This window comes from Salvelinus sp. IW2-2015, linkage group LG6.2 (assembly GCF_002910315.2).
Source record: "Salvelinus sp. IW2-2015 linkage group LG6.2, ASM291031v2, whole genome shotgun sequence".
In the NCBI taxonomy this organism is placed as follows: domain Eukaryota; kingdom Metazoa; phylum Chordata; class Actinopteri; order Salmoniformes; family Salmonidae; genus Salvelinus; species Salvelinus sp. IW2-2015.
The window spans coordinates 3,225,399-3,288,162 of NC_036846.1; the positions used below are offsets into that span (position 1 = coordinate 3,225,399).

At 41.8% G+C, this 62,764-nt stretch overlaps 3 protein-coding genes across 6 annotated transcripts; 2 read left to right on the forward strand and 1 right to left on the reverse strand.

Moving 5' to 3' along the window:
- The first annotated feature begins 13,349 nt into the window (after positions 1-13,349).
- LOC111965546 (homeobox protein CDX-1-like) lies at positions 13,350-17,223 on the forward strand. Its single transcript, XM_023989707.1, has 3 exons — positions 13,350-14,019; positions 15,898-16,043; positions 16,160-17,223. The coding sequence occupies exons 1-3, from the start codon at positions 13,581-13,583 to the stop codon at positions 16,388-16,390; spliced, it is 816 nt and encodes a 271-aa protein (XP_023845475.1). The 5' UTR covers positions 13,350-13,580; the 3' UTR covers positions 16,391-17,223.
- Positions 17,224-28,979: 11,756 nt separating this feature from the next.
- On the forward strand, positions 28,980-37,339 carry chic1 (cysteine-rich hydrophobic domain 1). Its single transcript, XM_023989894.2, has 6 exons — positions 28,980-29,181; positions 30,333-30,387; positions 33,670-33,825; positions 34,207-34,263; positions 36,340-36,399; positions 36,595-37,339. Exons 1-6 carry the CDS (start codon positions 29,039-29,041, stop codon positions 36,643-36,645), a joined length of 522 nt encoding a protein of 173 aa, XP_023845662.1. The 5' UTR covers positions 28,980-29,038; the 3' UTR covers positions 36,646-37,339.
- Positions 37,340-39,577: 2,238 nt separating this feature from the next.
- On the reverse strand, positions 39,578-60,439 carry lnx2b (ligand of numb-protein X 2b). 4 transcript variants are annotated; one of them, XM_023989897.2, is made up of 11 exons: positions 60,225-60,439; positions 53,223-53,432; positions 51,416-52,014; positions 50,267-50,451; positions 49,079-49,269; positions 47,001-47,438; positions 46,669-46,812; positions 45,535-45,709; positions 43,263-43,503; positions 42,799-42,957; positions 39,578-42,385 (listed from the first exon to the last, which is right to left on the reverse strand). In XM_023989897.2, exons 3-11 carry the CDS (start codon positions 51,817-51,819, stop codon positions 42,250-42,252), a joined length of 2,073 nt encoding a protein of 690 aa, XP_023845665.1. In that variant the 5' UTR covers positions 51,820-52,014; positions 53,223-53,432; positions 60,225-60,439; the 3' UTR covers positions 39,578-42,249. The 4 variants fall into 4 exon arrangements, with proteins under 4 accessions (XP_023845665.1, XP_023845663.1, XP_023845664.1 ...); XM_023989895.2 differs by lacking the exon at positions 53,223-53,432; XM_023989896.2 differs by lacking the exons at positions 53,223-53,432; positions 60,225-60,439 and adding an exon at positions 52,828-53,175.
- Between the last annotated feature and the right edge of the window lie 2,325 nt (positions 60,440-62,764).

The following is a 62,764-nucleotide window of genomic DNA, read 5'->3' on the forward strand; positions in this document are numbered from 1 at the left end:
ATACAGAAATAACTCATTCACATCATTATTCACACCCCTGAGTCAATTCTTTGTAGAAGCACCTTTGGCAGTGATTACAACTTTGAGTCGTTCTGGGTAAGACTCTAAAAGCTTTCCACACCTGGATTGTGTAACATTTTTCCATTATTATTTTCAAAATTCTTCAAGCTCTGTCAAATTGGTTGTTGATCATTGTTAAACAACCATTTTCAGGTCTTGCCATAGATTTTCAAGTAGATTTAAGTCAAAACGGTAACTCGGCCTCTCAGGAACATTCACAGTCTTCTTCGTAAGCAATTGCAGTGTAGATGTGGCCTTGTGTTTTAGGTGTATCCTGAAAAACTCCCCAGTCCTTAACGATTACAAGCATACCCATAACATGATGCAGCAACCACTATTCTTGAAAATATGGAGAATAGTACTCAGAATTGTGTTGTATTGGATTTGCCCCAAACATAACAATTTGTATTCAGGACAAAAAGTTAATTGCTTTGACAATTATTTTGCAGTATTACTTTAGCGCCTTTTTGCAAACAGGATGCATATTTTAGAAATATTTTGTTTCTGTACAGGCTTCCTTTTCCCTCTGTCAGTCAGGTTAGTATTGTGAAGAAACTACAATGTTTTTGAGCCAACCTCAGTTTTCTGCTGTAACTCAGTAACTGTTTTAAAGTCACCATTGGCCTCATGGTGAATTCCCTGAACAGTTTCCTTCCTCTCCGGCAACTGAGTTAGGAAGGATGCCTGCATCTTTGTAGTGACTGGGTGTAAATAATGACCACCATGCTCAAAGGGATATTCAATGTCTGCTTTTTAAAATGTTTACCCATCTGCCAATGGGGGCCCTTCTTTGAGAGGCATTGGAAAACTTCCCTGGTCTCTGTGGTTTAATCTGTGTTTGAAATTCACTGCTCGACTGAGGGACCTTACAATTATCTCTATGTGTGCGTTACAGAGATGAGATAGTCATTCAAAAATAATGTTAAACACTATTATTGCACACAGAGTGAGTCCATGCAAGTTATGTGACTTGTTAAGCAAATGTTTACTCCTGAACTTATTTAGGCTTGCCATAACAAAGGGGTTGAATACTTATTTAATTTAATCCATTTTAAATTCAGGCAGTAATACAAAAAAATGTGGTAAAAGTCAAGGGGTGTGAATACTTTCTGAATGCGCTGTATGCAAACCTAAAGACAGGCTCAGGTATTCCTATGATCTACTGTGAACAACACTAAGAAGCACAACAGATTCCAGACGTATAACGCATGAAATGTAGTGTGTAACTATGTGGACGTGTTTCTATGGGGATAAAATATGTAACAGAGAAAGAAAAGAGGTTGGAGAATTGAGGCGTTTCTTGTTTTACTATTTTATTTCTGTACAAATATTTTATAGAATAGAAAACTGGAAAGTAAATGTGCTATTTTATTATATTTAGTAATAATTGTGTTTTCTTTTAGATCGTAATATAAGGTTTAATAATCATTCTTATCACAAAGTTGGTATTTTCAAACATATATTACTCAGCTTGACTTTAGCTAATGCTCACGTTTTTAAAAGGCACCTGTCGGACAGATTATCGGAACGGTTTGTGAATAATTGAATCTGCCAGTCTGAAAAGATTTCTCACTTGAGTACTCCGATCCCCAGTCTTCCCAGTGAATATGTTTTTTGAATATTTTTTCCCATTCGTCTTAGAGAGAAGAAAGGGTTGAGACTGTAGATGGGTATTGGCTCAGTCTGAGTAGTAGTAGTTTCAACAGCCCATAAAGTCCCAATGCCCTCTGAATAGGGTTAAGGTATGAAGGGAACTGGGCAAAACGGAGAGTAATACCACACTGCTTTGGATTTAACACTACATCTCTACCGTGAAGGCATTTTAAATGAAAAGTCCTATTTGGATTCCTTACCCTATCCCGATATGGGCCCGTTCATGAGGAAAACCTAACTGTATATTATTGTTATGGCCCGAGTGCAAAAAGGAAATGAGATGATACAAGAAAGCCACATGGACAAAGCTAGTTAAAAACATGAGCTTGGATTAGAATTTCACATGAAGCGTGTGTCTGAGAAAGCACTAGTAAAATAAACCATGCATATTTATTTAGGTTTATATTATACGTTGTCGCTTATTAATCCAGATCAAATGTTCTCTTAAATATGTCACACTGAAGAGTTAACCAAAGGATTTGTACCCTCTGCCTCCTTGATAACAAGATATGTAACATTCCGGTATTTCATTCCAGATTTATATGCTGTTTCCACTGCTGTATACACTTTAATTACATTAGGAAAGATGAAGGAATTTACTGTTTGTTAGCAGGAATATTTAGAATAGAAAGCTTCTGCTGCTGATCCATTTTGCTGCGCTAAAAGTGTTACTGAAGCTTGCAGGGCAGGCTACAGGAATCCTATGTGTTATCCAGGCTGGTCACAATACACTGGTCACTGAAAGTTATGTTATCTACTTGATCACGTTTAGCCTGTAACTACCTTTAAAAACAAGGCTGTTATGCACAGATTAAGGATAAAGTATCAGGATGAAGAGTTGAAATGTTTGGAAAAATATGCATCTTTGGTTAAATAAAAATTCCAGTGACACCAGCTAGTCTTTCCTTACAAATAGGAGAAATTGATAGTTTGTGTGMGTTAAGCTACTACAATATGTGCCAATACATTATTCATTAAGGTTTATTATGAATCCTGTCTCTAAACCCTGAAATCCTGCCAAATTATTTTTGCATTGTTAATGTGGACTGACTGGGTCTTGTGTTCATTGTGGAGGGGAAAAGTATATGCACTGATATTTTCTATCAAATATAGATTTTTTGTCATCTAAATGTATTTTTATTATTAACCAAGCATAAGAAGTGAATAAATTAATAAAGATCTATATATTTATAAATTACTTCTAGTCCACTCATTTTTTCTGAAGTTGCTAACATTGTTTAATATATCAACCCTCATCTTTTTTTAGGACATGATCCTCTTAAATCTGAAGTGCTGACACCATAGGTAATCAACACATTGGTAATCAGCACCATTTTGAACACATATTTGTTGCACAACTTGTCTGTGGCTGGGAATGTGGAGATGGGTGAGACGTGCATCCACTGTATGTGTGTGTCATCAGAAGGCTACACTCCTCTGGTCCTGCTCCTTAACCAGCGAGACACGCTTCCTGAGCGGGGCAAGGTGTCGGCAGCCTGTCTGTCAACGGGACAATGCCCCTCGGAGCAGGAAAGGAAGGGGCCCTTAATCATCCTGGTCACGACRGGAGGACGCCACCCCGCAGTGAGCTTCCTATGGGGCCACACTGCCCCCCGACCCCCGTTACTGGCACAGGGTGTGCCCACTGGGAACGCCACACGGAACAGGTTGGGCTCTCCACTGTCTCCGCTCATCACTCTGGTTTACACTGATTTACAGTATTTAAAGCTAGGTGAACGTGAATGTTTACCACAACACTCACTGTCCTCCTACTATACAAGACCAAACCAGTGAATTATTCATATCTCAAGCCAAGCAGGTCAGCTCCGATGTAAACTGATTCCAGAATATGGAATGTAAATAAACATGGGAAGCATGCTGGGAATGAGGAACCATCATTTTTTGGCTACAAACACAACAGGGCGTGCTTCTTTACTCACACAACTAGTAGTTTTCCACACACAGACACAAGCAGGAAAACCTCACTGGCCCTTTCTTCAGGGGCTGGTCACTGGACAGACTCCTCTCTTGGGAGCACTAAGCAGTCATAACTTCTGATTAAGGTCAAATAAGAATCTCCAAAGACAATTGACATTGCAAAAACTGCATTGGACGCCAATAATGTGCAGAATATTGATCAAATATGATCATGACATATACTGTAGAGTATGAATATAGAAGCTGTATTCTCTTAACATGCATCCATAAGTCCTGGATGACACTATAATATAGGCTGGATTCAATGCAACAACAATGTTGCAATAAATGAACTACAGTGCCTTCAGGAAGTATTCACCACCCTGGATTTTTTCCACATTTTGTTGTGTTACAGCCTGACATTAAAATGTTTTMTTTTTTTGTCATTGGCCTACACGTAACACCCCATAATGTCAGTGGAGTTTTTTTTTCAATTAAAAGTGAAAAGCGGAAATGTCTTGAGTCAATAAGTATTCAACCCCTTTGTTATGGCATGCCTAAATAAGTTCAGGAGTAAAAATGTCCTTAACAAGTCACATAATAAGTTGCATGGACTCAATAATAATAATAATAACGTTTAACATGATTTTTGAACAACTCCCTCATCTCTACACCCCACACATACAATTATATTTAAGGTCCCTTAGTTGATCAGTGAATTTCAAACACAAATTCAACTGCAAAGACCAGCAAGGCTTTCCAATGCCTCGCAATGAAGGGCGCCTATTGGTAGATGGGTGAACATTTTAAAAAGCAGACATTGAATATCCCTTTGAGCATGCTAAAGTTATTAATTACACTTTGGATGGTGTATCATTACACCCAACCTTCCTAACTCAGTTGCCGGAGAGAAAGAAAACCTCTCAGGGATTTCACCATGAGGCCAATTGTGACTTTAAAACAGTTACAGAGTTTAATGGCTGTYGTAGTTGAAAACTGAGGATGGATCAACAACATTGTAGTTACTCCATAATACTAGCCTATTTGACAGAGTGAAAAGAAGGAAGCCTGTACAGAATAAAAATATTCCCAAAACATGCATCCTGTTTGCAACAAGGCACTAAAGTAATACTGCAAAAAAATACCACTCCATATTTTCAAGAAAGTGGTAGCTGCATCATGTTATGGTTATGCTTGTAATTGTTAAGCACTGTGGAGTTTTTCAGGATAAAAAGAAACGCACAGGCAAAATCCTAGAGGAAAACCTGGTTCAGTCTGCTTTCCACCAGACAATTGGAGATTAATTCACCTTTCAGCAGGACAATATTTAAAATGGAGTTTCTTACCGAGACGACGTTGAATGTTCCTGAGTGGCATAGTTACCGTTTTGACTTCAATTGGCTTGAACATCAATGGCTGTCTAGTAATGATCAACAATCAACTTGACAGAGCTTGAATTATTTATTTAAATGGACAGATATTATACAATACAGGTGTGGAAAGCTCTTAGAGTCTTACCCAGAAAGATTCACAGATGTAACCGCTGCCAAAGGTGACTCTAACAGGTATTAACTCAGGGYGTTGAATACTTATCTAATCAAGTTATATTAGTGTTTTATTTTTCATAATTGTTTACAAATGTTAACATTTTTCTTCCACTTTGACATTACAGAGTATTTCGTGTGGGTTGTCTGTTTGAATACCAGTTTGTAACACAACACATGTGGAAAAGGTCATGGGGTGTGAATACTTTCTGAAGGCACTCTGTAATGCAATGAATGGATAGATCTGGGAGAAATATGTAATATCCGGAAACCAGAACTGCTTTGCCAGTCAAGACAGAAACCAAAAAACCAAAGAAATGGAGTGGTGCTGGTCTTTCATAACAGAGCCTCTCAAATGAAAACATCCATCGTGAACGTACAATGAAAAAGTATTGTTGCCCCTCAAACAGCTTTACTCAAGGTCATGAAAATAGCACAGTATGTTGTTTGCCTGGTAATCTGAAATATGACTAATGAAACAACTAGACAGAGATGACAAAAAAAAACATAAATCTGCCATCTGAAGTACCCATGGCAGGATATGAGGAATGTGATGAAACATCATTAATACAATGCATTGACTGTAACTTACCCTACTATAACCAAAGCAAAARGAGCATATCACCTCTGATGAATCAGAGTTTGTGTGCTGCCCAAGGTAACAACGGTCTCTGCAACAACACCAAAACGGACCTGGAAAAAGAACACATCCCGTTTGCATCTAATTAAAGGGCTCTGTTTTCATTTCTTTCCTTTGGAAAATTGTATTTATGAAAAAACCTCCCTCCCCAGCGTTCCCACTTCCACAGCTCCTTCCCAAGACAAACACAGCACCCCATAGCAGAATGCTCCATTAATCACTATAACAGAGGTGACACACTGAGGGCCTTCTTGAAACCATGCCAAAACACATTCCCTTAATCAGGGGGGAAACAGCACAGATTGAACTCCTATCATGTGCAGATTTMAAGCCATCCGCCACACAATAATGCCCAATAACTACAACAAAAAAACAACACAGGTTCCCCCCAAGCCCACTACAATACAATGCGATTCCCAGACCCCCTGCTCCAAGAAGGTGGACTGTAGACCACGTCCAAACCTCCTCTCAACTAGAAGCAGAACAATGGTCCGGATGCTGTTTCCACAGTCAGACTAGCTGGAGCTTCACCCCACCTTTAAGCAGCAAGGAAGTATCACAGACCAAGTCAACAACAAGTGCATCGAAATAAATAAAGGCTTCCCCCGAAAATGGACTTGTGAACTCCAGGGGTGTAGAACAGAAGAAGGTGTACTAGGGTGAGAAAGAAACACTGTGTATAAAGACCATCAGAGTTCCAACAAACATTAGCAGGTTACTCTCCCAGCTGTGACAAACGTTTGGAGGTTAAAGGGAACCTACATGAATTCACTTTTAATGTTATACTGAAACTCCTGAAATACGTTTAGACTGCAGAGAAAATGCATTGCATTTTCAAAGCAAGGCAGAATGAGGTCTAAAAATAAAAGCCCTCCCTCCCCTTTATCATCTGATTCAGACCACAGAATCTCCCAAAAAACTGAAATACTATAACTGCATTGTCTTAAACAGACCTCCCCTGTTGCCTGACATGAAAGAGAATGGCCTGCAAATCAATACAAGGCTAAACAAGGGATGGGATTACACATTAATTCATGAATGAATGAACACAAGACCGCTGCAAATGCTGGCACTGTTGCATTAGACCCAGACGAGTTGAGACTAAACCAATCTCTTTGAGTTCACTACCACAGATCTGAGGACGGCCTCTTGGTGCTGACAGGCAACAGGAAGTAGTGATGTCCCAGCAGACGCAGCCAGCGGGGTCCGGGAAACCAGGATTAGCGCCGCAGCCTGCCATAAACATGTGTTTGTGCTCATAAATAGCCACGCCGTTTCTCTGAATTGATTATGGCAAAGTGGTCACTGCATTTTTCCCATGCCTCTCTGATGGTTTCAGCACTGTGTTCTTTCTGTGTTCTTTGCCCCCTTCCGATGCAGTCGTAACACGGGTGAGCTGGTTTCACTAAGGTTTTCATTTGAATGACAGGGATAAATATGCAAACAATTCTCTCTTGACATAATGGTTGGTATACTTCGTCAGATACATTTTCAGTGAGGACTAGGATGTTTTTGACAGATCTTGGAGCAAATCCATCATGTACAAGTCCAGTTCAGTCTGCAGTCTGTAATATTTCTGAAAACTGTTTCCCCCAATGGCATGCCTGTCAGATACAAATTAAGACTGACACAGGCATTCCATTGTTCCACTCATCTGTTTTTCCAAGTCTTTCTTTAAAATCCTAATTGCACTTGAAATACCACAACACCCCCTGGTGGCTCTCCTGGGAGCGATTCCAGAGGGCATAGAGGGAAGGGGTCAAAACTAGATTTTGCAGATTTTGCTCACAGCCGCCATTAAAATCCATTACCCATAAATTGGTTAAAACCCAAGCCCCCAACAAATAACTCCAGGCTGCAAAAGGTTTGGGAACTGAATGAGATGGAAGAAATAACACTTACATACACTTAGATTACAAAGACCTACATTTATTAAAAGATGGAGCCCAGTAATGAGACTATTAATGGCATGAAATAACCCCCCCCCCCCGCTCTTTTTGTTTATAATAATGATTATGTCTGGCTGGAAATGTTATGATTTCTGTTATGTTAATGCACCACCTTATATATTGAACTGCAACAATCTGTATTAATATTTGCCTGTTTTTAAATGTTAAACATTACCACCCTAATTGAACTATGTCCATCTCATCTCTCTAATGCACAACACATGAATGGAAAGAAACCAAAATATAATGGAATCTTTGCTTTAATTTATTTCAAGAGCATTCAGTCTTGAAATGAGCATGTTCTACAATACATTTATACGACACATTAAATCCAATTTGATTGGTCACATACACATATTTAGCAGATGTTATTGCAGGTGTAGCGTATCGTATCATGTTTTTCTGAATTCCCTTTAGCTTGTTGTCATTTTGTCATATCCAGCACATTCTATCCAGATCAACAATGGCCTAGTATTTAGACACAGCTATTTGATGGAATTCAATACTTTGTCAGTAGCTTGTTTTACTTGATGACTAGCCTGTGAATAAGTTTCTCTCACTTAAAACAGTGTACAGTAAGTGTAATCATTCTATGACTAGGACAGGAGTTAGTGGAAGTGCAGCTGTTGATACACACACAGTAAGTACATTGTGCTCTTCAACTTGAAGCTTCCTGCACACGTTTCCTCTCTAAAAATCCTTTAGTTCTTTAAAAAAAAAAGGCATCTCCTGTCCTGTAGACACACAAAATATTCACTGTAAATCTTATGATAACACACTYGGCTGTTTCAACAAGCTAGCAAAACACCCGTTCCTGTTATCCCCTGACGAAAATGATTGAAATACTTGAACCTGAGTTGGGCTTCAACAAGCATCCTGTTTGAACTTGAGAGTGCATGTGAAGACGTTACGTCCCATCAACAAACTGAGAACCACCATCTCTTGCTCTATCAGCGTCATATGGGTCAGTCAGAGCGGAATCTGTAGAATTTAAAGGTCACAAGGTCATGTTTTAGCACTTATCCTGCAGTGAAGTCCTGGGGTCCATCTCAACAACATCTGGACTTATGCAACCAACTAAAAACTTGTGCTTCTCCAACCTCATGTCACTGCCTTTAGAATAATTTATTGTCAATATTGTGATGGTTGGAGTTATGGAAGCAGAAACATACTGTAATATGAATCTATTGGACCTATGGAATAATTATTTTGAGAACACATTACTATATATTTTGTGTTTAATTGTCATAGTGATTTTGAGTTTACAAAGAGAGAAGAATCAAATGTGCAAAGAGGGGCTCACACTGTCGTCAGCAGAGGGCAGTCACTGACAAGAAGAGAAGCAGTCACAGGGAGCAGCACAAACTACACTGTGCAGAAAATAACAATAAGGAAGCTATATACAAGGAGTACCAGTACCGAATCAATGTGCAAGAGGTACAAAATAGTTGAGGTAATTGAGGTAATACAGTATGTACATGTAGGTAGGGGTTAAAGTGCCTAGGCAATCAGGATATATAATAAACAGAGTAGCAGCAGCGTATGTGAAGAGTGTGAAAGTGTGTCTATGTGTGAGTGTGTGTGTGTGCATTTCAATTAACAGGTGTGCCTTGTTAAAAGTTAATTTGTTGAKTTTCTTTCCTTCTTAATGCGTTTGAGCCAATCATTTGTTTTGTGACAAGGTAGGGGTGGTATACAGAAGATAGCCCTATTTGATAAAAGACCAAGTCCATTCTCTTTGCTCAAATAAGCAAAGAGAAACGACAATCCATCATTACCTTAAGACATGAAGGTCAGTCAATGCGGAAAATTTCAAGAACTTTGAAAGTTTCTTCAAGTGCAGTTGCAAAAACCATCAAGGGCTATGATGAAACAGCCCTCATGAGGACCGCCACAGGAAAGGAAGACCCAGAGTTACCTCTGCTGCAGGGAATAAGTTCATTAGAGTTACCAGCCTCAGAAATTACAGCCCAAATAAATGCTTCACAGAGTTCACATCTCAACATCAGCTGTTCAGAGGAGACTGCGTGAATCAYGCTTTCATGGTCGAATTCTTGCAAAGAAACCACTACTAKAGGACACCAATAAGAAGAAGACACTGGCTTGGGCCAAGAAACACGAGCAAAGGATATTAGACCGGTGGAAATCTGTCCTTTGGTCTGATGAGTCCAAATGTGAGATTTCTGGTTCCAACTGCCGTGTCTTTGTGAGATGCAGAGTAGGTGAACTGATGTCTGCATGTGTGGTTCCCACCGTGAAGCATGGAGGAGGAGGTGTGATGGTGTGGGGGGGCTTTGCTGGTGACACCGTCTGTTATTTATTTAGAATTCAAGGCATACTTAACCAGCATGGCTACCACAGKATTCTGAAGCGATAGCCCATCCCATCTGGTTTGTGCYTAGTGGGACTATCATTTGTTTTTCAACAGGACAATGACCCAACACACCTCCAGGCTGTGTAAGGGCTATTTGACCAATAAGGAGAGTGCTACATCCGATGACCTGGCCTCCACAATCACCCAACCTCAACCCAATTGAGATGGTTTGAGATGAGTTAGACRGCAGAGTGAAGGAAAAGCAGCCAACAAGTGCTCAGCATATGTAGGAACTCCTTCAAGACCGTTGGTTAAGATATATATATWTTTTTTTWAACTAGACAAGTCAGTTTAAGAACAAATTACTATTTACAATGACAGCCTACACGATCCAAACCTGGTCAACGCTGGGCCAATTGTGAGTCACTCTATGGGACAACCAATCTCGTCCGGTTGTAATACAGCCTGGYTTTGAACRAGGGTATCTGTAGTGACACCTTTACCACTGAGATGCAGTGCCTTAGACCGCTGTGCAACTCAGGAGCCCTAATGTGAAGCGGTCATCAAAGCAAAGGGTGGCTACTTTGAAGAATCTAAAATCTAAAATATATTTTGATTTGTTTAACACTTTTTTGGTTACTACATGATTCCATATGTGTTATTTCATAGTTTTGATGCCTTAACTATTATTCTACAATGTAGAAAATAGTAAAAGTAAAGAAAACCCTTGAATGAGTAGGTGTGTCCAAACTTTTGACTGGCACTGTATGTGTGTCAGTGTGGTATGTCAATAAACATCACTGTATACATATTGTATTTACATGTATTTATAACTAAACTCCTTACATAAACGTGCAAACCAGTTGCCCAATAATATAGAAGTAACTTTGACACCTCCTGTAATTACACATTGTACAAACTTATGGAATACACTTATCAAGGTACAAACAGAGGGATATCAGCTGATGATTTGGTTTCAGTAGGAAAAAAATATATACATAGATTTATTTTATGAAGATTCTGTTTGCTATTCTGCACTGGAATAACTTGTACACCATATAGGCCAACTGTAAAGCAATTCAGCTTGCATTGTAATATACACTCAGCACAGAACTGTACTATATGGTACACAGTATCACATTCCCTGGTAGATGGTGCCCTCTTGAGGCAGTTGTTAGGTCTGGATTTAACCTCTGGTTGGCCACTAATGGGAGTTCTGTATCCATCCACAAGGAAGCAGTGGCTTTCAATTATCTCAGCTCAAATATCCTTCCACCAGAGCCTGAGGAAATAAGTCATTTCTTGGGTACAGTCAGTCAAGGCACCTGACTTGTATCAGAGTTTTTTGCCTGTTTAGTGTATGGTCAATGAGATTCAGAAGCCATACTTCACTTTGAAATATGAAATAAAATGCCTGTAAATGCAGTAGACACAAATGGACAGATCTCTCTATGTGTAGCACATGTCCTCTGATTTTTCTTCTTCACATAAACCAAACATTTTCATTACAAGGCACTGGCATGGTCATGGCTTCTTGAGCACCTCTCCCATCCACCCGAAAAGGAAAACATGTTTCCTGTTTAATATTTGTTTCCATACCTTTAACACAAACAAAAGCAAGCTGGAGGGCAATCTTTATCTCCTTTGGGTTTATTTGATGCTAGATGACTCCAACTGTCTGTTGTGAAAAAACTATAATCAGTCATATATAAAAACATCAAATGCTTTAAAATAAATAAATAGGCCTATTTGTAGGCCTAGTAAAGTGCATGTGTTATTACTAGGCCCGAGATTAGGCCTATGTTTGACAATTGTCCTTCGATTCGTTTGGATTGTTTTATGATAGATATTGCAATTAATTCGAGACTTTTTATGCAATCTCTTATGTAAAATAGGGACGGATAATAACTAAGATCATGCCTAATATATTGGCACYCACGGGCGCGAGACTACGTTGTCGTTAGCGGGTGTCATAGGTTAAACCGGAATTAGCTGTGAAGTGCAACCTTGAAGTGTCGACGTGCGAACTAAAACGAATGTGAAAAGTTCGCCTTGCTACAGGAGAAAGAAGCTGAGCAAGTCTCATCATACTTTGTACCTATTTTGCAAGTGAATATCTTTAACAAATACGATCAGCTTCCGAAGGCGTGAAACGTGTCTGTGGACATGGGAGACGTTGCCTTCCCATATTAACAGGTTTAGCCCTAAAGACATTATTCAACCAAAGGAGAGGAGAGTGTGACGGTTGTGTTGGACCATCACCTGCACTATAAGTGAGGGTTCCCCAACTGGCGGCCCATGTGCAGTTATTTGGCCCACCAAGTTTTTAGAGCATAAAAAAAGATGTATGTTTTTATTATTTTGGGGAATTTTCCTTTTTGGACTCTAAAAACACCAGGGGATCCGCTCCAGGTGATTTTAATTTTGGAAATCTGTTCCCAAGTATTCCCATGCATAATAGAGAGAGATATGTGATCATATACACTGGATATCATAAGGTGAATGCACCAATTTGTAAGTCGCTCTGGATAAGAGTGTCTGCTAAATGACTTAAATGTAAATGTAATATACAAATGTAACCTAGGTTTGAAATTATTATGTTTTAGTCAAATATTATTTCTGTTTGGGCTTCTTGTGGGCAATTTTCAGTCTACAAATGATTTGTAATTATGTTCTGCTCCCCTAACCATCTGTTCAAGAAAAAAATAGGCCTGCGGCTGAATCTAGTTGATGATCCCTGCTGTAAATGTTTAATGGTATTTTTTATTATTTATTATTCTCTGACACAAAGCAGAATGACAACAACACAATCAAGAAGTTGACAGCTACAATTGCACGTTATATAATTGAGGGCCTACAAATAGCCTACCTTATTGTAGCACAGTAACAGTCCTGTATTAAAATAAGGCCAAGGCTGTCCCATCTTTATTTCTAGTAAGGTATAATGTATGCAACTTAATAGGCCTAAATAAAAAATATTGTTGAAAATAGAAAATATATAGCAAGCACACTTAAATTAGGACACTTCAATTGGCCTGAGAGATGTGTATAAGTCATAACGTGTTCAGGAGCATATCCATTTAAGCATATTGTTTGTTGGAGAAGTTGCAATTCACTTTTGCAATACATTTGATTATTGGCGTCAGTATTTCAGATTTGGGAGTGGAGTTTGCTCTTTTTTGGGGTGATGCGTAAAACAGGCGCTAGAAGACAGTGGGTTTGCCAGCACAATTGACTCGTCATTTGAATGCAAATTGTCGGGGTTTGAAGACTTCTGACGTCAGGAAGGAAGACCTTAGTATACCTTTACCACCACCACCTTGACAACAGAGCCACATCATGTGAGACAGTATCACGTCAGGAACTACTTCGCATTTAATTTGCACCATTGGACTATACACAACATAACCACAGCAAGAGGATTGTTATTTGATTTTTTTTGGACGCAGTTGCAGGGCAACTATGTACACTTGAAAGTCACTTTTGTCACTTTTTTTCAAATCATGCATGTGGGATACCTTTTGGATAAAGAAGGCAGCATGTATCACCAAGGACCTGTAAGACGATCGGGCATCAACATCCCACCACAGAACTTTGTTCCCACGCAACAATATTCCGACTTTACTGGATACCATCATGTGCCAAACATGGATACGCACGCACAGTCTTCGGGTGCTTGGGGAGCTCCTTATGGCGCACCGAGAGAGGACTGGGGCGCCTATAGTCTGGGTCCTCCTAACACTATTCCTACGCCCATGAACAACTCCTCGCCGGGACAAGTTTCCTATTGCTCACCTGAATACAATCCCATGCACGCGCCAGGGTCAGCAGTATTGCAACCACCTCCAGATAATATTTCTGTGGCTCAACTTTCCCCGGATAGAGAAAGGCGCAATTCTTCTTACCAGTGGATGAGCAAAACGGTACAATCATCTTCCACGGGTGAGTAAGGTCACAAGCTTGAGCCAAGAAATGCATAACACTGTTTAAATCATTCGTGCACAGCATCAACTCATGCCAAACCACATGTTAATATTTAGCTAAGAAGAGTCGGAATTGTTGTGTTTRTCTCGTGTGCTGTGAAAACTGCTGGTGTTGGCTCATAAAAGTTGTGCAAGTGCAACAGGTAGTATTTAGAAAATTGATAGAATATAAAAACTAATTGCATAATTTAAGTGATAAATCTCACCGTAAAAACGAATAACCTCATGCGTAATGGGTGCATTTTGGTAACATTTTTGAGAGATTCGTAACGAATAAAAGGAAGCACTAACATGACATTATCTAATCATGATTTAAATTAGATGTCACCAAAATCACACAGTCGCATGTAACATTTCTGTATTGGACACATTTTGAAAACTGTAAAATGCAACTTCAAGGCATTAAATTGTAAATCACAACAGACTCTAAACAGAAGCGAAAGGYGGGAAATGATAGGCTCTAGATCGAATTTGTCAAATTCATTATTGACAATGCAACTATAGGCCTACAATAGCGATAATAGTCTGATAAACTATGATATTAATTCAAACTTTAACATCTTAGTTATTTTCTGATACAGGCTTTTAGCCTTGTCGAGGAAACGATGAAGGTGTCAAGATTAGAAACGGCGCCAGGCGCACTTGTAATGCTAATTTCTCGACTCCCGTAAACTAGATGTGAGGTCTACTTTTCCTGCTACATTGTCTCAGGTTTTGAGGTTATCCGTCATATTCAGGTTGCGGCCTCTTTTAACACCTCATTTTACTTTGATATGCACCAAAGTGTCTTCCTCGGCTCCCATTCTTCGAGTTCTATTGCCGGAAAGGGTGACGTTTTTCACAGCAAATAAAGAAAGGTCTTTGACCAATATAAACAAAGCTTTATAACTTGGCAATAAACCACAGCATCTCTTAATTCGCTAGAAATTAAATATGTAGAAAATAGAATTCGTTTACTTTAGGCCTATATTTATAAATTAGACTAAGTTATAGTAACATAAGCCTAAATTAACTCGTATATTTCGTTTTATAGCTTATTAATTAACTTGGTTATAAAACGAACCACTGTAAAATCCTGAAATTCTTTTAGCCTTGATGTCTTTTTCTGTATTTGTATTATTAGGCTAGCTTATCAAACGTGTTGTCAAGTGTTTAATTCTAGGAGGCTATCCCTGGCCTTGTCAAACGGATCAAGCATGACCTATAACTATTAATATCAACATGTTTCAATGTTGTTCAAAACGACTAATAATATTGTCTACCTGATAAAAGTGTATGTGTTTATGATATATTGATCAACAAAAGCAACCTGATCCAAGCTAGAGAAATGTCTGAGATAGCATTGCCTTGTTAGTCCTTTGTGTGTCGTGTGTTGCCTCTTAACACTTCAATGGAGTTTAGGTAATATCTCTGAGTCTCTTTGTTCTGCAGTTTGTTCAAAAAGTGAGATCAAAAGATCAGTGGCTCAATTTGCATATCTTCCAACAAAGCAACACAATCTAGATTAACATGATAGCCACCACTTCAGTTGATAGAGCCTAAAGATGTTTCATACACATTTTGAGATGTGTTAGATAAACGAATCGRAAAGTTTAATAGGCATGGATAATTAACCTGTTGATTTTCCTATTTCTCTAGTATTAAGCCTACTTGCTATAAATACCTAAAGTTACTGCTATAAAAGTGAATTTAAAACAAGAATGAACTTCAGAGTTTAAATAGCCTATTGCTCCATTATATATTATATATTGAAGTATTCGATGTTCATTGTGACTAGCCTATTTAAAAATTAGGCATACGGAGCAAATTGAATTCTCATAACTTCTCATAATTTCAGGCAAAACAAGGACGAAGGAAAAATACAGAGTGGTTTACACCGATCACCAGAGACTGGAACTGGAGAAGGAGTTCCATTTTAATCGTTACATCACTATCAGAAGAAAGTCAGAACTTGCGGGGAACCTTGGCCTTTCAGAACGACAGGTAGGTCTATACCAATTCATGATAGAGCATTATCGCCCTAGACTTGATCAATCAAATGATGAATCAAATATAAAACGAAATACCAATTTTGACACATTTTTCTTTTACATTTACAGGTGAAGATCTGGTTTCAAAATCGCCGAGCCAAGGAAAGGAAATTAATCAAAAAGAAAATGGGATCTGATGGCAGCGGAGGATCAGTGCACAGTGACCCGGGTTCAGTGAGTCCTCTGCCGGTACCAGGCTCACTCAGTCCGTCGGATATTCACGGCTCTCTCTACCCACCCCCCGGAATGAACACCTTGGCATCTATTAGGAACATACAGCAAGTTACTGTCACTCAGTAGAATCGAATTTGGACCATCCAACATAACTGAGCACTCCGACACGCTGAAAGGACAGTTCCGCAAGACTTGGCTCCCAATGGATTATTCAGACGTCCTGAAGCACATGTTGTGGATTACGAGAAGTCGAGAAACAAGATGATTTATAATTGCAACGAAATGCTGGAGGCTCTTCAAATATACTTTTTTATAGAATAGTTCTAATAATAAAATAAAAACATACAAAAAATAAATGTCTGGTTCAGAAATGTAATGCTTAACATGTTTGTTTGTGTCTGAGTTATTGAGATAGGCAATATAATTTTCTGTGTGTGATAAGGTGTATAAGTGTTTGTTAATTAATAAAATGAGAAATCAGGTAGGCATTACATTTTATTTTAAGTTTAACTGGACAGAAAAGGCATATTATTAATTTGGAGTTTCTGTTTGACACACGTTTAGCATTTTCTGCTCCAATTTGATTGCAAAGCACACTTCCTTAATACAGGGACAAGTGAGGCAGGTTTTAAGAGTGATACGGGTAGAACGTTTGTCCGATGGCAACGTTCAAAATGAAAATAAAATGTGTTTTTTGCAATAACGTTATATCGTTTTTTACTTATTTCATTGACTGGAAAAGTATAGCGTACTACTGCAAAATAACAGGCATGTGAGTGTGCATAGGTTTACTGTTTTCTAAAACACTTAATTGTTGATGTATATATTTGATATTTCAAAACCGTACAAATGATTTATCAAGAGCTTCCTTCATTAGGCTATTACAGTTAACATGCTCTTAAATTGTTTATCGCCCTTCTGTTTCTTTTTCAAACTATAAGGATGTGATTAAAGTTCATTCTGACCACCCAGCATGTGTCAAAYGCAATATTTGATTGGTGATGTGCATGTAACGATATATATATATATTTTTTCTCTCTCAATAACATAGACCTATAGCCCTTCTCATGTGAATAATGGCACATCGTTTTGGAGTTGTTAAATTGCACCAAAAACGTTGCTATTGGCCAAAGCAATACACAGCTACACAGTCACTTTTTGCAACGGGATTCTATATAGTGTCAAGTTGTAGACTTTGTAGTCTAGGACTAGGCCTACTTATGCTTGTCCACAAACTGTCAAACTGTCTTCTCAATTCATGTTGACCTTTGAGCCATTATGATGGGAAAATGAGTAGTGATCTATTTGTTGGGATAGGTTAAATGTAGGTTCAAGCCTATGGGGTTATATTACATGAACCTGTAAAAAGGTCACCCAAGACTGTCATTAAAATGGCTCATAACATCCTCATAACCTAGCCTAGGCCTACTCCAAAAACTTGCAAGAGATCCCTATAGAAGTGCACAACCTCAACAAACCTGTTTTCCTGTGTTCTATATACACTGAGTATACAAAACATTAAGAACACCTGCTCTTTCAATGACATAGGCTGACCAGGTGAATCCAGGTGAAAGCTATGATCCGTTATTGATGTCAATTGTTAAATCCTCTTCAATCAGTGGAGATGAAGGGGAGGAGGATTTTTAAGCCTTGAGACAATGGAGACATGGACTGTGTATGTGTGCCATTCAGAGGGTGAATGGGCAAGACAAAACATGTAAGTGCCATTGAACTAGGTATGGTAGTAGGTACCAGGCAACAAGAACTGCAACGCTGCTGGGTTTTTCGCGCTCAACAGTTTCCCGTGTGTATCAAGAATGGCCCACCACCCAAAAGACATCCAGCCAACTTGACACAACTGTGGGAAGCATTTGAATCAACATGGGCCAGCATCCATGTGGAACGCTTTCGACACCTTGTAGAGTCCATGCCCCAACAAACTGAGGCTGTTTTAATGAAAATGACGATAATTCATTTTAGTGTAAGAACTGTTTGAAAAGACCGCCTGAAATTTCAGCCTGTTTTGGTGGAATGGAGTTTTGGCCTGCCTGACTGTAAATTAATTAATAGACCAATAAGAAAGTTCCAAACCTCTGCCAATAACAGATCATTTTCAGTTTTCCCCTCCCCACCCAGACCCTTCACAGACAGTCCTAGAAAAATGATTGCTTAAGAAATTGCTCTTTGAAGCTATTCTCTGTTTCTTTTTGACCATTTGAATTTACAACAATCATAGTAAGGTACTTAATTGTTACCCAGAAATTATTTGATATTGAGATAAAAATGGCTGAATTGGAACTTTAAAATTGTCAAAAAGAGACCAAACAAATAGCTTCTTAGCAAAGAGCAATTTCTCAAGCAAGAATTTTCCTAGGACTATTTGGAAGTGGTCTGAGTGGGGAGGGGAAAACTGAAAACTAGCTCTTATAGATGCAGTAAAGAGGTCAATGGAACTCGGCAAAACAATGGATTTGCCATGGAAACACGTGGGGGATAAGATGCTGTGGGGGAAAGATCCCGAATCTCATCATTGCCCACCAGCAAAATTAGCCTACATTTAGGCTATTGTTTATATGTGTATTCCACACTATGTTGAGGAAACGCTGAAATGTCTTGAGTCAATAAGTATTCAACCCCATTGTTATGGCAAGCCTAAATAAGTTCAATTGTAAAAATGTGCTTATTAACAAGTCACATAATAAGTTGCATAAACTCACTTTGTGTGCAATAATAGTATTTAACATGAGTTTTGAATGACTACATCACATAAAATTATCTGTAAGGTGCCTCAGTCGAGCTGTGAATCTAAAACACGGATTCAACCACAAAGACCAGAGAAGTTTTAATAAATGGATCACGAGTCACTTTTAAATAATGCCACTTTAATAATGATTACATATCTTACGTTACTCATCTCATATGTACAGTTGAAGTCGGAAGTTTACATACACCTTAGCCAAATACATTTAAGCTCAGTTTTTCACAATTCCTGACATTTAATCCTCGTAAAAATTCCCTGTCTTAGGTCAGTTAGGATCACCACTTTATTTTAAGAATGTGAAATGTCAGAATAATAGCAGAGAGAATGATTTATTTCAGCTTTAATTTCTTTCATCACATTCCCAGTGGGTCAGAAGTTTACATACACTCAATTAGTATTTGGTAGCGTTGACTTTAAATTGTTTAACTTGGGTCAAACGTTTCGGGTAGCCTTCCCACAATAAGTTGGGTGAATTTTGGCCCATTCCTCCTGACAGAGCTGGTGTAACTGAGTCCGGTTTGTAGGCCTCCTTGCTCACACACGCTTTTTCAGTTCTGCCCACATATTTCCTATAGGATTGAGGTCAGAGCTTTGTGATAGCCACTCCAATACCTTGACTTTGATGTTCTTAAGCCATTTTGCCACAACTTTGGAAGTATGCTTGGTGTCATTGTCCATTTGGAAGACCCATTTGCAACCAAGCTTTAACTTCCTGACTGATGTCTTGAAATGTTGCTTCAATATATCCACATATATATCCACATAATTTTCCTTTCTCATGATGCCAAGTGCTCCAGGCCCTACTGCAGCAAAGCACCCCCACAACATGATGCTGCCACCCCTGTGCTTCACGATTGCAATGTATTCTTTGGCTTGCAAGCCTCCCCCTTTTCCTCCAAACATAACGTAGGTCATTATGGCCAAACAGTTCTATTTTTGTTTCATCAAACCAGAGGACATTTCTCCAAAAAGTATGATCTTTGTTCCCATGTGCAGTTGGAAACCGTAGTCTGGCTTTTTTATGGCGGTTTTGGAGCAGTGGCTTCTTCCTTGCTGAGCGGCCTTTCAGGTTATGTCGATATAGGACTCGTTTTACTGTGGATATAGATACCTTTGTACCTGTTTCCTCCAGCATCTTCACAAGGTCCTTTGCTGTTGTTCTGGGATTGATTTGCACTTTTCGCACCAAAGTACGTTCATCTCTAGGAGACAGAACACGTCTCCTTCCTGAGCAGTATGACGGCTGCGTGGTCCCATGGCGTTTATACTTGTGTACTATTCTTTGTACAGATGAACGTGTTACCTTCAGGTGTTTGGAAATTGCTCCCAAGGATGAACCAGACTTGTGGAGGTCTACCATTTTTTTCTGAGGTCTTGGCTGTTTTCTTTTGATTTTCCCATGATGTCAAGCAAAGAGGCACTGAGTTTGAAGGTAGACCTTGAAATACATCCACAGGTACACCTCCAATTGACTCAAAAGATGTCAATTAGCCTATCAGAAGCTTCTAAAGCCATGACATCATTTTCTGGAATTTTCCTAGATGTTTGAAGGCATAGTCAACTTAGTGTATGTACACTTCTGACCCACTGGAATTGTGATACAGTGACTTATAAGTGAAATAATCGGTCTGTAAACAATTGTTGGAGAAATTTATTGTGTCATGCACAAAGTAGATGTCCTAACCGACATGCCAAAACTATAGTTTGTTAACAAGAAATTTGTGGAGTGGTTAAAAACAAGTTTTAATGACTCCAACCTAAGTGTATGTAAACTTCCGACTTCAACTCTATATATTGTATTTTATACCATCTATTGCACCTGGCCTATGCCGCTCGGCCATCGTTCATCCATATATTTATATGTACATATTCTCATTCACCCCTTTAGATTGTGTGTATTAGGTAGTTGTTGGGGAATTGTTAGATAACTTGTTAGATATTACTGCACTGTCTGAACTAGAAGCACAAGCATTTCGCTACACTCGCATAACATCTGCTAACCATGTGTATGTGACCAATAAAATTTGATTTGATTCGATTTTCCAATGCCCGCAAAGGGCACCTATTGGTAGATGGGCGATGCAGGCGTCCTTCCTAACTCAGTTGCCAGAGAGGAAAGAAACCGCTCAGGGATTTCACCATGAGGCAAATGGTGACTTTAAAACAGTTACAGAGTTTAGAGGCTGTGACAGGAGAAAACTGAGGATGGATCAACAACATTGTAGTTACTCCACAATAATAACCTAATTGACAGAGTGAAAAGAAGGAAGCCTGTACAGAATAACAATATTCCAAAACATACATCCTGTTAGCAACAAGGCACTAAAGTAATACTGCAAAAAAATTGGCAAAGCAATTAAGATTTTGTCCTGGATACAAAGTGTTATGTTTGGGGCAAATCCAATGCAACACATTACTGAGTACCACTCTCTATATTTTCAAGCACAGTGGTGGCTGCATCATGTTATGGGTATGCTAGTAATTGTTAAGTAATGGGGAGTTTTTCAAGATGTCTGCAAAAATTGTACAGTCCAGGTGTGCAAACCTCTTAGAGACTTACCCTGTAATCGCTGCCAAACGTGATTCTAACATGTATAGACTCAGGGGTGTGAATACTTATGTAAATTAGATACTTCTGTATTTCATCTTCAATAAATTTACAAACATTTWAAAAAACATATTTTCACTTCCACTATGGGGTATTGTGTGTAGATGGGTGAGAAAAATATCTATATTATTTAATACATTTTGAATTCAAGTTGTAACAATACGTCAAGAGGTATGAATACTTTATGAAGGTGCTGTATAAACAGTACCAGTCAAAAGTTTGGACACACATACTCATTCAAGGGTATTTCTTTATTTGACTATTTTCTACATTGTAGAATAATAGTGAAGACATTAAAACTATGAAATAACACATATGGAATCATGTAGTAACCAAAAAAGTGTTAAACAAATCAAAATATATTTTACATTTGAGATTCTTTAAAGTAGCCAGCCTTTGACTTGATGACAGCTTTGTACACTCTTGGCATTCTCTAAACCAGCTTCATGAGGTAGTCACCTGGAATGCATTTCAATTAACAGGTGTGGCTTGTTAAAAGTTCATTTGTGTAATTTCTTTCCTTCTTAATAAGTTTGAGCCAATCAGTTGTGTTGTGACAAGGTAGGTGTGGTATACAGAAGATAGCCCTATTTGGTAAAAGACCAAGTCCATATTATGGCAAGAACAGCTCAAATAAGCAAAGAGAAACGACAGTTCATTATTACTTCAAGACATGAAGATCAGTCAATGGCTCTCATGAGGACCGCCACAGGAAAGGAAGACCCAGAGTTACCTCTGCTGCAGAGGATAAGTTCATTACAGTTACCAGCCTCAGAAATTGCAGCACAAATAAATGCTTCACAGAGTTCAAGTAACAGACACATCTCAACATCAACTGTTCATAGGAGACTGCGTGAATCAGGCCTTCATGGTCGAATTGCTGCAAAGAAACCACTACTAAAGAACATCAATAATAAGAAGAGACTTGCTTGGGCCAAGAAACCCAAGCAATGGACATTAGACCGGTGGAAATCTGTCCTTTGGTCTGATGAGTCCAAATTTGAGATTTTTGGTTCCAACTGCCGTGTCTTTGTAAGACGCAGAGTAGGTGAACGGATGATCTCCGCATGTGTGGTTCCCACCGTGAAGCATGGAGGAGGAGGTGTGATGGTGTGGGAGTGCTTTGCTGGTGACACTGTCTGTGATTTATTTAGAATTCAAGGCACACTTAACCAGCATGGCTACCACAGCATTCTGCAGCAATACGCCATCCCATCTGATTTGTGCTTCGTGGGACTATCATTCGTTTTTCAACAGGACAATGGCCCAACACACCTCCAGGGCTTGTAAGGGCTATTTGACCAAGAAGGACAGTGATGGAGTGCTGCATCAGATGAACTGGCCTCCACAATCAACCGACTTCAACCCAATTGAGATGGTTTGGGATGAGTTAGACCGCAGAGTGAAGGAAAAGCAGCCAACAAGTGCTCAGCATATGTGGGAACTCGTTCAAGACTGTTGTTTTTTCTCTGTAATAATACTTAGTGTTCTTAATTTGGTTTGGTTTTTAACCTTACGGTCCACTTAGGAGTCTACAACAAGTCACAGTAAAACATGAACATTTTTCACCATCATTTTTGAAAACATTTTTGTATACAATCTACATTAACAATCTAAATGGACCAAAAAGAGACAATAGAAAAAACTGTCAATGGCAATGTGAGAAAATMATGGTAACTAGTCTGGCCCTAATTCAGGTTAATTGTTTTTTTCCCAGACCCCCCTCCACACACACAGAGACTGTGCTGGCTCACAGAAAGAGTGGGTCATCGTCATTTTGGTCATGGCTCTCTATGGCAGGTTCAGCAACTGAGGGATCTGACTTAAATGAGTGAGCAGCTGATGTGCCAAAAAGCTGCAACACATTATCAGGCAGCTGGTGCTCATAGCAAGCCTCKCCAGACAGCTTCAGTCCATATCGAATGTACAGGGTGGAGTTAAGGGTCTGCAAGGACATCTGATTTCTAAGTTTGCTTTTTACCACACTCATCTGGCTGAATACTCTCTCGACTTCAGCATTCGAGTGTGGCAAGGACAACACAGACACAGCAGCCATGGCAAGCTCTTGAAACGGGTTGATATCAGCTGCATCCCTGAACTTCCACATCTCACTCCAGAAGCCCAGTGTGTTTTTTGTCTCATTCCATTTACTAAGATGGATGGCACGCCATTGCTGGACAATCTTGTCTATCTCTGCAGGGGAGTAGCCAAGGAGGTTGGCTATTTTTTKTATTCCTCCAGGGCTCTTATTGTGCTTTAAAGTTTCCTCCACATTGAAAACTGACATGTACTGCAATGCTTCGATGTTGTCTGGCAGTCTCACCCTCAACTCATTAGTGAGGGAGATGGTGAAGGCTACACACCACTTTCGGACATTGTTTTCGTCCTCAGGCGCAAGGTGCAGCTCAGCTGCCTTTGACTCAAAAAGGTAACCAAGGTACGGTTTGGGACTGATGTATCCATCTATTGGCCCTTTGAGTACATCAACATTTGCCAGTGGATTCAGCACCCTGCTGCTCACAGACTTGATCAGGCTAACCAAGCTGTCAAGTAGCTTAAGAGGATCTACTTGCTCTCCCTCAAAAGCCTTGATGGCCAACTGTACCTCACCCAGCACTGACTTCAAAAAAGTCAGATACAATATGTTTTGAGGATCACTGTACATGGAGTATAAAACCTCAGCCATGTAGCAGTGTTCACTGGACTTGGTGACTGCGAAATGCAGCCTAAGCTCCTCCCACTGGTCCAAAATGCGTGAAACCGCGGGTTCAATGGAGAGCCAACGTGTGGCACACACCTTGGTTATCTGTAAAGGTTTCTCCCCACAGTTGATGGTCTCATATATGGCCTTGTAGGCCTCCCTGCGCTTTGTAGACACTGAAAACCAGTTATAAGTCTCTCGTACCAAGTTCTCCACACTACGGGGGAGGGTGTCATTGGAAGCATGACTTACAGCAAGCTGCAGAGAGTGGCACACACAGCGAATAAGAACCAGATATTTGAGGCCATACTCCTTCAGCACTTTATAGACCCCAATGTTAATCCCCGTCATAACAGAGGCATTGTCAGTCCCTATCCCCAGGAGTTTCTCTTTTTTAAGACACCACTTCAAGGAAAGCCACAACAGCACGGGCTATAGACTTGGCATCTCCTCCCTCCAAGTCAACAAGCCCAAGAAATGTTGATACAATTGTCTGCTTGGTGTCACTAAAGTACCTTATCACAACCCCCAGGTATTTAGAAACACTTACATCCGTGGACTCATTGATGAGGAGGCTGAAACGCTGGTCACATCTGCGACCAACTTTTTCAGAAAGTATGGTGCTAGAACACCATTAATAATTTCTGTGCATTTTGAAGTGGGTAGCAGCAGTGGAGTCTGAGAAAGCAGCTCTACATGCTTCTCCAATGTGATCACATGCCAGCATGGAACAGTGTTCAGCGATAGCTAATGCCATGGTGGCCTCAGCCTTTTTTGCAGAGTCAATGTTTTTAACCATAAATGGCAGCTTGTTTTGAGTGGAACTGTTATAAGGCTTTGCCTTTTGAGTATGTTTTTGAGTTGTCATGTGTTTTTTAACATCACTAAGTTTGGCATAGAAATCAGCCTTACAATACAGGCAGCATGCCCCAGTATCATCTCCAATAAACGGCTTCAACCAGCCTTTGAATTCAGGGTTTGATTCCCACTCCTTTCTGTATTTTTGAGTGTGCAGTTTAGACTGAGACATGATGAGCTAGCCAGCTAGATGTTTAGCTTATGTCACAGAGAGGCACACACACAGTGGACAAGGTGAGTAAGTGACTGAGGCTGTGTGAGTCAAATGCAGTGATTTACTTTTGTGCAGCAATTATTTTAGACAAAGAACATTTTACCTTTACATCCCGCCCTGAATGTAAGCCAGGGCGGGATCAGCCAGCGGCAGCTTCCCGCATGCGCGATTCATTTGCAGTCTGGGCGCAGAGGGGTGAACATCTCCTGCTCTGACTGCAGCTGGGAGGGACTGCTGCGCGAGGACTGGGCCGCCTGTGACCTTGCCAAAAGTCTCCAATGACACCAGAAAAAGTTGCTAGATTTGTCGCTAGTCGCTTTTTTGAAAATGTGTCGCTAGAGGGGTCTGGATACTCGCTAAATATAGCGACAAAGTCGCTAAGTTGGCAACACTGGTTGGTAGGCACAAATTATGTGTAGGCCTACTGAAGCGACGGCTGCACTTCAGATACACATGTATGTTGTAGTGGGGTGCATATCTTGTGTTATTCTATAAAATGACAGTTATTGATGTGTACGGGTAAATTTCAAATACATTTTTGCACATTTGAACAGTAATAAAAATACCAATCTAACTTGTTTTATTAGGGCTTTAAAGCAATACTAGTTGTGCCCCCCCCCCACCCCCCTCCATGGATTTAAAATGCCCTCTCAGGCATGACATCCTGACCCGGGCCTGCAGAAAGCCATTTCAGGCCATCAATCAAGTAGCTAGCTTGTCTAACTATCTTAGCTGGCATGCCTGCTGGCAAGGTTGGTAGAATTTATAAAGCAAGTAAAACTAAATTGACTGAATAAGACTTACATTCCTTTCAATCTTTTACGTAGATTTTAGAAGAGAGGCAGAGAAGCATATTTAGTGTCGTCAAAAACATGATTTCCCTGTGTTTTATATATACTGAACAAAAATATAAATGCAAAATGCAACAATTTCAAAGATTTTACTGAGTTCATATAAGGAAATCAGTCAATTGAAAAAAATCCATTAGGCCCTAATCTATGGATTTCACATGACTTGGAATACAGATATAAATCTGTGGTTCACAGACACCTTAAAAAAAGGTAGGGGCGTGGATCAAAAAAACAGTCAGTATCTGGTGCGACCACCATTTTCCTCAGTCAGCACGACACATCTCCTTTGCATAGAGTTGATCATGCTTTTGGCTGGAACATAAACACACTGCCGTACACGTCAATCCAGAGCATCCCAAACATGCTCAATGGGTGACATGTTTGGTGAGTATGCAGGCCATGGAAGAACTCTGACATTTTCAGCTTCAAGGAATTGTGTACAGATCCTTGCGACATGGGGCTGTACGTTATCATGCTGAAACATGAATGGCACGACAATGGGCTCCAGGATCGCATCACGGTATCTCTGTGCATTCCAATTGCCATCAATAAAATGCAATTGTGTTCATTGTCCGTAGCTTGTGCCTGCCCATACCATAACCCCACTGCCACCATGGGGCACTCTGCTTACAACATTGACATCAGCAAACTGCTCTCCCACCCAAAGCCACGCACATGGTCTGCAGTTGTGAMGCCGGTTGGACGTACTGCCAGATTCTCAAAATTGACGCTTATGGCAGAGAAATTAACATTAAATTCTCTGGCAACAGCTCTGGTGGACATTCCTGGAGTCAGCATGCCAATTGCACGCTCCCTCAAAACTTGAGACATCTGTGGCATTGTGTTGTGTGACAAAACTGCATATTTTAGTGGCCTTTTATTGTCCCCAGCACAAGGTGCACCTGTATAATGATCATGCTGTTTAATCAAATTCTTGATATTCCACGCCTGTCATGTGGATGGATTATCTTGGCAAAGGAGAAATGCTCACTAACAGGAATGCAATGAAATTCATGCACAAAATCTGAGAGAAATATGCTTTTTGTCCGTATGGAAGATTTCTGAGATGTTTTACTTCAGCTTATGAAACATGAGGCCAACACTTTACATATTGCGTTTATATTTTTGTTCAGTGTATATTTCCACACTGTGAGCTTGGAATAATATTGTGAAATTGCAAAAATTATTATAATACCCTTTTAGTGTAAGAGCTGTTTGAAAAGATTGCCTGACATTTCAGCCTGTTTTGGTGGGATGGAGTTTTGGCCTGCCTGGTGACATCACCAGGTGTAAATTAGTTAACCAGACCAATAAGAAAGAGAGTTCCAACCCTCTCTGCCAATAACAGCTAGTTTTTAGTTTCCCCCTCCCCACACAGACCACTCCCAGACAGTCCGAGCAAAACTCTTGCTTGAAAAATTGCTCTTTGCTAAGYAGCTATATATGTTTATTTTTTACAATTTCAATTGAAAACAATCACAGTAAGGAAGTAATTGTTACCCAGAAATTATTTGATATTGAGATAAATACGGCTGCATTGAACCTTTAAAAAAATAACCAGGAGGATACAGACAGGAGGATACAGACAGCTCAAGAAGTATGCTTAGATATGCAGAAAATAAACATATTTTGAACATAGAATTCAGAATAATGGTTAGGGCTCTAGATTGCAGGAAAAATATGTTTCATGGTGTTGGAAAATTCTAAATTCTCCATCTTCCAGACTGGGGGCTTCCATACTTTGTACCCCCTCAGATGTTTGGGTGCATGACGCCCCTGATGTGTAGTCTGCTATTGATATCTGTATTATTATTTTTATTTTTATTTAACCTTTATTTAACTAGGCAAGTCAATGATGGCCTACCAAAAGTCCAAAGGCCTCCTGCATAGACAGGGGCTGGGTTACATATATATATAATTTAAAAATAATAATAATATAGGACAAACACACATCACGACAAGAGAGACAACACTACATAAAGAGATACCTAAGGCAACAACATAACAAGGCAGCAACACAGCATGGCAATGCACAAGACATGGTACAAACATTATTGGGCACAGACAACAGCACAAAGGGCAAGAAGGTAGAGATAACAATACATCACGCAAAGCAGCCACAACTGTCAGTAAGAGTGTCCATGATTGAGTCTTTGAATGAAGAGATTGAGATAAAACTGTCCAGTTTGACTGTTTGTTGCAGCTCGTTCCAGTCGCTAGCTGCAGCGAATTGAAAAGACGAGCGACCCAGGGGTGTGTGTGCTTAGGGGACCTTTAACATAATGTGACTGGCAGAACGGGTGTTGTATGTGGAGGATGAAGGCTGCAGTAGATATCTCAGATAGGGGGGAGCAAGGCCTAATAGGGTTTAATAAATAAGCAGCCACCAGTGTGTCTTGCGACTGGTATACAGAGATGACCAGTTTACAGAGGAGTATAGAGTGCGGTGAACCCTACTTTATTGTATTCTTAAAAAATTATAAGCTTAGATGATATGAAATTATATCCGTCACTTTTCCAGACAGTCTGCGGAGGCTGAGCTCGGGTCAAATCATGATGTCAGTGATCTTCAGGTCGGAACTCTAGAAAGAGGTCCGAGTTCCCGAGTTGGAATCCCGAGATGGATGACTGTTCAAAACGATTTTCCCAGTCGGAGGTAGTTCCCCCCCCGAAGTTCCCAGGTGTTTTGAATGCACTGAAGTCTGAGATTTCCGTGTTCCCAGTTGTTTTGAACGCGGCATTACTGGTTGTTGATGTCATGCTGGCAGTGACGAAGACGTCATGAGCGTCTTACTACCCAACATGGCGGATTTTGATACCATCTATGAGTTAGACGAGGAAGATGAACGTGTAGTGAGTGAAGAACATCTTGTTAAATATTGCCCAGAACCTGTGATTATGCGAGGGGCCGGGCACATCACCGTGTAAGCAATCCAAAGCGCAGTCATTATGATTCGTTATGTTGTTTTTCCTCATCAGCTTGCTAGTTAGCCTGCCAACAACAATGCTATGAAATACAACTTACCACTAGGCCGTGGCAATAACAGTCAGCTGTCTGGTCTTATATTAGGACAAAACTGTTACATTTGTCTTCATTGATGAGGCTAGTGTGATCTATTGCGTAACGTTACCTGCTATTCCTGCTTTATAGTTGACTAGCTAACGTAGTTCGCGTAACTATAGTTGTGCGAACTAGGTAGCTAACGTTAGCTATCCACACTGGTTGCCTGACAAAGCATCTACTGTAACAAAAATGACAAGCCAACATGACATCTACGATAACTAGTGAATATTTTGACAGGGCTGGCTTATTCAAATGGTGGTGATGAACCAATACTATTTCCAGCAAGCTTGCTAGCTACCATCCATAGATTTAACATTCTGTGTTAAGTTAACGTTACTCCCTGCAAAACTAGAATCCATTTTGGACTTGGCTATACATTTATGATATTAAGTTAGCTATACCCATTGATTTTTGAAAAATATAATTTATAAATGCCTCATGAGCTTAGTTCAACTGTCCTATGCCACCAGAACGCAAAATAAGCACTGTTTTACTCCAATGTTTGTAAACAATGTAGATAAATGTTAAACACTGTATAACTGCAAAACATGGTTAAAACTGTAATTTTGATATCATGGATGGTCAGTCCTTGCATCCATAGCTCTGTCTATGCGTTTGCGAGTGCTTACATTTCCCCAGGCCCATTCCTTAGCTTTTTACCAAAATAGTCAAGTATACTTCCTCTAGTCTCCACAACTTCGTTATGCATATGGTGTATCCTTGTCATCATATTGATTTGTATCAACAGGGGAAGCTATTCACATAATGAAACAAATTACAGGTTATTCAGGAAATGCATTTTTGGTTTGTTTTGCTGTCTGTACATTGTAAAGTGTTAGGTACATTTGTATAGGTATTTATTTGTAGAGAGTACAGTGTCTGTTATTCCATCTCCATAAAAAACCATGCCAGGTTCCCCTTGTGACAGCCCACAGTCACAGTACAGTACTTTATACATGTCCAATGGAAAGTTTGTTTAATCTCTACCATTTGTATGTTTCTTTTTGACAGGTTTGGCTTGAGCAACAAATTTGACACAGAGTTTCCCTCAGTACTCACGGGAAAGGTACAGTATCCCAATTCATTAGTATCGTCTCATGCATTTCCCCAAAGCAATGTTTTGTGCTTGCCAAATGATTTGGACTGGGATGCGAATTAAGCAATTTAAGCTATTATGGTGGCTCCATTGTTCTATTTGCCCTTTGACAAATCAGACCATCCCTGAATTACCTCTGTCAAGTTTCTTAAGTGCTTTTGATATGATGGAGCAACACACCACGGTGCATCCAAAGCTGAAATGAAGCTCTGTCAATGAGTAAGCCGTCTTTGGAGCCCAGTTGGTCGGGGACACAGCTCCAGGTGATAAAAGAAGGAAATAAAGACTGTGCCATGCACAAGAAAGGGCAGCTTCCTGGGTCAGACACTCAAACACAAAAAGGCTAAAGGGATAAGAGCAGGCAGAGGGAAGTGCAGGGCAATAAAAAGTCTCTCCAGTATTGTGACCAATGGTGACATGATGGAAGAGGTCACAATTATGATGATTGAAGGGTGCAGATCAGCAGGCCCTTATTCCTATTATGTTTGCAAAGAGACCTTTGCATCCTGTCATAAAAGATTACGACCCCAGTTTTATGGCGTACAGACCCAGAGAGGAATTAGCATCCATTCATGTTGTTTGGATGGCCGCTGCCACAGGCACTGAGCTTATCTCTCCCTTTAGTCCCTCTCTGCCGTGAATAGACAAGAGATTGGTTAGCAAGTTACAGGCGTACTAGTAAGAGATCTGATCTCTGGATAGCATCTCCAAATATCTAGGCCACCCATTTGTTTTCTAAGGCTCTTTGATCCTGTAGACTACAGTACAGGTTTAATTKTAAAAATAAAAATAACATTTTTAAAGGAGTTTTTCACGGAAATGGTTGCCTTTCTCCTACTTTCCCTTTCAGGTTTTTATTTTTGGTTCATATTGCTGAGCGATTAGTGGCTTTTGAGATCGTTTTGATTATAAAAAAAATTATCACGGTTTTTGATTTCGGCTTTAAACATTAAATGCATTATGTGGGTTGAATGCTGCAACAACACAGAATAAAACAATTATGAAGACCCATGATGGTAGTGACCGGCCATTACTGCTTATCACTTATTAGCCATCATTTATTCACTTTACTTTAATAAAATATTTCAGTTGTATAGATTACATTTGTTTTATTTTATTACATTCCAAGTCAACTCATCTCTAAAGAGCTGCTGCCTATGCTGGTGACAAAATCAAATTCAAAAATCACATTTTGTACTTCTTCAAAGTATACTGAACAAAAATATAAATGCAACATGTAAAGTGTTGGTACCATGAGCTGAAGTAAAAGATCCCAGAAATGTTCCATACTCACAAAAAGCTTATTTTTCAAAATTGTTGTGCACAAGTTTGTTTACATCCCTGTTAGTGAGCATTTCTCCTTTGCCAAGATAATCCTTCCACCTGACTGGTGTGGCATATCAAGAAGCTGATTAAACAGCATGACAGGTGCACCTTGTGCTGGAGACAATAAAAGGCCACTCTAAAATGTGCAGTTTTGTCACACAACACAATGCCACAGATGTCTCACGTTTTGAGGAAGCATGCAATTGGCATGTTAACTGCAGGAATGTCTACCAGAGCTGTTGCCAGAGAATTGAATGTTAATTTCTCTACCATAAGCTGTCACCAAAGTCATTTTAGAGAATTTGGCAGTATGTCCAACCGGCCTCACAACCGCAGACCACATGTAACCACGCCAGCCCAGGACCTCCACATCCGGCTTCTTCACCTGCGGGATCGTCTGAAACCAGCCACCCYGACAGCTGATGAAACTTTGGGTTTGCATAACCAAAGGATTTCTGCACAAACTGTCAGAAACAGTCTCAATGAAGCTCATCTGTGTGCTCGTCGTCCTCACCAGGGTCGTGACAGTGGGCAAATGCTAACCTTCGATGGCCACTGGCACTCTGGAGAAATGTGCTCTTCACCGATGAATCCCGGTTTCAACTGTAACGGACAGATGGCAGACAGAGTGTATAGTGTCATGGGGGTGAGCGGTTTGCTGATGTCAACGTTGTGAACAGAATGCCCCGTGGTGGTGGGGTTATGGTATGTGCAGGCATAAGCTACGAACAATGAACACAATTGCATTTTATTGATGGTAATTGGAATGCACAGAGATACCGTGACAGATCCCGAGGCCCATTGTCGTGCCATTCATTCGCTGCCATCCTCATGTTTCAGCATGATAATACACGGCTCCATGTCGCATTGATTTGTACACAATTCCTGGAAGATGAATATGTCCCAGTTCTTTCATGGCCTGCATACTCACCAGACATGTCACCCATTGAGCATGTTTAGGATGTTCTGGATCGACGTGTACGACAGCGTGGTTCCAGTTCTCGCCAATATCCAGCAACTTCACACAGCCATTAAAGAGGAGTGGGACAACATTCCACAGGCCACAATCAACAGCCTGATCAACTCTATGTGACGGAGATGTGTCGCGCTGCATGAAGCAAGTAGTGGTCACACCAGATACTGACAGATTTTCTGATCCACGCCCCTACTTTAAAAAAGAAATCTCTGACCAACTGATGCATATCTGTATTCCCAGTCATGTGAAATCCATAATTAGGGCCTAATGAATTTATTACAATTGACTGATTTCCTTATATGAACTGTAACTCAGTAAAATCTTTGAAATTGTTGCATGCTGCGTTTTWATTTTTTTCTTCAGTGTAAATAAGGCATACATTCATGACTGCTGAATGCCAACTATCAGTCACTTATGTCTTTTCAGGTAGAGAGACCTCGCTAAGCAACTGCTCTCTCTCTTCTCTCCCCCTCCATCTCTGCCCCTCACTAACCTAATGTACAGTAGCCGGTGTAAAAGAAACACACAGACCAGGCACGCAATGGATTATGGTCATTGTCGTTAATTAGCACGTTTTCTGCGCAAAACTATGAAGAATATTGGCCTGTTGGAAACTACAACTCCCTACTTCATCGCACAATTCGGGCTTGATCTGATTTAGCTCTGGAGAAACTGCGCATCGAGCTCACAGGAAAAAACCTGAACCAAATAGAATTCCAAAAATGTAACCAATATCAGTCAATTAGTTGTTTAGTAACTGACATTTTGGTTAATTGCTCAGCACCAGATGAAAAACTATTTTAAGCTCAAATGATTGAAAACAATTATGAGCTGATTTGTCTCAAAGAGAGAATTACCAATAAGATAAAAACTATACCAATTACAACCACATTTCCTCTGTCTGACATTTCCTATCCACTTCTTCCTCCCTTCTCCCGCTTCTTCTCCAGGTGGCTCCAGAGGAGTTTAAAACCAGCATCAGCAGAGTGAACGCTTGCTTGAAGAAGAACGTGCCTGTCAATGTGAAGTGGCTTCTTTGCGGCTGCCTGTGCTGTTGCTGTACAGTGGGCTTCAGTCTGTGGCCCGTTATATGCCTCAACAAGAGAGTAAGTCTCAATCAGCCCTCGTGTGATGTCTGCTGCACAGTCCCACTCTACATAAGTCAGCAGGCCCACTCATTACTCATGGGCTAGTTTACAAATCCAGCCGTATTGGTCTTAAGCAGGCAATAACAACTTGTGTGTAAAAATGGTACATTGCACCATTGAAGGCCTGTCCAGCTGAAGGGTACGTCACTGAAAGGTGGTGCCTCGACCCAGTGTTATTGTGAAGTGGAAATTACAAGCTGGTAAAAGGAGGAGTTCAGTCCATAAATGTCTCTTTGTCATATAATACTGTGCTGCTGTTATTGTCATTTGTAAAAGAGTGTGAAGTCAAGGTAATTACTAGAAAACATTTCAATGTTGTATGTGCTCCTTTACAAACAGGCGAGAAGATCTATTCAGAAGTTGTTAGAATGGGAAAACAACCGGTTATATCACAAGGTAAGAACAAATTGCATATTAGCACCTGTCTGAAAGACCATAACCGTCCCGTCAGTTGTGAAGCAATCGTTAATGGTGGCACAGCGACGTCCGTTTGCGATAATACAACAAAAAAGTTACTGCAAACAACAAACCCCTCCCCCCTGACATCATCGCCCGCACGATAGAAGAGCACAATATGTACTACACACTTTTAGTTTTTTTTACCATGCTGGACGACGCTCCTTCAGCTTGGAAACAAAATCAACAACAACAGTGTGGTGGCCAGTGGCGCTGTTTCCCCCTACTGCGCATTCCATCTTTAAGCAATGTTAAAGTAGCAGGTTTCTGATGGATAATGGTCGTTAACTCATGTAAACTTTAAACCCTTAAAACGAATTTCCCTCGAAGTTATACATTTTCATACTTTTTCGTACTGGTCCCTCATGGGAATCGAACTCACAACCCTGGCATTGCAAGCGCCATGCTCTACCGACTGAGCCACCTGGGACCATTATATTATTTTATACTAATACAATTGCTCAGAGAAAGAGATTTTGTTTAGCAAGTAATTAAACATTGTTTTCAATACTCCAGCACCCTCCCCTTGTGAGGATAACGACACAGTCTTTTTCTAAAATGTTTCTGATGATATCTGAGAACACAATGGGAGGGGTCTTAGACCATTCCTCCATACAGAATCTTTACAGATCCTTGAAATCCTTCGTCTGTACTTATGGACTGCTCTCTTCAATTCAAACCACAGATTTTTTTTTAATGTGGTACAAGTTTGGAGACTGAGATGGCCATTGCAAAATGTTGATTTTGTGGTAAATTAACCATTTCTTTGTGAATTCTGATTAGTGTTGGGGTTGTTTTCTTACTGGAAGATCTACATGTGGCCAAGTTTCAGCCTCCTGGCAGAGGCAACCAAGTTTTTGGCTAAAATGTCCTGGTACTTGGTAAAGTTCATGATGCCATTGACCTTAACAAGGACCAATGGAAGCAATACAGCCCCATAACATCAAAGATCCACCACCATATTTTACAGTAGGTATGGGGTCATTTTCTACATATGCTTCTTTTTTCAACACAAAACCCACCACTGGTGTGCGTGGCCAAAGAGCTCTATTTTCCTGTTATCTGACCATGGCACCGGTTCTAATCCAAGTGCCAATGCTGTTTATCAAACCCCAGGCAGATGACATGAAAATAGAGCTCTTTGGCCACGCATACCAGTGGTGGGTTTGGCGTTYAAAAAACGGAAGCATATGCAGAAAATAACCTCATACCTAAGGTGGTGCATCAAAATCCACAAAGAAATGGTTAATTGACCACAAAATCAACATTTTTCAATGGCCATCTGTCTCCAAACTTGTACCCCATTGAAAATTGGTGGTTTGAATTGAAGAGGGCAGTTCATAAGCGCTGATGAAGGAGATCAAGGATCTAGAAAGATTCTGTATGGAGGAATGGTCTAAAACCCCTCCCATTGTGCTCTCCAATCTCATAACATTTTAGAAAAGGGCTCAGGGTCATTATCCTCGCGAGGGGACGGTGCTGAAGTACTGAAAACGTATGCCTATATTCTGACSCTTATCTTTTTTAGAATTTTTGTATTACCTCTTAAACAAATCTATTTATTTGAGCAGTCGTATTAGTATAAAATAATTGAATCTTCAAATGTTTTCAGCATACAATTTTTTTTWGCCTTTATTTAACTAGGCAAGTCAGTTAAGAACAAATTCTTATTTTCAATGACGGCCTAGGGTTAACCGCCTTGTTCAGGGGCAGAACGACAGATTATTTACCTTGTCAGCTCGGGGATTCGATCTTGCAACCTTTCGGTTACTAGTCCAACCAACGCTCTAACCACTAGGCTACCTGCTAAGTATTTGTATTATTTGTTTTATAAAGTATATTTTGCTAATCTTTATCAAGGTTGCCAATATATATGGACCACACTGTAGTTTTAAAGCCTTTCCTAAATTCCCCTCACACTAGGGGAGATCTGACAGATTTGCTACCCAGACAGTATATGGGTGTCTGTGCGTGTGCGCTCTTATGTCTGTCCTTACTTTCACCTCTTCTCTTTAGCTGGGCCTGCACTGGAAACTCAGCAAAAGGAAATGTGAAAGCAGCAATATGATGGAATATGTAAGTATAACCCATTCATGTTCCCCTAAAACAGAATATGATTCTTGCCAACATATGGAGTATTACAAATCTCAGATCATAAGACGCAAAATATATGGTAATTTATGCAATGTACAATAGAGCAGGGCCTACTGGAAAGATTCAATTCTGAAAGAAAAGTGTAAAATGAAATGAATAAACGTTTTCCCTCCACAGGTAATTCTTATAGAATTCTTACCCAAATATCCTATATTACGACCGGACTGAGCTGAGGAGGCTGTTGGGAGACCTGCAGTGTGACCCTTGACTCCTATCCGTAGTGCCTTGTATATATGTTGGAATGAGGGTCTGCACCGGTGTCTAGAGATGTCCCTTACCATCTCCCAGTACCTTGTACAATAGAAATTGCAACACTGTCACTTTGCTTTAGAGCAGATTTTGTAGGGCAGATTTTGCACAGTTCCTTTCGAAGTAGAAAAATGTCCCCTTTTTGTTGTGTGTAATACAACTAGTGATTGAACAAAAATATACTGTTGAAAAGTGCATTAGCCCAAAGAGCCATCATTAATCGAGGCCATGTATCGTATCAGTATTGGACACCTAGAGCATCATCGCCTTATGTAAAACAATAAACAATGTTATATACGACAGGAGGAGACCAGCGTTCTGTAGCCCACCATGTTCAAATTCTGGTTATTGGGTTTCATTTCCTCAAATCAATTCTTTGAAACAAAAAGTAGATGGTATGCTTGAATTTGCCTAACATACTATTTAACAGCATTATGTTTTTTCTTTATTTTGGAAATGACCCCTCTGTACAGGAGAATTTAAATGAACCTGTAAATATGTTAGGATAAACTGTACAGTGGTACACTGTTGTTTACGTTGTTATTTAGATCTTTGATTTGTTTTGTCAAGATAATGCTGTACCATAGTTTTGTTTATGAAAGATGTCTCTTACCAGTTTATATGGGCCTGTTTACCTAGTAAGCCATATCATTTACAATGTATGTGATGCCAGAGTTAGGACAGAAAATTGCACTTAAGCTCGTCAAAATGTCATGATTTCAGAGGATGGTCAAACGGAGGTTCTGAGTAATTTTACAATGACACTAGTGATGCATGTTATTTGTGTGGTTTTGCCAACTAAAGAGAAAAAGGTTAAAAAGTGTCATCCAGTTTAACGTGAGATGGCTACTTGTCTTTATGATGTACTGTTGGAAACAAAGACTCCAACTTGGCACTTCTATGTCAAAATATTTTTTTTGTCAATCTTTTTATTGCAGCTTTGTCTTTGTTCATTTTATAGTTTTGTATTTTCCTATAATGTGTTTTGTTAAAAACACACATACAGCCTAGAGAACATGACATATTTAAATAAATGTTTCCTTAGTTATTAATTTTGTCCAGCGTTAGTGCACTATTCAATCCGCATCGCTGAAGTTCAGCTTTACAGCGTGATTGACATTTCAAGGCAACGTTCCCGCTTTAGTGAGGACTGCGTTCACGGTAAATGCTGCATATGTCAGCTCAACCGGATATGACCTTTGAATTTCTATCGCTGAATCTGTAAGGCCTTGGTGTTGTGTCCTTCACTTGTAGCTGAGAGTTTTGCTGCGTTACAGTGCCACTGGAATGTTAGGTGAACCACAGTCAGAGAACTGGGTGTACTTGTTAAGGTTGACATGCTCACTTGTATTGGCCCTGTTAGAGTACTTGTAAATGTTTGTCATGACAACTCAATCCCTATGAAAAGCTGAAATAAATTGTTGATTTTGAATTTTCTCCCAGAGTCTTGAAGTTGGTCCAACTGAAAACCACATGCTAACTGTTGACATGCTTARCTTACTGCCGTATGGTAAATCATTCAGTATCATTTAAATTATACAGATTATCTTATTTGTGGTAATGTACTTTACCCACAGCCTGCTACTAAAACCTGCCAATTTGTCATGTTTAACAAGGTGCTGAATCATTAACTTAACAAGATGGCCTGTAATGACTTGACACATTTGGAATACTATTACCATAAATAGCTAGCACTTTCAGGGAATGGAACTGTGGCCCCTGAGTTTATAGCCAAAATCTAATAGGTTACTATATCACTACCCCCATACATACACTGGAGTGGTGGGTTTCATTGTAATGAGTAGAGGGTTGTTTTGTAGACCCTCTTTGTTCTTGGATTTATTGTTCACATTGTCCTGTTGAAGTTGGGATGAAGAAATCAGGTCTAGAGTGCTCAACTCTGGACCTCAAAGCCAGAACCACTGCATTTATTTAATTGTTCCTCTAATCAGGGACTGATTTAGACCTGGGAAACCAGGTGAGTGCAATTAATTATCAGGTAGAACAGAACCAGCAGGCTTCGGACCTCACAGGGTAAGAGTTTAATACCCCTGGTCTACAGGATCAAGTGAGGTTGGCTTACTTTACTTTTCTACCAGTACTGTATTAAGCACCCCTCCAATCTAATGGAGTACCACTTTGGGTTGTGTAAATTGTAGTATCCTTTGCAAAAGCCTAATATTAATGTCAAAGATCATACACAATCAATTGAGGGGAGTTTAGACAGTAAGTGACAATGCGGAGAGGTGGAGATGGGTGAATGGGCCTTTCCTTCCGTGTCCTCCAGAGGGCAGACTGACACACCATGAGAGATGAGCTATGAGTGTGTAGTAGTGTACAAGCGGGTCTAACCATTTTGGATTCATGTAATTCAGCTCTTGGTTCAATCTCTGTCACATCTCAGCTAAATTGTCTTTTTGAATAAAACCAGACCCTTATTATATATTTCCAATTTTCCTTATCCCAGTATGAGACGAAGAAGTGTGGTCCAATATTCATCCACAAACACGATTGAAATGCTTTTAAAGTATCACACATTGAGTGTTGAAGTTAATTTCTTGTACTTGCAATCACATTATGTAACAAATGTATCACATTACTTGTGGGGAAAGAGGGATTGATTTTGCTATGGTCCAGTGGCATCATCTAACCAAGAATGTTGCTCTCATTTAAACTGAAATGCTTGCATTTTAGGTATTCATTGATTGAAAGCTAAGGGACTAACTGTTTCTGCTGGTGTCTAAGTATGCCTACACAACAGCTGTTTCTCAACATCCTCTGCAGGTGCCAGCAACCACCCATAACTCCTGCTTATGTTTTCATTAGGTTGCAGTAATGATAAGAAACGAGGTATGTATAAGCTTTTTATTGATCAATATAGATACTAACATAACTGTTTCTAACCAACCATTTCATCCCTTATATGTTTCACTGAGCTGAAATTGAGGCCGTGACCCTTGCTGGAAAACCAGGGATGATTTGAAGCCGTCCTTGAGTCCTCTGCTGCTTGCTCTGCGACTCTACCGTCCTGATTTACATTCCTCCTAAAGCTCTCGTGGCGACACGCCTGGCCCACTTCCCCCTCCAGATGACTGATACCCCCCCAGCCACAGGACAGCCAGAGGCCAGGGTACCAAAAGTAAAGCCAGGCCCATTGAGAGGCACTAGGCCCCAGAGCTCTGGACAAACAGCCATGGAGGAATATACTTGTTTAAGTGCTGGACTTTAAAAGCCATTCAATACAATCTGAGAAGCTTTCAGTGCTTTGTAAATATTATGTATAAAATACAAAAGACAGATTTTATTTGATATTTTAGAATATTATGAAACCCAGGGATGATCCATTACACAGGATAAAATGCCTACATTTCTCAAATATTAAACTATACTGAGGGCTTCCATCACATTCACAGGGTTTAATGAAAGGCCTGTAGTGTTTTATGACACCTTGAAAAGAACAGTGGAAGTCAATCTAAAGCTCCAACTAAGGCCAGCAGCTTTGATCTCCTCCTGGCTCTTCCTGTGAACATTTGAACTAAATAACAATGAACATATCATCCCTCCACTTTATCATTGGTAAGAAAATGAGGTGGGAGCTTTAAGAAAAAAACAAGATCATTTTTGGTTGTGGCAATTAAGGCAAGTGTTTGAACTTTTTTGTCCTTCAACATGTACAAGGCACCCACATTAATCAAATACATTCGGGATGAGGCAATGCACAAAAATGTAAGAGATTTTTACAGTGCAGTTGTATAGGAAATAAGTCATTCATAAAAACCAGAAGCCACTATAACATCCTTGTATATATATGGATAAAACACAGTATCTGTTAAAATCTAAATGTACAAAAATAAAAAGGCAGAAGGTGTTGGAGAGGATGGTTACATGTGACTTAGTCAACTGTCACCCTTTCCTAATTGATTAGGTATATTAAATACATCTTAATTAACTGTGGAATTATGAGGATATGTTTCATAGCCTAAAATATGCCATTTTCCCACCATGGAATTTGAAATCTACAAATATATCCCAGCATTGAATAATTCAAATCACCATTAACAAATATGGGAGGGAAAAAAACAAATAGGTATTGTGAACAAGTAAGCAAAACCTGCTAAAATCAAATGTTTAAAGCGTTCAAGACAGGGTAAAAACAATAATTCCAAAACAGTAAAGATCCTTCCAGTTTACACTTAAAGATGGAATCTGCAGTAGCAGTACCACCGCTGTTATTGTTTTTGTTGCCAAACTGAGGCATGTCGCACAGCATGTAAAAAAATATTGCAGTACATACATATTGTGCGATTCCATCGAGCGTGTAATGATGTACCAGGGGGAAAGAACAGTGTTCATTGTTTTCAGAAACCTCTTTGTTGTAATATCGCAGATAAACCGACCTCTGAGTGTATATTAGGTACACCCATCTAGTACCAGGTCGGACCCCCCTTTGCCTCCAGAACAGCCTGAATTATTTGGGTATTCTACAAGGTGTTGGAAAAATTCCACAGGGATGTTGGTACATGCTGACGTGATGGCATCATGCAGTTGCTGCAGATTGGACGGCGGTACATGCATGCTGCGAACAGGCCGTTCCATCTAATCCCAAAGATGATCTATTGAGTTGAGGTCTGGGGACTGCGRAGGCCACTCAAGTAAACCGAACTCGCGGTCATGTTGGAGTCTGTGGATAGACAAGTTGTGCATTCCGAGATGCTGTTCTGCACCATTARTTTTGTCTGTTTGTGGCCCGCCTGTTAGCTTGCACGATTCTTGCCATTATCCTTCGACCTCTCATCAACGAGCTGTTTTCTCTCACAGGACTGCCGCTGATTGTTTTTTGTTTGTCGCTCCATTCTTGGTAAACCCTAGACATTGTCGTGCGTGAAAAGCCCAGGAGGGCGGCCGTTTCTGAGATACTGGATCTGGCGTGCCTGGCACCAACGATCATACCACGCTCAAATGTCACTATTTTTTCCCATTCTAACGTTCAATCGAACAGTAACTGTATGCCTCAAGACCTGTTTGCCTGCTTTATATAGCACACCACAGCTACATGACTCACTGTCTGTAGGAGGGATCAATTTGTGAACGGGGTGTACCTAATAAACTGGCCGGTGAGTGAGTGTGATATATATAAATATATGTGGCTGTTTGCACCATTAAGGATTCCAATTTGATGGTCAATTCATCCTTCACCCTGATAAGCCCGATTTCTTCAGCCAGAAAATCAACTACCCTTTTGAGTAACAACCAAAGCAGTGAAACAACTAAAATGTGAAATTCAGTCACACTAGTCAGCTAGGGCAATGTGCAAATTYAACTAGATTACAATCCACATCAGAAGAGATTACCTAGTGAAATTAACAATCAATCGGAGAAGTAACCATCTTTCCAAGAATGTCACCAATGAGATTCTAGGGTGGTGTGTGCAGAGACAAGAGGCTCAGTGGAGACAGGAGCTGAGGAAGGCAGGGTGTGCGTCTGTGTGTGTGTGTGTATCTTCGTGTGCGTACGCATGCGTGTCTACACCAGGCTCCCCGGCCAGGACACCACAGTCAGTGTGACTTTATTCTTCTGCAGCTTGAGCATGGGGATGAGGGACGAGTTGTTCATGCCCACCGTGGTGGCTCCGTTCACAGCTACAATCTCATCACCACACCTAGAGACAACACAGAGGGACAGTCAGTAAACATGGGGCACAGAGATGGGCAACACAATGACCTACCCGCAACCATAATCAGTCTCCTAACAGCTGTGCATTAAGGTCTAAATATGATGGACTTCTACAGGAGAATCACATCTAAATGAGCACTGGATACCAGGCTGGCTCCATCTCTGCTCTCAGTTGAATTAAAATGGTGAAACCAGGTATTTCTGTTCAATCCTGTCCTTGGGGAGGAAACCCCTCACAAAAGGGAGTACATGCCTTATCAAAAACAGGGCAGGCTTACCAAAACATAACTCCCTTCTCACTGCTCCTACACTCCTTCACCCACCCAGATAGTAACGACATGTGTTTTCTCACTGACGTTTATTATAAGAAACTAGCACTGGCCGTGTGAAGCAACTCACTTGAGGCGTCCGTCGAGGTAGACGGGTGTACCAGGCACGATGGTCTTGATGAAGAACGGCTGTTGTCCACGAGTCTCCTCGAAGCCGCCCACAATGCTGAAGCCCCAGCTCTCCTGATTGGTCTTCAGCAACACGATGTCACGGCACCAGTGCATGTGACTAAGGAGGAGAGGAAGTGACGCGCAAAAAAAAGTGTCCGTGTGATTTCATAAGCCCAGAATTAAGACCTCCGTGTTTTAAATGGCCACCTGAAACAAGTGATAGGGAACTTTTCCGACGCAACAGACTGTCCAAGCATTATTACACTGTTCAGACTAATATTGCCTACTAGTATTGTCCAACTACTGAAGTGTTGAGTACAAGCTGTACTCATGACACAGATTGGATTTGAAGAACTGCAAAGTTGAGGTCATGCAAAGTTGAGGTAAGTTATTTTCCAACCAATGGTTAGTGTGTGTGCTTACCTGGAAAGCCCCAGCCAGCGGGTCCACAACGGGGCCCAGTTGGCGTCATCCTCCCTTGGATTTTCCACAGACTCCATGGCCTCCTTGGCGCCCTCCCCCTCATCCTCTGGGTCTTCTGAGATGGTCTGGATGACCCTGAGGACCACCTGGGCCTGAGCCGTCTGGGCCTTCAGCACCGACACCGCTTCATTGTAAGTCAGCTGTGTCAGATCCACGCCGTTGATGCTCAGCAAGACATCCCCTGGGCAACATAAATCAGAACCATGTCAAGAAAATGTATCCTCTGCATGCAAAGCTGGCCTTACATCAAAGGTCTTCCCGTTAAATGTGCAAGAGGTATGCATATTGTCTAGCCCTTCACTAACAGAATTATCCCTTTAAGCATTTAAATCTGAACATTAGCCATGCTACGTGGAGTCAATGTATGGAATGAAAACTGTCATGTCCTATCAAAACCATGACTGATAATGGTCACTGGTTTGGTGGTTATATGAAAGCATACAGTGCATTCAGAAAGTATTCAGACCCCTTGACTTTTTCCACATTTTTACATTACAGCCTTAGTTTAAAATTGATTAAATTGTATTTTTTTCATCATCAAACTATACACAATACCCCATAATGACAAAGCAAAAACAGTTTAGAAATTTTCGCAAATGTATAAAAAGTTTAAAATAAACTGAAATATCAATATTGACAGCAATTACAGCCTAGAGTTGTCTTGGGTATGATGCTACAAGCTTGGCACACCTGTATTTGGGGAGTTTCTCCCATTCTTTTCTGCAGATTCTCTCAAGCTCTATGGATGGGGAGTGTCGCTGCACAGCTATTTTCAGGTCTCTCCAGAGATGTTCAAGTCCGGACTCTAGCTGGGCCACTCAACGACATTCAAAGACTTGTCCCGAAGCCATTCCTGCGTTGTCTTGGCTGTGTGCTTAGGGTCGTTGTCCTGTTGCAAGGTGAACCTTCGCCCRAGTCTGATGTCCTGAGCACTCTGGAGCAGGTTTTTATTAAGGAMCTCTCTGTACTTTGCTCTGTTTATCTTTCCCTCGATCCTGACTAGTCTCCCAGWCCTGCCACTGAAAAACATCCCCACAGCATGATGCTGCCACCACCATACTTCACCATAGGGATGGTGCCAGGTTTCCTCCAYARGTGYCGCTTGGCATTCAGGCCAAAGAGTTRKATCTTGGTTTCATCAGACTAGAGAATCTTGCTTTTCATGGTCTGAGAGTCCTTGAGGTTTGTTTTGACAAACTCCAAGTGGGCTGTCATGTGCCTTTTACTGAGGAGTGGCTTCTGTTTGGCCACTCTACCATAAAGGGTCTGATTGTTGGAGTGCTGCAGAGATGGGAGAACCTTCCAGAAGGATAACCATCTCCACAGAGGAACTCTGGAGCTCTGTCAGAGTGACCATTGGGTTCTTGGTCACTTCCCTGACCAAAACCCTTCTCCCTCGATTGCTCAGTTTGGCCGAGCAGCCAGCTCTAGGAGTCTTGGTGGTTCAAAACTTCTTCCATTTAAGAATGATGGAGGCCACTGTGTTCTTGGGGACCTTCAATGCTGCAGAAATGTTTTGGTACCCTTCCCTAGATCTGTGCCGACACAATCCTGTCTCTGAGCTCCACGGACAATTCCTTTGACCTCATGGCTTGGTGTTTGGTCTGACATGCACTGTCAACTGTGGGACCTTATATAGACATGTGTTTGCCTTTCCAAATCATGTCTAATCAATTGAATTTACCACAGGTGGACTCCAATCAAGTTGTAGAAACATCAAGGATGATCAATGGAAACAGGAAAGGGAAAGACCTAGTCAGTTGTCCAACAATGTATTCAACTGAAATGGGTCTGCTGCATTTAACCCAACCCCTCTGAATCAGAGAGGTGCCAGGGGCTACCTTAAAATCGACATCCACGTCTTCGGCACCCGGGGAAGTGGGCTAAKTGKCATGCTCAGGGGCAGATCGACAGATTTTTACCTTGTCAGCTTGGGGATTCGATCCAGCAACCTGGGTTACTGGCCCAACACTCTAACCACTAGGCTACCTGCCACCGATGCACCTGAGCTCAGTTTCAAMTCTCATAGCATAGCATWGGGTCATAATGCTTTTGTAAATTAGGTACTTCTGTTTTTATTTTTTAACACATTTACAAACATTTCTAAAAACCTGTTTTCGCTTTGTCATTATTGGGTATTGTGTGTAGATTGATGAGAAACAAGTCAAGGGGTCTGAATACTTTCCGAATGCACTGTATATCCCAAGTGCACCTTTTTTGATAGTGCCGTCTCGGTGCAGGCAGCCAACAGGCTGGACACTGGTGATGTAGACGGGCAGGCGGCTGCGGCAGTCCCTCCCCCCGGCGATGGTGATGCCCAGGGAGAGTCTCGGCTCCTTCTTCAGACTCACCATCTTCTCCTGGCTGGAGAAGCCCCCTGGTGGATCCTGGGAAACACCAGGAAGAACCCTTCATTTGCTTTACATTGATGAGGAGCATGCAGTAGGCTATTTAGATTTGCTTCCTGTTCTTAAGATCAAAACGACTTCATAATAATTATTTCTGGTCATCATAGAATAGACTGGCGTCAAAGAAAAGTAGCACAATATGCCTGACTCGGCATTCCTTCTGGGGTGTGCTGCTCATCATCTGCCCCTCTCCATTTCCTAGAACTGAGAAGGATCTTTMGACTTAATTGATTCCTCGTGAAACCGCTTGTCCAAACCAATGTAAGCAGCAACATCTCAGATGCAGCTGCGGACTCAAACCCAGAGGTAATGTGCAAGGATCGACACTCGGCTCCRGAGTGCACGTGTCGACATCCACAGCTCCTGCCAGCGTCCTTGTTGCTCTCTCTCTCTGGAGTCTGTTAACCTTCAGAGGGTGCTAGGGAGGAGGGGGAGGAGGAGAGACCTCCCTCTTCCTCCCCCCAGCAGGGAACCCTTCACCACCAGCAACACTCAAAGCCTGGGCTCTGCAGGCGAAAGCTAACTGCCAACAGCTTTGATCCTCTGCCACCCAAAGCAACAAACAAAACGTAGTGGTGGCCCCGCAGCGGCAGAGTGAGGCAGCACCCTGGGCCTTTTGATCTGGAGTGAGCAGGCCCCAGAGAAGGGCTTTCATCTCTAGAACAGGGACACAGGCGTCTGTTCCCAAGGCCCCTTTCACCTCTGTCTGAGTGAGGAGGGCTTCTGTGGAAGTGCTAGGTAGTCTGGACTGGTAACAGAGGGCTGGGGTGTGACTGTGGTGCCATGATTACCTTTACACTATGTAAACATGACAGGCTCTTATAATCATTTGTGTCCACACTAACTTACACTAGCATACACAATACTAACTGAGATATACAGCAGTTTGTGGTACAGTGATTTGTAAGTTCTAAACGTCGGGGGAGGAGATTGTTTACCTTCATGTAGGTGGAGGGCCGTCTGAAGTACTGGGGTTCTGGAGCCCTCCTGGCCACTCGGCCCTGCCCCTCTCCACCGCTGCCCCCCTCCTCCTGGGGCTCCGGGTGCCTCATCACCACAAAGTTCACCCGCACCTCACTGGCCTGCAGACACACACATTATACACACACGTCGTTCAGGCCTCACATTCAATACACATCCAGCAAATCTATCCTGGGAACGTCTGCTAACATAAAAGTCAATGTTTCTTTAAGGGATTATAATGAATCCTATTTCCATTCTTTGGTCTCCGTGAAATAGCCGTGCTGTAACTTGTCTACATAAGACATACCTGTATGATCTGTGCTGCGCTCTCTGGGGTGCCATGTCTCAGATCTTGCCCGTTGATGGCCAGCACCTTGTCATTGTTGCATAGTTTCCCGTCCTTGGCCGCCAGCCCACCCGCCAGCAGGTCCAAAATGAAGACCCCCGTCTCGTCCGACTTGCGGATCAGCTTGATGCCCAGCGGCTCTGAGCGATCCCTCTTCACCAGCGTCACCTGGATCACCGTGCCCTGGTTGTGGGCGGTGCCGTGGGGACTGTGAGAGGGAGGGGAGGCAGTGGCCATGACGGTGGAGGAGGGAGTGTGGTGCTCGAGGCCAGGGCGTTGCGGGTGACGAGGGTTGAAGCCCTTCTCCTGCATGACGATGAGTCTGAGCAGAGGGCATGGCCGCCGCAGCACAGAGATGGCCCGGCCGTGTGGGATAGACGCCAGGCTGACGTCATTCACCTAGAAACACAACACCACACGGTCAGCAACACGGCCACTGATACAGCATCCCTCTGGAACACTGCAGGTTTACTAAATATACATAGAGTATCGACAGCTGAGCGAAGTGACTGGTCCCTGCGCTGATGGAGACAAATTCAAATGCTTTCTGCTGATCATGGTAGAATTATGTAGAACAATAGGATAGAGGTGTAACTAGTTCCTTTTAAACTGGGATTGATTGTATGGTGAAAAACATTGTTTCAGGTTGGCCTCATGTCATTCAAAACTATTGACATCACCATTTTTAACAATAAGAAAATCAATAGAATAGAACATACCACTTTAAAAATACTAAGAGCTGTGCCTCCATCTTTATAGCCAAAAACCACAGGTACCTCGACTCATGTTGCTCGAGGCATTGTATTGAGGCATTGCATCTACCTTTGGTTGAGTAGGTGTACGAAATTATTGGACCCATTTTTGACCAATTCCAGCTTTACAAACCTCATCCGAGAGAAGCCCTTCTTAAAAATCAATACATCGACTCAGGGGGAAGCGAGGGATTCAATTTCAACAAATTAAGAAGGCAATCTCCGCTCTGTCACACATCTCTCTTTACAGCCAATAGCTGTCCACAAAGGACCCCAAAAAGTGAGCGGTTATATTACTGCTACCAAGGCAGCTAGTAGGGGTGAGATGAGTTTTCATTCTAAATTTGTGATTGGTCAGCCCAGAGGAAGAGATGGGCTCAGGCATTGTCATGTGCCCCTGCCAGACAGCCAAGGGGAGGAGAAACCCGAGGGGGAGAGAGGGAGCAGGCTTCTGGGAAGAAAGGAAGCTGTATCTTTGTGAAACCCCCTTCAAAAGATATACCATCTCTGTACCCTAGTTCTACCCTCTGGGTGGAAACCAGATTTGAGTTGATTTAGATTTTTACAGGGACAGTGCACATTAAATCAAAGTTTCAGTATAAGTCTCTGGGCAAAACAATTACAATACAGACAATTAGCACATGCAGAGCAACATAGGACAAGCAACACGGAGCACGCAGATCATCAAGCGAGTGGTCTTATGTGTTGAGACACCCTCACCACTAGCATGTAATCTTCCTTAGCCTTTTGGCCCATTTACAACCAGGACAATAGCCAAAATGTCACTAGACTATAAGTCATAATCAGCCCTTTCTGACCAAGAAAAATAAAACATTGAGGAWAACCAGACAGAGCCTGTCTGCAATCAGGTGAACTTTGGCCTTCCAGAAGATGGGGCTCGGTCTGAAACGGCAATAYCTCAACAGTGAGAGTTTCAAAACCCTGTTTCATGGGCCTGCCTGGAGAACAGATCTCTGCCACACATGTTACCATGAATCCAGAGACCCGTTCATCCTGAATATCTACTTCCCCACCAACAAATCCCCCCCCATTTACTGAGGATCATGGGAACCTAAGGGAATAGGGTGTTTGTGTGGAATAATAGGTCAAAGCTTCTTATAAAGCACCATCTTCACAAAGTGCAGCCATTACCATCGTCAAGGTGGGCATTTCAAAGTATACGGCTACGGCACTAAAGCTACATAAGATGGGAAGGAGGGGAGCAGCCTGAACATATTTTTCAGGTGACCTATCCCTCTATTATTTACAGTGAGGAACCTGTCTCACCTCCAGAATGTGGTCCCCTGGGGCCAGCCTGCCGTCGCGGGCCGCCAGTGAGTCACGAATGATCTCCTGGATGACTATGTTCCCCAGGGGCGTGTCCTTTCCTCCCACAATACGCAGGCCCAACTCCTGCTCCTCCCGAATCATCTCCACCACGTTGGCCTCGGCCACCAGGCTGGACCGCATGGAGGTCTCTGTGGGGGGAGAAGGGGGCAGACAAGGGCATGATGATTTGAGGTACACGTTTACATAAACAGAGACAAACAACCTGACAAACGCATGCACGGGCACACACACTCACCGAGATTCATATATGCTCAAACACATATCAATGGTCCATGGTTGCCTTTCATTGTGTGTGCAATGCCAACACACACCCCTGGGGTTCTGAATCAAGTAGGGCAAGTGGCAACCTATTCCCCAAGAATCACTCACGATGAGGTAATAATTTCTGCGATAATGATCGCCAGTGTTGCCAGGTAACTTTGTTTTGATGGACTTTGTTCCACAGTACTGGATTACAAATTCCCTGGAGGGGTTCTAAGTCTAGACCAGACAGAGGTTAGGTTGATACCAGAGGAGGCTGGTGGGAGGAGCGATAGGAGGACAGGCTCATTGTAATGGCTGGAATGGAATACATGGAACGGAGTCAAACACATGATTTCCATATGTTTGATACCGTTCCATTGATTCCATTCCAGCCATTACAATGAGCCTGTCCTCCTATAGCTCCTCCCACCAGCCTCCTCTGGTTGATAAACGTTCTGAAGGTCCAGACGAGGATTTGGCCGGAGTGTCTGAAATCCTAAGCCACCAGCTAAATGATCAGCACTCGTCTTATCCAGGTCTGACAACTCTCTTGCCAGGGATGGCCACATCAAAGGGGCTTTGGGTTTTCCCTAAAGTCAACACAGCTGACAGACTGTTTCCTCTCCCTTCCTTTCCCCGGGTGCGTTCATAAAATCCTTAAACATTCGTTGCCCCGATTGACACTGATATAGATTTGTCCATTCTTAGAAAGTATCCAATTTTTTTTTTCTTCCAGTGGGAGCTCACTGCTATTCACTTAGACTGACAGACTATCATTATCATACAACAATAATCAGACTTCAGACATAGTGACGTTAGTGTGACGTCTATCTGGTTTGTGTTGTGGGCAAATCAGGAAGTGAGTGACGTGTGACATCTTACCGTCCTCGCTCTCTTCGAAGGCAGGGTTGATGAGGCCAGGCTCGGGCTGGGTGTCCCGGGTGGCGGTACGGGTATGTTTGGTATCAGCGCCTGACTCTCCCCCCCCCCTGTTCCCCTTTAGCTCATTCCAGGGGGGTCTCTTCCTCCTCTCTGCCTCCTCCCTCAGCCTTCTGAAAACAGGACATCTTAGAGGGAGAATGAGAGAGTTAAGAGTGAGAGAGTTAAGTCAACATTCAACAAGCCTCCTTTTAATTAAACCTCATGACTTTCATCCAAAACTGTCCGTGAAGGTAACCTAAAATACCCTGAGTGAGCACACACCTCCTACATTTCTTTAGATACCGTGTGACCAGCAAAAAAGGGAGTACGATCAATGTTCATTCATTTGTTTCAGTGAGGAGGAGGACAAGTCTAAAAAGCTAGAGGTGTAGGAAATGGGAATGAATAGATTTAGTGACTGGTGAGGGAGTCAGAGAGCGAGACTATGAGAAGAGGAGAAGAGCTATGCAGATGAGCCTTTTTTTACTGCATTGCAGGGAGTCTGAGGGGGGGACAGGTCGAGTGTGATTAAGTCAGAGAGAGAGCTACTGCTGCTGGTCCTGCTGTCTGAACTTTGCCTCCTGTCTGTTTTCACGGATGGCTGCAGGATGACCAGCTATCATAACATAACCTTTACCCACTACTGACTGTGTCATAGCTGCTCGCTAACCACTAAGACGATAAGCACCACACCACACTGGCCAAGTGAGGAAAGGGAAAGCTAATCCACAAATTACAAASATCTCTGGGATATGACATTTGAGACTGAACCTCTCCTTTGAGTCCAGGCACTATGTAATAAAAGCTTTTTCATGGGAGACTCTAAACCTGATTGACTTATGTTATGTGTGAATCCATGTTAAGTTAACATTTGACCCATTAACTCAAAATGTATTCCTAAATTCAGGCATAGGAAAATAAATAGACCAGCCAAATATAAACTACAGTAAACAGACAGGTACTATTTTGGCTTACTTACTCTGGTTGCAAAGCAGACAGTTTAATAAACTCAACTCTTAACTAAATACCTTTCCCCATCTCAAACTCCCTCTTCCCCGGCCCATGCCCATCATCACCCCTCCGTGGTGCCCCAACCATAACCTTATTCACCTGTTGTGCAAGTGGGGCTGCAGCTCGCAGCGCTGCATCTGCTGCTGGCACTCAGCTTGGTGTGGGCAGAGCACGGTCAGCTTGTCCAGCAGGTTCCTGACCAGCAGGCTGGAGGGCCGGCAATGGTGCAGCTGCAGCTGCTGGCGGTCCACGGGACAAAAGTCCTGCTCCTTCAGGAAGCTGCTGAGGCACTGGAAGCAGTAGGTGTGTCCGCACGGCGTGTCCATGGGCTGCAGCAGGGGCTGCAGACAGATGTGGCACACCAGCTCGTCATCTACCTCATCCTGGTACTCATACAGGTGGTTCTCCTGGCCTCCCTCGTGCTGCTGGCCACACTCCTTGCACATCTTTGCCCATGTTAGGCCAGCACTGCTGCTGCTACTGGGGACCATTGGCTCCGTCATGGCCAGAGGCTGGAGTACCTAGCTAGCAAGTCCAACTTCCAATGTTCCACTGTCCTACTTCCTCTGTGCCCTCGTCTCCCTGAAAGGATATGCTTAGTTTATTTCATAAGTGGGGCAAACATCCCAAAGTGAAGGTGAGGTTGAAACCCTGATCCACCGCGTGTCATCTCCTCCTCACGTCTTCATCCTAGATTTCTGTTGAGGGAAGCACAAAAAGAGGTCTGCCGTTAGAGTTGGGACTTTTCCTACTCATATTGACTGGCTCAACAGGAAATGACACAGAGCGGCAACAATATGGAGGCTGGAGCAGCTGTTTCCTCTCAYACAGTTTCCTGAGGGACTAAAGGAATTCTCCTTTCGGCTACATGTCACTGTGCGCTTCATTAAAATAGGGGGAGTAAACCCCCATGAAATGAGGCGAGAAAGGACTAAAAGTAAGAAACGTGCTAATGGGAAGGAACAAAGACATGGTACTAGGAGAGAATGAAAACTGAATGAACTGGGCAGAAATGCAATCCTCATCACTAATGACCCCCTCAGCTGAGGTCTCTATCCCTCTGTGAGGCTTCTAATCTCTCCACTAATTCCCTGTCTTTAGGCGAGGCTGATTAGAAATGCATTCTTCACTTTTAGAAACTTACTCTACACATGTGCAAAGAAAAGCAGCCGATGTGTAAGCTTCAATCAACACTTGTCAAATGTATCGTATAACCAGCGAACTGCAGCACAAACAAGCATACGAGTGTGGTGTGAATATCTCAAAGTACACTGAATAGGAGTACCTAACCAACAATACTGACGCAAATACTGAGCTGTTTACGTGCCACCTTTCCTCGTTCCCCTTTGTCACATGATAAAAACCCAGCCAACAGCATTATGTACACAGACCAGCTTCCCTGCATTCCCTCACCAGTCCCAGCACTCCTCTCTGACCCCCGTCGAGAGGTCAGCAAGGCAAAAGAGCAGACTGATTCTGTAGCTTGTTCGTCATTAGCTTGTTGCACCTACCTGAGAAGCTGATATCAGCGTTGCCAAGGGCCCCGGCCGGTCGGCAGCCACCGCATGCAAACAAGAAACTCAGACCCAACAGCTGTGCTGGCTGCCTGCAGCCTGACTGAAACCAGAGCTCTACATCCCCGGCACACAGTCAAAGGTTCTGTGTGTGTGCCCAGCACTGCACCAGCTGTGTGGCAAACTGAGGGGGAGTGGTGTGACTAGACTGAGGGAGGGGATGTAGAGGTGGAGGGAGGGGGGACTCAGACTGCTGATGTTGCACTAGCGCAGGCAAAACACTGAGGCCAAACCCAAGGCTGAGCAATTACACCAAGGCTGTAGTGTATACACACACACACACACACACACACACACACACGGAGGTCAAACAGGACGGCTCACTCGCTCACCGCCTTTCTCGTTACTCAAGTGATCCTTCGTCTTGTAATGGAGAAGCGTCATGGATCCTGTGGCAAAGCAGAGGAAGCATAACCAAGGTTCTGCCCCACTTCTTTGGGAATTCACATAACCAGACTCAATGACTTCACAAATATTCAACCTGACCTGAGATTACTTCAGAAGATGGATGATGAAGTCAAGCGTGTCCCATAATTGGAATTCTGTGTAAAACAAAACAAACACCACCCACTTGACTGGAGTAGACGGAATGCCTCCTTATCAACACATGCATGTTTAGACTTGCCTGGGCGAAACAGAGATTAGCCTAAATACAATTCCTCCTAATCTTTGGTATGCATATTTGCCATAGCATAAAAAGCACACAGTCTATAAATGTTTAATAGGAGAGAGCTGGACAGAGAATGTGGCTTACAGAGAGGGAGTGAAAGGGTTGTTTGAGTTTCATTGAGGATGTAGCATGGGTGGTTAGAGGCCATGGGCTGCTGAGAAGCCAGGCAGGCAGGGACCCTCAATGAGTGTCCTTTTAGGAGATGAGTAGTTGAACAGACTTAATATAGTTAAGTACCTTCTTTCAGAGGATAACTTTATTAAGTCTGAAGGTACTTCTTTCAGAGGATAACTTTATTAAGTCTGTTCAACTACTCATCTCCTAAAAGGACATGTTCTCATGTATAACCCATTTAAATGTTCCATTGAGCTTCAATGTTTAAATCATATTAATCAATATTAAATATCATATTAAAAGACATTAAATCATATATTTTAAATCAATGGTTTCTAATGCCTGGAGGAAATAACTAGGGAGGAAACTGCTTGAGATGAAATTCATAATGGTATATGTCTTCAGTCAAATCGTTATTCTGGGCTAAACATGCTTTGACAGCAGTGGTATGCAGTGCTATACATTGTAATATTGGCAACGTTGCGTTGTTAAGTACTGAACTGTTCATGTGTAGTTCTGGTATAAGGCGTGTTCTGAAGATGACCTTAACGGGGGGGAAATATCTCAACATCAATGTGTAATCATGTGACATTCAAAGCTTTCTAGGAAAAATGTCTTGGCTCAACATTTAAGATTAGCCTCCCATGTGCCATTGGTGCCATTGGAACTAGAGGTCGACCGATTAATCAGAATGGCCGATTAATTAGGGCCGATTTCAAGTTTTCATAACAATCGTAAATCGGTAATTTTGGACGCCGATTTCTTTTTTTATACCTTTATTTAACTAGGCAAGTCAGTTAAGAACACATTCTTATTTTCAATGACGGCCTAGGAACGGTGGGTTAACTGCCTTGTTCAGCGGCAGAACGACAGACTTTTACCTTGTCAGCTCAGGGATTCAATCTTGCAACCTTACGGTTAACTAGTCCAACGCTCTAACCACATGCCTCACGAGGAGCCTGCCTGTTAAGCGAATGCAGTAAGAAGCCATGGTAAGTTGCTAGCTAGCATTAAACTTATCTAATAAAAAACAATCAATCAATCATAAATCACTAGTTATAACTACACATGGTTGATGATATTACTAGTTTATCTAGCGTGTCCTGCGTTTCATATAATCGATGCAGTGCGCATTCGCGAAAAAGGACTGTCGTTGCTCCAACGTGTACCTAACCATAAACATCAATGCCTTTCTTAAAATCAATACACAGAAGTATATATTTTTAAACCTGCATAATTAGCTAAAAGAAATCCAGGTTAGCAGGCAATATTAACCAGGTGAAATTGTGTCACTTCTATTGCGTTCATTGCACGCAGAGTCAGGGTATCTGCAACAGTTTGGTCCGCCTGGCTCATTGCGAACTAATTTGCCAGAATTTTACGTAATTATGACATAACATTGAAGGTTGTGCAATGTAACAGGAATATTTAGACTGATGGATGCCACCCGTTAGATAAAATACGGAACGGTTCCGTATTTCACTGAAAGAATAAATGTTTTGTTTTCGAGATGATAGTTTCCGGATTCGACCATATTAATGACCTAAGGCTCTTATTTCTGTGTGTTATTATGTTATAATTAAGTCTATGATTTGATAGAGCAGTCTGACTGAGCGATGGTGGGCACCAGCAGGCTCGTAAGCATTCATTCAAACAGCACTTTCGTGCGTTTTTGCCAGCAGCTCTGCTCTTTATGAATTCAAGCCTATCAACTCCCGAGATTAGGCTGGTGTAACCGATGTGAAATGGCTAGCTAGTTAGCGGGGTGCGTACTAATAGCTTTTCAAACATCACTCGCTCTGAGACTTGGAGTAGTTGTTCCCCTTGCTCTGCATGGGTAACGCTGCTTCGAGGGTGGCTGTTGTCGATGTGTTCCTGGTTCGAGCCCAGGTAGGTGGCGAGGAGAGGATGGAAGCTATACTGTTACACTGGCAATACTAAAGTGCTATAAGAACATCCAATAGTCAAAGGTATATGAAATACAAATGGTAGAGAGAAATAGTCTATATAATCCTTAATAACTACAACCTAAAACTCTTACCTGGGAATATTGAAGACTCATGTTAAAAGGAACCACCAGCTTTCATATGTTCTGAGCAAGGAACTTAAACGTTAGCTTTCTTACATGGCACATACAGTGGGGAGAACAAGTATTTGATACACTGCTGATTTTGCAGGTTTTCCTACTTACAAAGCATGTAAGGTCTGTCATTTTTATCATAGGTACACTTCAACTGTGAGAGACGGAATCTAAAACAAAAATCCAGAAAATCACAGTGTATGATTTTTAAGTAATTAATTTGCATTTTATTGCATGACATAAGTATTTGATACATCAGAAAAGCAGAACTGAATATTTGGTACAGAAACCTTTGTTTGCAATTACAGAGATCATACGTTTCCTGTAGTCTTGACCAGGTTTGCACACACTGCAGCATTGATTTTGGCCCACTCCTCCATACAGACCTTCTCCAGATCCTTCAGGTTTCGGGGCTGTCGCTGGCAATACGGACTTTTAGCTCCCTCCAAAGATTTTCTATTGGGTTCAGGTCTGGAGACTGGCTAGGCCACTCCAGGACTTGAGATGCTTCTTACGAAGCCAATCCTTAGTTGCTCTGGCTGTGTGTTTCAGGTCGTTGACATGCTGGAAGACCCAGCCACGACCCATCTTCAATGCTCTTACTGAGGGAAAGTGGTTGTTGCCCAAGATCTCGCGATACATGGCCCCATCCATCTCCCTCAATACGGTGCAGTAGTCCTGTCCCGTTGCAGAAAAGCATCCCCAAAGAATGATGTTTCCACCTCCATGCTTCACGGTTGGGATGGTGTTCTTGGGGTTGTACTCATCTTTCTTCTTCCTCCAAACACGGCGAGTGAGTTTAGACCAAAAAGCTCTATTTTTGTCTCATCAGACCACATGACCTTCTCCATTCCTCCTCTGGATCATCCAGATGGTCATTGACAAACTTCAGACGGGCCTGGACATGGCTGGCTTGAGCAGGGGACCATGCGTGCTCTGCAGGATTTTAATCCATGACGGCGTAGTGTGTTTACTAATGGTTTTCTTTGAGACTGTGGTCCCAGCTCTCTCAGGTCATTGACCAGGTCCTGCCGTGTAGTTCTGGGCTGATTCCCTCAACTTCCTCATGAATCATTGTGCCACGAGGTGAGATCTTGCATGGAGCCCCAGACGAGGGTGAATTGACCGTCATCTTGAATCTTCTTCCATTCTTCGTAATATCTGCGCCAACGAGTTTATTGCCTTCTCAGCCAAGCTGCTTGCCTATTGTCCTGTAGCCATCCCATCCTTGTGCAGGGTCTACAATTTTATCCCTGATGTCGTCTTATTCATCACGGCTACTCTGGTCTTGGCCAGTTGTGGAGAGGTTGGGTCTGTTTTGATTGAGTGTGTGGAAGAGGTCGCTCTTTTATACAGTACGTCACAGTTGTGCTGCTGATTCAAACAAGGTGCATGTATAATACAGGTATCGAACGGGCTGTGAACGAACGGACTTATCTTAAAAGTTGAAAAACTACCGAGGTTCGATGTGAGAGACTGGGAACTTCTTACTCGGTTGGTAGGTGATCAAATACTTATGTCATGCAATAAAATGCAAATTAATTACTTAAAAATCATACACTGTGATTTTCTGGATTTTTGTTTTAGATTCCGTCTCTCACAGTTGAAGTGTACCTATGATAAAAATTACAGACCTGTACATGCTTTGTAAGTAGGAAAACCTGCAAAATCGGCAGTGTATCAAATACTTGTTCTCCCCACTGTATGTATTTTTACTTTCTTCTCCAACACTTTGTTTTTGCATTATTTAAACCAAATTGAACATGTTTCATTTATTTGAGGCTAAATGGATTTTATTGATGTATTATATTAAGTTAAAATAAGTGTTCATTCAGTATTGTTGTAATTGTCATTARTACAAATAATCAGTATTGGCTTTTTTTGGTCCTCCAATAAATCGGTATCGGCGTTGAAAAATCATAATCGGAACAGTCACTCATAGCCAGATGAGCTTTTAAGTCAAACAGGACTGCCAGCTGTTCAGTCACTGTGGTTATGACAGACAATAACCTCCKCTCACCAATGCTTCCATTGTCTCCACAACAGCAGAGGTGAGTCACATTTTCCGCACACCCTCATAAAAGTGAACGCAGGTAAATCCATGAGGCAGACAGAAAAGAGATTAGATCAGCTAAAAAAGGATGTGCGGAAATCCTGACTGATTTGACTGTCCGTTATGGTTGACTGAAAGTGAAAATACAGGGAACGCCCTGTATACTTGCCCCCCTAAAGTTCACATTGCTTCATAATCTACCCACTCCCTTTCTACACCAGTATGATTGCTAGCCACACTGAAGCCTTGAGCATGGTACCCATTGGTGCCAGTCTCCACTACAGAACACCATCCAGGTTAAAAAGTTACAGGCTGTAAACCTCCCACTGTTCACCAGCAGAGCACTGACTGAAAAGTACACACCACACTGGGTTCCAGAAACGAGACATCAACTTCAGACCAGGAATATCCATCCATGAATAGAGATATGGCCTCCTTGGTCATTGGTCACATAAAGCTCCTTACGTCTGCTATTCAATAGAGTGAATGAAAAAGAAATGCATGAATTATCATCCATTATTCAAAAGGAACGTACCTCTTCCAAACCAATTACCCCTATAGCCTACGTCTGGTTTTATAAAGACGTGAAGATGATGGATGATTTGACACAAACAACCTCTTGATTTAGGCTATTAGGAACATGACACTAGTTTCCAATGGAGAGGAGCTCACAACGAACAATAAAACAGTCATTAGCCAATAGCCACTACCACCTCAAGATCAAATAGGACTGTCTGAACTTGACATGCACATCCCAAGCAATATATAATATACACATTTTATTAGGTACACCACCCTGTTCACGAAAATGGTTCGTTCCTACAGACAGTGAGTCACGTGGCTGTGGCTTGCTATATAAAGCAGGCAGACAGGCATTGAGTCATTCAGTTACTGTTCGATTGAATGTTAAGAGTGGGCAAAATTAGTGACCTAAGCGACTTTGAGCGTGGTGTGATCGTCGGTACTACGCGCGCCTGTTCCAGTATTTCAGAAACGGCCGGCCTCCTGGTGCGACAAACACAAAACGTCCAGTCAGCGACAGTCCTGTGGGCGAAAACAGCTTGTTGATGGGAGGTCGAAAGAATAGCAAGAATCGTGCAAGCTAACATGCGGGCCATAAACAGGCAAATAACGGCGCAGTACAACAGTGGTGTGCAGAACAGCATCTCGGAACGCACAACTTGTCGGTCCGTGTCACGGAAGGGCTATTGCAGCAGACGACCAGACCAGGTTCCACTCCGATCAGCTAAAAACAAGAAGAAGCAGCTCCATTGGGCACGCAATCCCCAACACTGGACAATTGAGGAGTGGAAAAACGTTGCCTGGTCTGACGAATCCCTGTTCCTGTTACGTCATGCTGATGGCAGAGCCAGGATTTGGCATAAGCAGCATGAGTCCATGACCCCATCCTGCCTGGTGTCAACAGTACATGCTGGTGGCGTAATGTTGTGGGGAATGTTTTCCTTGCACACGTTTGGTCCCTTGACATGAATTGAGTAACGTTTCCATGCCCGATCAATTCAGGCTGTTCTGGAGGCAAGGGGGAGGGGGGGGGGGGGGGTCCGACCTGGTACTAGATGGCTGTACCTAATAAACTGACCACTGAGCATATACTGGTTGTATGAGCAAATCTACTATTACCTCTCTATTCATATGCCTTAATTCAAATGATGTGCCATTGCAATACTCTATAATTTCAATATTCACTGTCAGTGACATACCCTTAGTAGTATAGAATAAAACCTAGTCATTCACCAGAAAGTGCCCACTTTTCACGCCTGACACACAGGCTTTGTGTTACTGTAGAAGAGAGGTCATCGTTAAGGGCTGGTCTATTCCTTGGTCAGAAAACATAAATAATCCAATGTCCCCACTGACAGCTGATGACAAGGTTAACAACCGATGACAAGGTTAACAACCGAGCAAACTTCCCCCTTCATTCAAATTTGCATTGCACACATGCGTGGTAAATCAATTAAGTGTCACTCCTCCTATACATTTTATGGCATATTACCTTTTTTTACGCACGTCACTGGAAAATAATGCTGAGCATTCCGCACTCTAAAAACAAACTTCTTGACCACATTAAGTTCTCACCTTCAACAACACAGCCTGAGATATGTTAGACTACCTTTACATTTGTTGTAATGTGTTAGACTAGGCTATATATTCATACACTTATGTTAATGGTGGGCTGTATAAAATGTGTGAGAATACATTTAAAAAGTTTAACACCGTCATGTTCGATGAGAGAATAGAACGTACGAGAACATAGAGATAGCCGAGACCGAAACTCGTTTTCTACAATTTGTGAAGGGCTTTTTCCGGAATAATAAAACAAACACAGTTGTGAACTCGTGCTATGACTAAAGTAGCCTATAGTATCGAGAAACGATTAATATAATCGTATACGTTACATGTCTGGGTGAATAATTCAGCTCATTCTTCCGAGGGCGCCGACTCAGTTGTTAGAAGTACAGGTAATATTCCTAATTTCGAACAACAAAACAAGTATCCTCGGATCTGACGTCTCTACAGGAAGTCCATGCAGGTGATATTTAAATTAGGCAGGTTACTTTCCAACACCCCACGTGAGTGACTCACTACATAGGTATTCTTTCATCCTTAATTATTGAACACCTTGCCTGTATGTGTCGTCATCTGCATTTCACGATATTTTACAATGGGCAGTCCCTTCTTCACTTTCAGTTTTTACATAGTAGCAGCCTATACTGTAGCCTATGAAGTAATAAACACATTTTGGGAAAGCTTCGATTTTACTTAGCAAAATAATCACGTCATGTTCAATTAAAAGTGATGACCATTTCATGTTCAATTAAAAGTGAATACCATTTTTCTGCTAGTAGCCTACAATGTAATGATCAATTAAGGATGCATTGAGGATGAATTATCAATTGAGGATGCTTAAAGACTCCAGAGTTTGTATGCATAACAGTTTTATGAGAGAAAATTGTAACTATGTGCATTTCAATTGTAATAACATGATGAGTTTCTCTCAACTCACCTGGCATTAGAGGGTGAGAAAAGTGACACACAATACAGTGTTTGTAAGCAATGTTTTCCCTTCAGTTTCTCCCTTCCCTGATTTATTGGTAAGACTCACATTGAATACAAAGGAGCCATCTGAATGGTGCCCAATGAAGTAATAATACTTGCTTTGGGACCCTACCAGTTAAAAGGCTTTTGACACATGAACAGTGTTAGCTTCATACCCCCTGCAGGATGGAAGGGAAGTCTCTGTGTCATAAAACCTCTCTGTTAGGGCCTGTTCCCCTGTGATTTATAGGCCTGCTAAGGAAAAGCTACAGCCAAAGACATACATTTGTTGACATGTTGTGCTCAATGGGTGTGTAACAACGCTTCTATCCAGAAAATGTCTAGTGTCCTACTTCTCACAAAACTGAATTCACTGTCAATATCGTGTATTTCTGAACAGTTTTGTGATAACATCACAGCCTCCTCAGAAAACATGTATAACTGTTATTAATTGTAACATAGACCAGTTTAAGTTTCTTACCACCAACAGATCCAATGGAAGAGATCTAGAGATCTAAATATTTAGAGATTGACGTTATACGGTACAATTGCAATATCCGGGAGCAGGAGGTATTCAATTGTGAGTCACTGTGTAGACCACTGGAATTGAACAGAGGCACGAGGAGCCCCTTCTTAAGAATGTAGCATTGCTTGAAGCTAAATGAGCTTTGATGAGTAAGAGTGACACCCTGTGGTCAATTGTAGGATGACTAACACAAGTTAATGTGTTGCTGTTTCTCACTGAACCAAGTAAGGGTACCTCTTTAAATAATATTTAGAGAGGTACCCTTATCTAAAGGATACATTTGGTGTATTTTTCTGTCTTTTTGAAGGTGTTATACATTTTCACAAATTACTGCATGACTTCAAGGTGTTATGATGACTAAATGGCAATCTTATTTTGCTCTAATTAATTAATCTGTTTCGCTGCTATTAAAAAGCTCTATGATGAACCACACCAGAACCCACGGCAAAATTAATCTGGCATGGCAGCTGACGGGAAATGCTGGAAGTAAAAAGAAGGTGGCAAGGAGGGAAGAAAAAGAAAGAGACAAGATAAACACTAGCCTAACAATGCAACACATCCTGGCTCTCTCTCTCTCTCWCACACAGAAAGGACCCACGGCCCTCTGTTTGAGGTAGGGGGCCCACAAACAAGAATGAAGCTGTTTGTATTTCCTGAGAGCGGTAAACATCCTCAACACAAACACTTTCTTGGCCGCACCGTCAGCGAGAGAGGAGAAGCTCACACCGTCAGGTAAGGCAGCTGCAATCTCACTCCACCAAGGCCTTTGATGTCTTTGAATTTGCCTTTAGATTAGGGCAGTAAAATGCAATGCTTTGTACTGTTGTGTAATTTTCCTGTTAAAAAAGTTTTATTCAGAAATATACACTCCGAAGGAAAGAATATGATAGAAAGTGAGCGGTTACACATAGGAGGATGTCTGCACACACACACACACACACACACACACACACACACACACACACACACACACACACACACACACACACACACACACACACACACACACACAGAGAGAGACCTAGGCGCAGGTGCAGTGAATATCTCTCTATTGCTTAACTGTTGCTAGGGGGAAACTGAGGGCACATTAACTTCACATGCAGCCCCCTACCCCCGCTCCTCCTCCCCTACCCCTGGGCTAGACGGCAAGGCATCTGTTTCAGGCCACAGCTTGCACCCCCGACCCCAGGCTCTGTCTGGCCTCCACATGCAGGCCCTAAATCAGTGACCACAGAGACACTACAGAGGTCACCTCCCCTCACCCCCCACATGGCCATATTGTGACATCCAAGTGTCGCTTGTGGTGTGTGGAGTCGGCTTCTGACCCGTGAGACAGAAATAGTGCCTTCATTTCCTTTTTCTTTACATTTTTCA

Excerpts from the sequence above, each read along its gene's own strand:
- LOC111965546 (XM_023989707.1), top strand. The coding sequence starts at position 13,581 with ATGCATGTGGGATACCTTTTGGATAAAGAAGGCAGCATGTATCACCAA. Across the intron at positions 14,020-15,897 it reads GGTACAATCATCTTCCACGG|GCAAAACAAGGACGAAGGAA; the intron begins GTGAGTAAGGTC and ends TCATAATTTCAG. Across the intron at positions 16,044-16,159 it reads TTGGCCTTTCAGAACGACAG|GTGAAGATCTGGTTTCAAAA; the intron begins GTAGGTCTATAC and ends TTACATTTACAG.
- chic1 (XM_023989894.2), top strand. The coding sequence starts at position 29,039 with ATGAGCGTCTTACTACCCAACATGGCGGATTTTGATACCATCTATGAG. Across the intron at positions 29,182-30,332 it reads GGGGCCGGGCACATCACCGT|GTTTGGCTTGAGCAACAAAT; the intron begins GTAAGCAATCCA and ends TCTTTTTGACAG. Across the intron at positions 30,388-33,669 it reads CCTCAGTACTCACGGGAAAG|GTGGCTCCAGAGGAGTTTAA; the intron begins GTACAGTATCCC and ends CTTCTTCTCCAG.
- lnx2b (XM_023989895.2), bottom strand. The coding sequence starts at position 51,819 with ATGACGGAGCCAATGGTCCCCAGTAGCAGCAGCAGTGCTGGCCTAACA. Across the intron at positions 49,270-50,266 it reads CTTCGAAGAGAGCGAGGACG|AGACCTCCATGCGGTCCAGC; the intron begins GTAAGATGTCAC and ends CTCCCCCCACAG. Across the intron at positions 45,710-46,668 it reads GGCCCTCCACCTACATGAAG|GATCCACCAGGGGGCTTCTC; the intron begins GTAAACAATCTC and ends GGTGTTTCCCAG.